This window comes from Pleurodeles waltl, chromosome 1_2 (genome assembly GCF_031143425.1).
Source record: "Pleurodeles waltl isolate 20211129_DDA chromosome 1_2, aPleWal1.hap1.20221129, whole genome shotgun sequence".
Classification (NCBI taxonomy): Eukaryota; Metazoa; Chordata; class Amphibia; order Caudata; family Salamandridae; genus Pleurodeles; species Pleurodeles waltl.
The window spans coordinates 823,728,792-823,800,880 of record NC_090437.1 but is presented as its reverse complement, the minus strand read 5'-3'; positions in this window follow the sequence as shown (position 1 = coordinate 823,800,880).

Sequence of the window (72,089 nt, the reverse complement as noted above, 5' to 3'; positions counted from 1 at the left end):
TTCCTTTTGTCTTTGCATTCTTCCGGGGGGTTTGGGGGGGTAACTGTGATGTATTGCTATGCATTGATGTGTGTGTTGTTGTGGGTGAGGGTGGGGGTGGGTGTGTCGCGTATGTGTGTCCCCGTAATTTTTTGCCTCCCCCTTCCCCTGTGTCATAGGTGCAGTACTCAACGTTGTCTTCTGCGCCGGCGTTCTTGCTCCTGGTAGAGGAGCAGGTAGACAATCGCTGGGAGGATGTGGAGTTCGGGTTCCATGCTGTCCAGATTCCTCGTGGGGTGTATGGAAGTGATCGTTTTCCGTTCGAAATGTCTGTTTCCGCCGTGTTTTTATCGGCGGGGCTACAGCCCCGGAAAAGGTGGCGGATTGGTAGGTTGTGATGGAGTGGGCGGTACATTGACTCTCGCCTGTCTGTTGGCGGTGACTGCCGCGCTGTTTGTTTGTCCCACCGTGGCGGGCGGTGTGTTGAAGTGGCGGTCTCTGTTGGCGGTTTCCGCCAGGGTCGGAATTCCATTTTTTTTACCGCCAGACTGTTGGCGGTTTAGCCGCCGCTTTAACACCGACCGCGAAGGTTGGAATGATCCCCATAGTCTTAAAACCAACTTTACTAAAAGATGGTTTTTTTAATTGTGAGTTCAGAGATCCTAAACTCTACATGTCCATCTGCTCCCAAAGGGAAGCTATGCTTTGAACATGTTTAAATGCAGCCCTCAGGTTAACCTACGAGAGAGATAGGCCTTGCAACAGTGAAAACTGAATTTGGAAGTATTTTACTGTCAGGACATCTGAAACACCATAGTACATGTCCTACCTTAACCATACACTGCACCCTTCCCATGGGGCTACCTTGGGCCTACCTCAGGGGGTGTCTTATATGTAGGAAAAGGGAATGGTTAGGCCTGGCAAGCGGGGACACTTGCCAAGTCGAATTTACAGTTTAAAACTGCACACACAGACACTGCAGTGGCAGGTCTGAGACATCATTACAGTGCTACTTATGTGGGCAGCACGATCAGTGCTGCAGGCCCACTAGTGGCATTTGGTTTACTGGCCCTGGGCACTTCTAGTGAACTTTACTAAGGACTTACTTGTAAATCAAATATGCCAATCATGGATAAACCAATTAACAGTTCAATTTACACAGAGAGCAAATACACTTTAGCACTGGTTAGCAGTGGTAAAGTGCTCAGAGTTCAAAAGCCAACAAAAACAGGTCAGGGAAAATACGAGGAAGGAGGCAAAAAGTGTGGGGATGACCCTGAAAAAAGGGCCAGGTCCAACAATCAGTGTATGTCCTGGTGTGTCAGTATATAAAAATCAGTATGTGTTTAGATATGTCAGTGTATGCATTTTTGCGTTTCTGGATGTGTTACTGTATGCATCAGTGTGTACCCAGGTGTGTCAGTGTATGCATCAGTGTATGCCTGGATGTGTTAGTGAATTCAACAGTGTGCCTGTATGTGTCAGTGTATGCATCTGTGTGTATCTGGGTGTGTTAGTGTATGCATTTGTGTATGCCTGGATGTGTTAGTGTATGCATCAGTGTGTGACTGGATGTGTCAGTGTATAAATCTTATATATTTGGATGCATTAGTGTATGCACTAGTGTGTGCCTGCATGTGTTAGTATATGTATCAGTGTATGCATTGGTGTGTCAGTGTATGCATCGGTGTGTGCCTGGGTGTGTTAGTGTCTGCATCATTGTGTTCCTGGATGTGTTAATGAATTCATCAGTGTTTGTCCTGGTGGGTCAGTGTATAAATAAGTATGACCCCATTACAACCCTGGCGGTCAGTGATAAAGCGGCAGTAATACCGCCAACAGGCCGGTGGTAAATAAAATGGAATTATGACCATGGCGGAAACCGCCAACACAGACAGCCACTTTAACACTCTGACCGCCATGGCGGTAGCAACAAGCACCGCAGCGTTAACCGCCAACAGCCAGGCAGAAGACAAAGTACCGCCCACAGTATTACGAGACACCAATCTGCCACCTTTTCCGGGGTGGTACCAATGCCATCAAAAGCACTGGGAAACAGTACACAGAAGGGAAACAACTCACCTCTGGACACCCAGGGAACAACCACGACGCCATGGAGCCCGAACTACAGGTGTTACCCATGCTGGTCTACCTCCTCCTACACCAGGAATACCAATGCTGACGAAGACAACCACAGTGAGTACCGCCCGTAGCACACGGGGGGAGGAAAAAGAGAGTGACACACACACGCAACACGCACACGCAACACGCAACACCCCCACCCATACCTCCAACAACATACACACAAACAGATGCAATAACATTACATATCCACCCCTACCCCTCAGGAATAATGCAAGGACAAAAGGAAGTGATTGAAGTGAATGTAATAAGATCAAAATCCTGAAAAATGTCCTCAAATTATATACAGTATTTACAGATATAAAAATGGAGGGACACTGCCCAGTCCATAATGTCCGTGGGCCATAGGGTCATCTCACATAGGCCTAGGTCCCACCTGTCTTCTGCCTCAATACGGAGAGAACACTGCTGGGGCATCAAGTCGAAAATACATAGGCACCTCAGGGGGGACAGGCAATGGGGGGGCACCTCAGCTGGAAGAGGGTATAACACCACTGGTCCTGGAGGGGGCTACATGCCCTGTGCGATGCCCTGTGGAGTGCAAAGCCACAGTCTCTCAAGTGGGTGACTTGCTCCCTGCTTGGTCCTGGGGAGGGCAAAGCCACAGTCTCTCTAGTGGGTGGTTAGCCCATTTGCAGTGGGCAGGATGCATCACACTCCATGGAGGCTGGACTACAGTCCATCCGCTGGCAGCGACTGCTGCACAGGGGTGGCAGTGCCGGTGCTGGTGGCAGTGCTGTCAATGGTGAGTGGAGGCTCCAGCCCTTCCTCTGTAGCCTCAGACGGCTGCCCACTGGGGCTGCTGCTGCCAGTGATGCTGGTGGCGGTGCTGTCAGTGGTGGGGGAAGGCTCAAGCCCTTCCACTGCAGCCTCGGACAGCTGAAGTGCCATGGTTGGTGTTGTGGACTCAGATTCTGCTCTAGCACCAGGCCTACTATCCTTCCTGCCTGCAGTGGCCAGCCCTTTGTCCTTGGCCTTGGCAGCTGGTGGTCCCTTCTTGCCCTTGGCAGCTGCTGGTGCCTCCTTGCCCTTGGCAGCTGGTGGTCCCTTCTTGCCCTTGGCAGATGCTGGTGCCTCCTTGCCCTTGGCAGCTGCTGGTGCCTCTTTGCCCTTGGCAGCTGGTGGTCCCTTCTTGTCCTTGGCAGCTGGTGGTCCCTTCTTGCCCTTGGCAACTGGTGCAGGTACACTGGCAGTGCTGACGGGTGTCTCGTTGGAGCCTCTAACACCAGCAGTAACTGCCGAAACTACAGTGGCCATGGATTGGGTGGCTGAGGTGCTGGCCTGGGTTCTGACCACCCTGGCCCAAAGTGAAGGACGGGGTGGAGGGACAGGGAAGAGGTCAAGGGTGGAGAGGAAAAGCTTCTTAGGGACACCGGGGCGGGAAGAGGGTGAAGGTTTGGGATTGGAGGAAGAGGGAGTGGTGGTTGGAGGTGTCTGCTGTGTTTGGGTGCAGGTGCATGGGCTGGATGTTGTTGTGAGGTAGAGGGCTGTTGGGTGTTTGAGTGCTTGCGTTTGGGTACTTTGGGGGGAGGGGTCACAGACACAGTGGGTGAGGACACAGGGGACATGTGCATGGATGTATGGGTGGTGACTGCCAGTGAGGGGTGTGTGCTGGTAGGCGTGATGGCTATGGAGGTAGTGGATGAGGATGTAGTGCCTGCAGGTGTGAGTGGAGACACTACTGGGAGGGAGGTGGATGACGAGGAGGAGGGGGACACAATAGAGGCAGTGGATGTTGGCATGTCTGCATCTGGATGGTGCCTGTGTAATGATGTGTGGTGCTTGTGTTTTCCTGAGCCACTCCTGTTTGTTGTCTTGGGTGCAAGCTGGTTTGATGGTGTGCCTGAGATACGTTGGGGTTGAGGGGAATGGGACTGGGTAGAGGAAGCTGGAGGGTGGAGGCTAGAGACAGGAACAATGGCTGCCATCAGGGAGGAGGCCAGAGCCTGGAATGATCTCCGTTGGGCCGCCACGCCAGAGTGAATGCCCTCCAGGAATGCTTTTGTGGATGGCATTCACTATGGTTGACTGCCTAACAGAGATGGTTTGCAGGAAGTCAATAGACTCCTCTCTCAGGGCAGCAGAGCTGACTGGGGTAGGGGCTGTGGTACCTGGGGCAAAGGAGATGCCCACCCTCCTGGTGAGCGGGTACGGGAAACATGCTGAGGGGCTGCAGAGACGGCGTTGCTGGTAGAGGGGTGGCGGCTGTACCTGTAGTTGGGGTGGGCACAGAGGTGTCCACCACCACCAGGGAGTTTCCAGCAGAGGAGGTATCACTCTCAGAACTGTCCCCTCTAGTCTCCACTGTGGTGCTCCCCTCGCCCTCACTCCCACTTGTGCCCTCACCGTCGGTGGATTCGGCCACATGGGTCATGTGGGATGCAACTCCCTCTGTCACTGGTGCCTCTGCTCCTCCTCCAGGTGATGCTAATACACATACGGACAAGGTGACAAAACTAAAAGGGGGGGAAGAGACAGAGGATACACTTAGTGAATGCCAGCGACAACACCACCGTTGGCGTATACAACACACAGGGAACAGCCCTATGCACTAGGCAATGCACTACCAGTCACAATGCTAGTCACCAGGCCATGGAAAATAATGCCTAGTAGATGCCCACTATCATGTTTGGGGTGGAGTGCAACAGACCCTGCCCAACATGGAACCTACCCTGCAATGTCCGACCTGGCCTAGGGGCACCCACAGGCCCACATCCCCCACCCAGAGAACACCCCACCACACGCAATTTGCAGAATTGGTAAATGTACTCACCCCCTTGTGGCTGCTGTGATGCCCTCAAGCGCCCATCCAACTCGGGACAGGCCACCAACAGTATGGGGACCCATTCCTCATTGGGAGGCCATCCCCAGCTGGGCCTCCACTGTCTTCTTTGCCCAGTGTCTCAGGGCCTCCCACTGTTTGCGACAGTGGGTGCTCCACCTGTCATAGACCAACTGGGTCCGCACATCCTTGGTGATGGCACACCATATACCCTTTTACTGCACTGACCTGCAGAAAAAAGAACATATAAGAAGGGATCAGTTATACCGTCCGGCCTGTTACACCCATGGCCCACCATATCCCTCCCATCCCCTTACGCACATACATTGATCACCATACATGCAGCACTCTGCCCAGGACCCCTCAACCACTCCCCTTACAGGAGGCCTGCACACACAGCACTCCATGCATTCATGCTCCATGCATCATGCACATAGTGTACACACCTGTTGGTCTGGAGGCCCATAAAGCAAACGGTACTGGGGTAGGACCCCATCCACCAGTCTCTCCAACTCTGCAGCTGTGAAGGCAGGGGCCCTTTCCCTAGAGACTCGAGTCATGGTCGCTTCCAGACACAGGTCACAGCAGCACTTGCAGTGTAGGTCCTCTCCTGTTGAAGGTCAGGTAGCAATAGAGGTAACAGATAGAAAATGGCTGTCACGTCCGCAGCGGTGTGTACCATCACCGCTGGCGTACATCACCATTGGCTACTGTACTCCATAGGGCCCAATAATAACCAATGAGGAGTTGCACGGCCGTCCTCGACTGCCTCCCGCAATGGCACACATTGTCTGCTGAATTACCTCATTTCCACCTGTCCCTCCACACAGGACAGGCGTCCGCCATTTCAGTGGGGGGGAGGGCATGGCACATAACTGTGTCACAGTAGACATAAGCACATTTAGGGACTACACATAAACATACTGTTTCTGTCACAACTTGCAATACATTTTACTATGAGGATATTTATGAAAATGACCTGCTGCTCAACGTATTGCCCCCTAGATTACAACTGCTGAGGATAATTATGAGATGGAGACATACCCCTGTGTACAGGCCCCTGGTGGACTTGCCAACAATGGAGGACAGGCACATTATCCTCACCTACAGACTTGATAGGGCCACAATCCAAGAGCTGTGTGCCCAATCGGAGCCAGACCTGATCTAAGCTATCTGTCAGCCCACTGGGAACCCCCCTCTTGGGCAAGTTCTATCAGTGCTACATTTCTTGGCATCTAGCGCCTTCCAAGTGACAGTGGCCATGGTGGCAGGGATGTCACAGCCAATGTTCTCAATAGTGCTGACAAGAGTGTTGTCTGTCCTGATTAAACACATGCACAGCTACATCGTTTTCCCCCAGGTGGAGGATTTGGCCACAGTGAAAGCTGACTTCTATGCAATGGGACATATCCCCAACATCATTGGAGCAATTGATGGTACACATATTGCCTTTGTCCCCCCCAGGAGAAATTAAAAACTGTTCAGAAATCGAAGAAGCTTTCACTCGATGAATGTGCAGATAGTCTGCCGGGCGGACCAGTACATTTCCCATGTCAATGCAAAGTATCCAGGGTCGGTACATGATCCCTTTATCCTGAGGAATAGCAGCATCCCCTATGTGGTGGCTCAACTCCAGAGACACCAGGTGTGGCTAACAGGTGAGCCCATGGTCACCCACCCAGTGTATGTTGGTATATAGGCGTGGGCTTGGCCCTAAGGGTAAGTATGTGGCTAACAGGTATCCCTTGATATTTGTAGGTGACTCTGGTTACCCCAACCTCGCATGGCTACTGACCCCAGTGAGGAATGCCAGGAAAAGGGCAGAGGAACGTTACAATGAGGCACATGGGTGAACAAGAAGAATTATTCCGCGCACCTTTGGCCTCCTGAAGGCCAGGTTTAGGTGCCTCCATCTGACATGTGGATCCCTGTGCTACTCACCAAAGAAGGTGTGCCAGATCATTGTGGCATGTTGCATGTTGCACAACCTTGCCTTGAGACACCAGGTACCTTTTCTGCAGGAGGATGGGGCTGGTGATGGGTGTGTGGCAGCGGTGGAGCCTGTGGACAGTGACGAAGAGGAGGCGGAGGATGAGGATGTGGACAACAGAACAACTATCATTCGACAGTACTTCCAGTGACACACAGGTACGACACTGTAACTTCACCTTCCATTGCTGTTTTATGTAGTGAATTTTCTCTGGCAGGCTGCTGTTCCCACTACTATGGCCACTTACTGTTCCCTTTGACATGTTTATTCACAGATATTTGTGCCCTACTCTGGTTCCTGGTGTATTGACTGCAGCACATAACAGGTCATACCCATGTCTACATAACTGTACAGTATAATTGCAATGTTTACAGACTGTTAAACAAATACATCCTTAAATCATTTGACATACTCGATACTTGTATTTTTTCAAACGGTGTTTATTTAAGTGCTAAGAAGTGAATGGGGATGTGCAATGTGCTGGGGTGATGGTGGGGGAAAGTGCAGGATAGAGTCCAGTCTATTGGTATCACAGGTGCATTTTCCAATGGGGCATAGGAAGGGGAGCAATGGAGGTTCAAGGTGGACAGGGTGACAGAGTAGTACACAAGGGTGACAATCAGGAGAGTCTTATTTCCTGGCGGGGGTCTTGGCAATGTTCTCTGGCTTCTGCCTGGATCGCAGGGACCGTTTGCAGGGTGGTTCTCCTTCTGCAGGGGGTGGAGTGCTAGTGGCCTGTTGTTCCTGTGGCGGTGCCTCCTGTCCACTAGCCTTGGCAGAGGTGGAGGGCTGTTCATAGGTGTGGCTATCGTATGGGGCCCGTTGGTGTGCCACTGCCTTTCTCATGGTGTTGGCCATGTGTAGGAGGCTGGCCTGGCTTATAGTGGGTACCTGATGGTACTTACACCTTGTGCCAGGTCCAGTTATCCCTTATTAGTAGATTAGTAGTGTTCTAGCAGCTTAGGCTGATTGAGGTAGCTATAGCAGAGCAGCTTAGGCTGAACTAGGAGACATACAAAGCTCCTACTATACCAATTATATCACATAGCACTATATCATAAGAATAACAATACTCAGAGTTAATAAAAATAAAGGTACTTTATTTTAGTGACAACGTGTCAGAAATATCTCAGAGGATATACTCCCTTAGGAGGTAAGTAAAATACACAACATATAAACACAAACCAAAATCAGGTAAGTAAACAGTTAGAAAAGTAGTGCAAACACTGTAGAATACAATAGGATGCAATAGGATACAATAGGCTAGGGGCAAAACAAACCATATACTCCAAAAGTAGAATGCGAACCACAAATGGACCCCAGGCCTAGTGTAGTGTGTAGAGGGTCACGGAGAGTATAAGAAAACACTAAGGGTGTCCAAGATACCCCACCCCAAGACCTGCAAAAGTAGGAGTAAAGTTACCCTGCTACCCCAGAAACACACTAAAGTCGTGATAGGGGATTCTGCAAAGGCAACAACTGACTGCAAAGCACTGAAGATGGATTCCTGGACCTGAGGACCTGTAAAGGAAGGGGACCAAGTCACACAAGTGTCCGGGGGGGGGGGAGAACCCATTAAACCATGGATGAAGGTGCAAAAGGGCTGCCTCCTGGTGAAAGAAGCTGAAGATTCTGCAACAACGGAAGAAGCCAGGAACTTCTCCTTTGCACAGAAGATGTCCCACGGCCTTCTGGAGGATGCAGAGTTGTTTCCTCGCAGAAAGACCACAAACAAGCCTTGCTAGCTGCAAGAGTTGTGGTTAAAGTAAATGGGTGCTGCCTGAGCCCAGGAAGGACCAGGAGGTTGCACCTTAGAGGAGGATACAGAGGGGGCGCTCAGAAGCACACAGAGCCCACGCAGAAGCAGGCATCACCAGCAGAAGCCCTTGAACAGGCATTCAAGAAATCTGAGCATGGTGGTCATCTCAACACTACAAAGGAGGGTCCCATGAAGTCGGTGGTCAACTTAGCGAGTTGAGCAATGCAGGACCGAGTGCTGGGGACCTTGACTATGCTGTGTATGAAGGATTGCTTGCAAAAGTGCACAGAAGCCCTAGCAGCTGTAGATCACGCAGTACATAAGATTACTGTCTGGCATGGGGAGGCAAGGACTTACCTCCACCAAATTTGGACAGAAGGACCATTGGACTGTCGGGGTCACTTGGATCCATCTCCTGTGTTCCAGGGATCATGCTCGTCGAGATGAGAGGGGACCCAGAGGACCGGTGATGCAGAAGTTTGATGCCTGCGTTCCATGCCCAGTCCCAGGAAGGCAGAACAATGGATTTCCTCCGAGAGAGGGTGTTGCACCCTCTCCCTTTGGAAATAGGTGTTAAGGGCCTGAGAGGAGTAGCCTCTCCTGGCCTTTGGAAATGCTTTGAAGTGTAGAGTGACACATCCAGGCACACACTGATGAATACACTAAAACATCCAGACATACACTGATGCATATGCTAATACATCTAGGCACACATTGATGCATACACTGAAACACCCAGGCACACATTGATGCATACACTGACATACCCATGCATACACCGTCACACCCAGACACATACTAATGCATACACTAATGCATCCATGCATACACTAACAGATCGAGGCACACACTGATGCATAAACTGACAGACCCAGGGACATACTAATGCATACACAAACACACCCAGTCAGACACTGATACATAAACTAACACACCCAGTCACATACTGACCCACCCATGGATGCACTAACACCTCCAGACACACACTGATGCATTCACTGACATACCCAGGCACACCCAGATGCATTTACTAACACACCTAGGAGTACACTAATAGATACACTAACATACTGAGGTGCACACTGACGCATACACTGACACAACCAGGCACACACTGATGCATACAGTAACACATCCAGGCACAACAAAATGCATACACTGACATATCCAAACACAGACTGTTTTATACACTGACACACCAGGACAAACACTGATGAATTAATTAACACATACAGGAACACACTGATGCAGACACTCACACACCCAGACACACACTGATGCATACACTGGCACACCAATACATAGGCTGATGCATATACTAACACATGCAGGCACACACTGGTGCATACACTAATGCATCTAAATACATACGGATTTATACACTGGCACAACCAGGCACACACTGATGCACACACTAACACATCCAGGCATACACAAATGCATACACTAACACACCCAGATACACACAGATGCATACACTGAAATATCCAAACACATACTGATTTACATACTGACACACCAGGACATACACTGATGCATTCATTTACAAATACAGGAACACACTGATGCAGACACTAACACACCTAGACACACACAAATGCATACACTGACACACCCAGGGACACACTGATACATACACTAACACATCCATGCACACAGTGATGCATACACTGACCACCAATGCATACACTGATGCATATACAGACACATGCAGACACACACTGATGCATACACTAATGCATCCAAATTCATACTGATTTATACACGGACAGATCCAGGCACACAGTGATACATACACTAGCACTTCCAGGCACACAATGATGTATACACTAATACACCCAGATACACATGGAGGCATACACTGACAAACCAGGGCACACACCAACACATCCAGGCACATACTGATGCATACACTGACACACCTAAGTATACGCTAATGTATACACTGACACAACCAGGAGCACACAATGATGCATGCACTAACACATCAAGGCACACACTGATGCATACTCTGACAAACCCATACATTCACTGTCACACCCAGGCACACACTGACCCGTACATTGATGCACCCATGCATACACTTACACACCCAGGCATACACAAATGCATACACTAACACACCCAGATACACACAGATGCATACACTGACACACCCAGGCACACACTGATGAATTCACTAACACATCCAGGCATACACTGATGTATACACTGACATATCTGTAGGAGGCTGGCCTGGCTTATAGTGGGCACCTTGTGGTACTTACACCTTGTGCCTTAATAGTAGATTAGAGGTGTTCTAGCAGCTTAGGCTGATAGAGGTAGCTATAGCAGAGCAGCTTAGGCTGAACTAGGAGACATGCACAGCTCCTACTATAGCACTTATATCAACTAGCACTATGTCATAGGAAAACACAATACTCAGAGTTACTACAAATAAAGGTACTTTATTTTAGTGACAATATGCCAAAAGTATCTCAGAGGATATACTCCCTTAGGAGGTAAGTAATATACACAAAATATACATACACAAACCAAAATCAGGTAAGTAAAAGTTAGAAAAGTAGTGCAAACAATGTAGAACACAATAGAATGCAATAGGGAGAAATGGCCTAGGGGCAACACAAACCATATACTCCAAAAGTAGAATGCGAACCACGAATGGACCCCAGGCCTAGTGTAGTGTGTAGAGGGTCACTGGGAGTGTAAGAAAACACTAAGGGTGTCCAAGATACCCCACCCCAAGACCCTGAAAAGTAGGAGTAAAGTTACCCTTCTACCCCAGAAAGACAGTAAAGTCGAGATAGGGGATTCTGCAAAGGCAACAACTGACTGCAAAGCACTGCAGACGGATTCCTGGACCTGAGGACCTGTAAAGGAAGGGGTCCAAGTCCAAGAGTCACGCAAGTGTCCGGGGGGCAGGAGACCACTAAACCCCAGATGAAGGTGCAAAAGGACTGCCCCCAGATGGAAGTAGCTGAAGATTCTGCAACAACAGAAGGTGCCAGGAACTTCTCCTTTGGTCAGAAGATGTCCCACGGCATGCTGGAGGATGCAGAGTTGTTTCCGCACAGAAAGACCACAAACATGCCTTGCTAACTGCAAGAGTCGTGGTTGAAGGTTTTGGGTGCTGCCAGGGCTCAGGAAGGACCAGGAGGTCGCTCCTTTGAGGAGGAGACAGAAGAGGTGCTCAGCGACACGGAGAGCCCACGCAGAAGCAGGCAGCACCCGCAGAAGCACCTGAACAGGCATTCAGAAGATCTCAGCACAACAGTTGACTCAGCACAACAAAAGAGGGTCCCACGAAGTTGGAGTCCAACTCAGCAAGTTGGGCAATGCAGGACGGAGTGCTGGGGACCTGGGCTAGGCTGTGCATGGAGGAAGTCTTGCAAAAGTGCACAAAAGCCCTAGCAGCTGCAGTTCACGCAGTACACAGGATTACTGGCTCGCTTGGGGAGGCAAGGACTTACCTCCACCAAATTTGGACAGAAGGGCCACTGGACTGTCGGGGACACTTGGATCCAGCTCCTGTGTTCCAGGGACCAAGCTCGTCAAGATGAGAGTGGACCCAGAGGACCGGTGATGCAGATGTTTGGTGCCTGCGTTGGCAGGGGGAAGATTCCGTCGACCTACGGGAGATTTCTTCTTGGCTTCCAGTGCAGGGTGAAGGCAGACAGCCCTCAGAGCATGCACCACCCAGAAGCAGTTGAGAAAGCCAGCAGGATGAGGCACTACAATGTTGCTGGTAGTCGTCTTGCTACTTTGTTGCAGTTTTGCAGGAGTCCTGGAGCAGTCAGCGGTCGATCCTTGGCAAAAGTTGAAGAGGGAAGTGCAGAGGAACTCTGGTGAGCTCTTGCATTTGTTATCTGGTGAAATACCCACAGGAGAGACCCTAAATAGCCCTCAGAGGAAGATTGGCTACAGAGAAAGGTAAGCACCTATCAGGAGGGGTCTCTGATGTCACCTGCTGGCACTGGCCACTCAGAGCTGTCCATTGTGCCCTCACACCTCTGCATCCAAGATGGCAGAGGTCTGGGACACACTGGAGGAGCTCTGGGCACCTCCCCTGGGAGGTGCTGGTCAGGGGAGTGGTCACTCCCCTTTTCTCTGTCCTGTTTTGTGCCAGAGCAGGGCTGGGGGAATCCCTGAACCGGTGTAGACTGGCTCATGCAAGATGGACACACTGTGTATCTGGGTGAGACAGTGTATGCATCAGTGTGTGCCTGGATGTGATAGTGTATGTGCCAGTGTGTGCCTTGGTGTGTCAGTGTATGCATTAGAGTGTGCCTGGAAATGTTAGTGTATGTATCAGTGTATGCATGGATGTGTCAGTGTATACATCAGTGTGTACCTAGGCGTGAGAGTCTATGCATCAGTATGTGCCTGGATATGGTGATGTATGCATCATTGTGTGCCTGAGTGTATCAGTGTATGCGTTAGTGTGTGCCTGGGTTGTCAGTGTATGCATCAGTGTGTGCATCAGTATGTTAGTGTATTTATTAGTGTGCCCCTAGGTGTGTTAGTATATGCACCAGTGTGTGCCTGGGTATTTCAGTAAATGCATTAGTGTGTGTCTTGAGGTGTTAGTGTATGCATCAGTGTATGCATGGGTGTGTGGGTGTCTGTGTCAGTGTGTGACTGGGTATGTTAGTGTACCCATCAGTGTTTGACTGGGTGTGTTAATGTATGCATTAGTGTGTCCCTGGTGTGCGCCTGGGTGTGTCAATGTGTACCTGGGTGGGAGAGTTTAAGCATCAGTGTGTGCCTCAATGTGTAAGTGTATGCATGGGTGCATCAGTGTATGCATCAGTGTGTGCCTATGTGTGACATTGTGTGCACGGGTATGTCAGTGTATTCATCAGTGTGTGCACTGATGTGTTAGTGTATGTATCAGTGTGTGCTCCTGTTTGTGTCAGTGTATACATCAGTGTGCACTCAGGTGTGTCAGTGTATCCATCAGTATGTGCCTGAATGTGTTAGTGAATTCATCAGTGTGTGCCCTGGTGTGTCAGTGTATGCATCTGTGTGGATCTGGGTGTGTTGGTGTATGCATCTGTGTGTGCTTAGATGTGTTAGTGTATGCACCAGTGTGTTCCTGAATGTGTCAGTGTATAAATCAGTATGTATTTGGATGTGTTAGTTTATGCTTCAGTGTGTGCCTGCATGTGTTAGTATATGCATCAGTGTATGCATTGGTGTGTGGCTGGATGTGTTGCTGTATGCATCAGCCTGTCCCTCGGTGTGTCAGTGTATGCATTTGTGTGTGTTTGGGTGTGTTAGTATCTGCATCACTGTGTTTCTGTATGTGTTAATGAATGCATCAGTGTATGTCCTGGTGTGTCAGTGTATAAATCAGTATGTGTTTCTATATGTCAGTGTCTGCATTTTTGTGTGTCTGAATGTGTTACTGTATACATCAGTGTGTGCCTGGGTATGTCAGTGTATACATCTCTGTGTATCTAGCTGTGGGAGTCTATGCATCAGTGTGTGACTGGATGTGGTAATGTATGCACCACTGTGTGCTTGGGTGTATCAGTATATGCATTAACGTGTGCCTGGGTGTGTTAGTGTATGTATCAGTGTTTCCTTAGGTGTGTTAGTGTATGCATCAGTGTGTGCCTGCCTGTGTAAGTGTATGCATTATTGTGTGCCTGGTTGTATTAGTGTATGCATTAGTGTGTGCTTGGGTGTGTTAGTATATGCATTAGTGTGTGCCCGGGTGTGTTAGTGTATGTGTCTGTGAGTGCCTGGGTTTGTTAGTGTATGCATCAGTGTGACCCTAGGTGTGTTAGTCCATGCATCAGTGTGTGCCTGGGTGTGTTAGTGTATGCATCAGTGTTTGCCTGGGTGTGTCAGTTTATGCATTAGCGTGTGTCTTGGTCTGTCAGTGTGTGCCTGGGTGTGTCAGTGCCTGCATCAGTGTGAGAGTGGGTGTGTTAGTGTATGCATCAGTGTCTCTTTAGTCAGCTCAATGGAGATACACACTGATGGCTTTGCACAAGCTGTCCGGCTTATCTCAAAGGCAATGTGTAAGGTATTTGTGCCAAAACACCCAGTAAAAAATCAAACAATCAAACAAGACCATAATGACAGGAATCTAGTGTCCAGAGAAATTGACAATTTAATTGAATTAGTGGAGTCAATCATTAAGGAAAAAGAGAGCAACGCTCGGAAGAGGCTGAAACCCGGAACTTTAGTGCCTTTTTTAACATCGGGTTCTAACTCTTTTACTGATGTTCAGCCCCCGAGAACTCCAGTCCAAGCTCCTGCCCCCCCAAGTCCGCCTGGTACGGCAAATCCCTCACCCTTGCTTGATCCTGTACTTAACCTGGAAGCTAGAGCTAACGACTCTATTCTCCATGGGATTTTTTGCTCAAACCGTTTTTCTGTTTTGGACAACTCAGACCTGGTCAGTGCCAAACAGTCTTCTTTGACTTCTGTGCCTTCTAACTGTGATCCCCCTAGAGAAGACATTTTAGCATTAGTCTCTAGTTTAAAGCGTGAAGTAGGGGAACTGAAGTGTCTATTGTTTGAAGTTCTCAAGCATCTAAAAAAAACAGAATCAATTCTTCAGTGTGCTTCGCCCCCAGTGCCATTGCAACGTATTTATTCCCCGGGCTCTGATGCTTTGCCCAGAGCTCTAGTTATTGGCCGCTTCATGGCAAATACTCGGCTGCTCTCTTGGCGAAATCCACTATTTATCCTCCCATTATCGATCGGACTGTGGACCATCCCATCTAAATGCCTAACAGAAATTGTATTTATAAGGGTAATGTTCCCCCTCTCACAGCCCATTCGAGGGAAGATACACCTTCTTTAATCAACAAGGCTTCGCATTGGATTCTCCATGTCAGAGGCTGTGGTTCTATTATCCATTCAGACATTGTATCTGCCACACGGTTGTGTGGGCGCTTTGGTGGGCAGGATTCTATTAAACTCAATCTCGCAAGTCCTTCTCTAGTCACAGGTCTCCTGCAGATGGAAGCACGCAACTTTTTAAGGAAGGAATCTGATATATTTTTTAGTGTCAGCATGCCTGCTTGGGGAAATAAGAATGTGTCCTTTTGTTTAAACGGGATAAGTTGATTCCATCTCATGCAATTGATCCTGCTGCCTCTTCTGGCTTGCCACCTGCTTCTGTTGCTGAGCTTGTCATGGTTCCTATTTTTAAATGTGATAGCGCACGTGATTCTATGCCCCAAGTGGGCACTTCTGATGTGGATTGACTATGCTCCCCTAGTTCTTGCAAATCCAGTGGTGGTCATGATTCTCAGGCTTTGTCACTTCAAAGACCTTTGCTATTGTGAACTCCAACCCAGTATTGGATGTTGATTTTTGTGAAGCTTCTTGCAGTACTATGCATGTCACAGGGAAACTCTTGTCTTGGAATGTGGCAGGTATCAAGAATAAATGAGCTGATCCCGAGTGTGGGGCTTATGTTGAATCCTTCTCTATTTGCATGTTCCAGGAAACATGGGCCACGGATTGCGTGTACAGGCAAGGTTTTTGCTCTTTCACTAAAAATGCCATGCAGTCTTCTATGGGCAGGGCAATAGGGGGTTTATGTACCTGGATTAAGATGACTGAGGTGGGCAAAGTCAATGAGATCGCTGTTGACTCCCGTGATATTTTGGCAATAGAAATACAGCCAAACTCGGGCACTCCTGTGTTATGTATTAACATCTACAATAGACCAAGCCCTTCCAATTATCAGTCAGCTACCATAGATCTCCTGCACAATCTTATATCTGACCTTCGTTCTAAATATCGTATTATTAATTAACGCGCAAATTGAATTTGACTTGGCTTACGCCGAGTCAACACAGGTCGAAGACGAAGTGTGGAATATTCCTCCTTTCCTAATCCAAACAGCGCCATCTATTGCTTCTTGCAGGGCGACGCAGATAACAGATCTTGTAGTAATCCATGGTCTTTGCTACGGAAATGGCCGATTTCCTACTGACAATCCTGCTAGACAACATTTTTTTAGGGGCCTCTATAGTAGTATTTTGGACTATGTCATTTTTGATCTACGGGTTTGGTATTATATAATTGACGTGGCAGTGGGCCCTCAGTCCACCAGTGACCATGCCCCTCTACAAATTGCATTTAATGGAACTCATTTTGCAGGACCTCCGCCGCTTTTTGTTTCCAATGCTCACGATCTCTTGAAATTGTCTAGCAATAGGCGCGCCATGAGATGGGCCTCGTTTCAGAAGTCCAATCTGCTAAACGACAAACTGCGCGCCTTAGTTTCAAGACACCAGCTTTTTGATGATTATATTGTATTATCCCCACTGGAAGTTATGTCTTCCCATGTGGCTCTTTTTGCGGCTCTTAAGGAGCTTTTTATTAAATCTGCCACAAATCAAAGAAACTCCTCTATTGCATCAAACTGCAAATGGTTTGATAAGAGATGTCGTGAGGCCAAGGGCCTCTTAACAAAAGCGCTAAAGACAAAGAATCAGGAAGCCATCGTAAGTACGAGAAGAATTTATGTCTCCACTTGTCAATTAAGCAAATGCAAGCATGAGGAAAGTCTATGGGGAGATCTGGCTGAGGCGGCCAGGACCCGTGATGTCAAACTTTTTTGGCTCTTGGTTTCACGCAGAGACCCAGAACGTCCACTCACTCCAGAATGCTATATTGCTGCTGACACTTGGCTTACTCATTTTAGGGAACTGTATGGTTCTTCACCGGAAATTGTTCATACCAATTCTGCAGACTTTTCGATGTGTCGCTCTGCGGTGCCTCCCTTTACTTTAAAAGAAACAGAGCTGGCAATTTGTGCCCAAAAATCAGGTAAGGCTCCTGGACCAGACGGTATCCCATCGTACTTGTACAAATCAGACTTGCCCACATGGACCCAGTATATCAATAGGATATCGAACATTGCCTTGGCGACTAGGTCCTATCCGGATTCCTGGAAGGAGGCAACAATCGTGCCCATCCATAAGAAAGGAGAGAAAAGACTCCCAGCAAATTACAGACCCATTATCTTACTAGATAATTTGCAAAAAATATTCTGCTCCCAGCTGCTAGGCAGACTGAAACTTTGGATAGCGAAAAATCTGGCATTAAGCATTAGGCCATCTTCAGGCAGGCTTCAGGTACAAGGTCAGTACCATCGATCAGGTCATCCGCTTTATTACTATAAAGTGGGAGATCGTAGATGTAGACCATGGCCACTTATTCGTGGCCTTCTTCGATTTGAAATCCGCTTTTGACCTTGTCCCGCGCCCCGAGCTGTGGGAGGTTATGAGCAATGCTGGAGTCCTGGGCTCCATGATTAATATAATTAAAGATCTTTACTCTGGCAACTGTGCCAAAGTACGATGGGGCCCGGCAGGTGGTCTGCCTCCAGCATTCCCCACGGCCCGTGGTGTGAGGCAGAGTTGCGTTCTTGCGCCTACCCTGTTTCTTCTGTTCATTAATGCCTGTATTCCGTACCTTTTAGATTGTCCTGGTGATGCCCCCAGTATGGGTGGGCATAAGTTCCCATGCCTTTTATTTGCCGACGACACCTTGCTACTTTCTCAAACAGCTATGGGTCTCTCAAGTCTGCTCTCAAGGTTCATGGAGTTTTGCAAGGACCATGGATTGGAAATCAACTCAGCAAAAACGAAATACATGGTGTTCGAGGATAAAAAGCAGAAAATGAAGAGACCTGTATATCTAGAAGGTGCTCCCTTGGATAGAGTGGGCACTTTGATTATCTAGGCATAAAACTAGAAGACTCACATTTTTGGCATGCTCATCGTCAGAAATCACTAATGTGCCTGAAGCAAAGGGCGGGTGGCATTGTGAGATTTGCTACCAGTTCCCCCAGTTTTGCTATGATTCCTGCTCTCGAAATATATAAATCTCAAGCCGGGGGGGGGGGCTTTGTACAGCGCGGAGCTTTGGGGTCACTGCAACATGGTGAATTTGGCTGGGGTGGAAAATCAGTTTTTGAAAATTTTGTTAAAAGTCCCTTCCAGTACTCCATCTTTGCCCATTCGAATGGACTTAAATCTTTTTTCAATTAATCAGATTGCTGCCTTAAGGCCTCTCTTGTTCTGGATTCGGCTATGGTCCTCAGATGCCCTCATTCCATTCAGATGTTGGCTCCATAATTTGATGGCTCCCTACCCCAATATTAAAATCAACTGGTGTGTTTATGTTGAACGGTCCCTAACGCACCTTGGTTTGGGGTCCTACTGGAAGGATCCCTCTTCCATTCCCAGAAACGCTGCACAGTCATTGAAGGACGCTTTTTGGCTCAAAGTTCAAACTGCCCAATTTGCTGAGGTTGTGCCGTTGTCCATGTCTGATAGCTACTTGCAATTCAAATGCCACTATGAGTTTGAGCCCTTCATGGATGCAGCACTTTCTCCATCTGTGCACGCCCTCTTTATCAGATTTAGAATAGGGTCCCTCCCTCTGTGCTCCTTAACTTACAAATGGCCTAATTACATTAATGGGTCCAAATTATGTCCAATGGGATGCAAAAATGAAGAGTCTGTCTCACATTTTTTTTTCAATGCCGTGCATATGACAAACAGAGGGCTTTGTGGATCAATCCCCTATGTAAACAAATGGGTTTTAGGAGTTGTTTACATGCCAAGAGAATTTTTAAATCTGATCCATCTGTACACAAAGCCTACCCAGTGGCAAAATTCCTTGGATCAATTTGGCGTATTAGACTAGTGACCTTAAAGAATAAGACTGGGTAGCGGCCTTGTATACCTAGATTTTTTTATGTATATTTATTGTACTCTGGTGTATGATATTAGTTGACATTCTGTGGTACTAGAGGTGCAGTTCTTATATTATTAGTTACAATTGGTCTTTGGGAACTGTTTATCTGTCGAGAGAACCTCTCCATACTTGATTCACCTGTTTATATAGTCCATCCTGTGGGAAATTTCTTTGGGTTCAATTAAGAATAAGATTGGATGGCTGTCTCAGACCTCCTCAAGTATATTTATTGTACCCTGGTGTATGATATTCGCTGACATTTTATGTGTTTAGAGGTGTTGTCTTTTATATTATTGGAGTGAGAAACATCTTATATTTATACTGCTATGATTTTAACTTCTTCTCTAAAAAATGTCACCACTTATTTTATTGTGTTTTTTTTATATTCTCTTTTATATGTATTGTACTTTTATGGTATGTTTCTCTTACCGAAATAAACCAAATGATGATGATGATGACAAGAATCTAACATACACAAGTAAAGTTATGATTTTTTAAATTCAAGAGTCTTACTCCATAGAAAATAATGAATGAGTTGATATGACACAAAGTACCTGGTTTACATCAAAAATGAAGCTGCACGGGCCAGCATGCATTGGAAAAGTCAGTGATGTGTTGATTCCTTACTCGCAAGTGAGGCCATGCGCTGTATCTTCTCCAGTCGGGTAGACAAGGCATTGTTTTTCTCTCCCCCATGCGAGCGATGTGTCAATTTCTGGACAGGCACCTCGGATCTGGGCAGGTTCACGATTTTGAATCCCAGTGATGATGCGTGAGAAATCCAGCTGCACGGTGATGAAGATCTGTGCTGTGTGGGACTTGCGTTGATTTCAGCAGCCGTAAGTGGGTGTTGCGCCATTTCTCTAGCTACGATGCAGACGATGCGCGGATTTCCCAGCTGCGATGCAGGTGGTGTGTTGATTTCTCAGCCACATTGCAGGTGGTATGTCAGATTTTTACCCACATGGCACCTGTGTGTGGATTTCCACCTTGGTTCTACCAGCTTCACCTTTCAAGGGCCCTGGGACTGGATAGGACACCACTTGGCAGGGTAGGAGCCTCAGCAGAGGCCAGGTGCTGGCGGAGGAAGTCTTTGATGGCCCTGAGACTTCAAAACTGGAGGCAAGCTCAATCCAAGTCCTTGGAGACACTTCACAAGCATGAATATACCTCACAAGTCCAGTCTTTGTCCTCTTTCAGGCAGAAGCAGCCACTGCAGGTCAACACAGCAAGCAAAGTAACAGGCAAAGGGGTAGTACTCCTCCAGCTGTTCAGCTCTTCTCCTTGGCAGAGGTTCCCCTTAGTTCTAGAAGTCACCTAAAAATCTGGGGTTTTTGGGAACACTACTTATATCCCTTTCTGTCTTTGAAGTAGGCAAAACATCAAAGAAAAGACACTTGTTCACAAGATCCTGCCTTGCCTAGGCCTGGCCTCAGACACACACCAGGGGGTTGGAGACCGCATTGTGTGAGGGCAGGCTCAGCCTATTCAAGTGTAAGTGCCAACTCCTCCCTACACTCTAGCCCAGATGATCCATCAGGATATACAGGCTGCACCCCAGCTCCCTTTGTGTCACTGTCTAGTGGAGATTCAAAAACAGCCCAAGTGTCAGTCTGACCCAGACAGGGAATACATAAGCAGGCAGAGTTGCAGAATGGTTTCAGCAAGAAAATGCCTATTTTCTACTGTAATAGAAAATGTGTATGGCCTCTTTTTTTTGCTGGATAAACATCAGTCTGAATGCATCGTGAGCAAGCAGAAGGACAAGCAATTAATATGATTTATACTTCAGTGCAGCAAGTTGAGGAGTGTTTCTTACTCTACTCAAGTCGAGAGACCCCTGCTTTAGTGGTGCGCCATTCACAAGATGGCAGTTCCTACTGAGCAGTTGTGTTTTAGTGTTCTATGTACTTAAGAGTACCCTTGAATCCAGAGGGTTCGAAATGCTCTGGCAATAGGGAGCAGCAGTGAGCACTATTAAAGAAGATTAGGCCTTTAGGGAGAATCCAAAGTAGTGTCTTGTAATGCACATCATTTCTGTTTGAGCTACCACAAGGACTTATAATTAGTGCCTCCACGCTATTCTGCTCTTTAAGGAGGAGCCTTAGAATTTTGTGAATGAGTTAAACTCTGAGTTCCCTCTTTTTCAAATTGGTGCAAAACCTGAATTTTAATTTGATTTTTCAATGTGATGTGTTATTGTTTGTTCTTGAATTTGTATTATCCTCAAATGTTTTAGCAGCAAGTAATGTTTGTGCAGTGCCAATTTTTTATATGAGGTAATTGCTCACTTCTATAATTGTTTTTCTGTGTGCGATAAATGCTTTTCAATTAAAATTGTTTTTCTGGATAAATGTTGTGAACTGATGTTAGGGACAGTTAATTGGTTTTGCCTTCTCATTATGAATAATATTTTCTTCCACGTAAACGACAGTGTTGGCGCTTGTTTCTTTTGCGCACTATCTAGAAGTGGCATTTTCAAACTGAGAATCTAAAAACAACTTTACCAAAAGATGAATTTTTAAATTGTGAGTTTAGAGACTCCAACGTACTCATCTCTTTCTGCTCCTAATTGGAACTGTACTTAAAAGATATTTGAAGGCAGTCTCTATGTAACGTTTGAGAGAGATAGGCCTTGCAACAGTGAAAACCGAATTTGGCAGTATTCCACTGTCAGGGCATGTAAAACACATCACTACATGTCCTATCTTTAACATACACTGCACCCTGCCCATGGTGCTGACTAAGGCCTATCTTAAAGGTGCCTTATATATATAAAGGGGAGGTTTGGGCCTGGCAAGTATTGCCAGGTAGAATTGGCAGTTTAAAACTGCACACACAGACACTGTAGTGGCAGGCTTGAGCCATGTTTACAGGGCTACTCATGTGGGTGGCACAATCAGTGCTGCAGGTCCACTAGTAGCATTTGATTTACAGGCTCTGGGCACCTCTAGTACATCTTAATAGGCACTTACTAGTACATCAAATATGTCAATCATGGAAAAGCCAATAACACATACAGTTTACACAGAGAACACCTGCACAATAGCACTGGTCAGCAGTGGTAAAGTGCCTCTGAGTTCCAAAAACAGCAAAAACAGAATCCTGCATGTCGTCAAAAACACTGGAAGCAGAGGCAAAAAGACAGGGGAGACTACACCAAGGATGCCAGGTCTAACAGGTACTCATCTCTAAACAGAGGGAAGAAAAAAAAAACATAGCTATTTACCACGCTATGTGAAATTCACATTACTATGTATGACACTCACTACAAATATTAACCAAGCTGTTTTAGCTATATCTGTGAAATTATATAAAGAATATTATAGCTTTATAATATAATTATTGTGTATGAATCATACTTGTAGTTACAAAACTGTAACAAAAGGTGTTTAAAGACATCACCCTTGGTAGGCTGCATGGTATCAAAAGGTCCAGAAATCCATTGAAGAGGAGTAGAGTATATCAGTGTTGTTATTATTTTAATTATTTTCCAGCTGTTATTGAAACAAATGTTTAGCAGTCTTGCTTTGTATCTTCTGTAAATGTTTGTTCTAGTTCTGATCTCCAGTTCCAGTTTAGTACTATGTCTAGAGTTTCCATCTATGAATAAGAAGATTTGAAGATTTACAATCCCATAGAAAGACATAACCCCTGATAGGTTGTATGATGCGTTATTTTCTCATATAAAAAGTCCAACAGATGTACAATTGCATTTCTTCAGTAGTAATTCTCCTTCGAACTTTGATTCAATAAACAGATGGTAAGAATTTGATAATTTATAGGGTAACCTCTGCTCAAATGTAAGTTTAGTATCATTGCACTCTGTCCATCCAGTTGTGTTTTGTCCAGATGTAACACTGTAGCAGGATGGCCTAAGTTGTAGTGGGTACCAAAGGCACTTACACCTTATAACAGGTCCAGTTATCCTTATTAGTGAAATATAGTCAGTGTCTAGAAGCCAGGCTGACTAGAGGTAGCTGTAGGCAGAGCAGCCAAGGCTGAACTATGAGACATGCAAAGCTCTTGTAATTCCACTGAAGTCACACAGTATTTACACACATGAAAGACAATACTCAGTGTTACAAAAATAAAAGTACTTTATTTTAGTCACACAATGCCAAAAATACTTGTGAGGCTATACTCCTCTAGGAGGTAAGTAAATCACACAATATAAACACTAGTAACCAGAAACAGGTAAGTACACAGTAGGAAAACAGTGCAAATAGTGAAAAAAACAATAGGTTGCAAAGGGCCTAGAAGAAACACAAACCACATACTAAAATAGTGGAGTGCGAAAATCGGTGTCCCACCTAGGCAAGTGTAGTGTATAGAAGGGTGCTGGGAGTGTAAGAAAACACCAAAGGTAAATAAAATACCCCACCCCAGAGCCCAGGAAAGCAGGCATAAAACACAGCAAGTTTCCTAAAACACCAGGAGTCGTGATAGAAGATAATGCAAGAAGCAGAAGAGACTGAAAGACACCAATGATGGATTCCTGGACCTGAAGACCTGTAGAAGAAGGGGACTAAGTCCAAGAGGCACTGAAGAGTCCAGGGAGAAGAGAAGCCCCTGCTAATCCAGATGAAGGTGCAAAAGTGGAACCAGTGGTGAAAAGACAAAGGCCCTCATTATAACCCTGGCGGTCGGTGTTAAAGCGGCGGTAAGACCGCCAACAGGCAGGCGGTAAAAAAAATTGAATCACGACCATGGCGGAAACCGCCAACATAGACAGCCACTTTAACACTCCGACCACCACGGTGGTACAAACAAACAGCTTGGCGGTCACCGCCAACAGACAGGCGGAAGACAATGTACCGCCCACACTATTATGAGAGGCCAATCCTTTTCCAGGGCGGAACCAACGCAAATAAAAATATGGCGGAAACAGGACTTGAAAGGGAAAACACTTGCCTCTACACATACCACGAGGAACCAGGACGCCATGGAGCCAGAACTCCAAATACTCCCTGCGATAGTATTCCTTCTCCTCTACCAGGAGCACAAAAGACGGCGGCGATGACCACGGTCAGTACTGCACCTACAACACAGGGGAGGGGGAGGGAAAAGAGAGTGACACACACACGCAACATGCAAAACCCCCACCGTCACCCTCACCCAATACAACATACACAAAAATACATGCTGCAACATTACATTTACACCCCCCTACCCCCTTGGAAGAACACAAGGACAAAAGGAAATGAGTTGAACAATTTTAATAAATAACAATCCATTAGTCAAAACTTGAAATACAGTATAAACAATTATGTACGGCAACTACACAAGACCGGATAGTGTGCCATTCATAGTCCATGGACAACTGGGCCCAAAATGCATGGGCGAGGCCCACACTCGATACCAGATATCAAACAGAGAGAACACTGCAGGGGCATCAGATCAAAATGAAACAGGCACCTCAGGGGGAAGGGAAGGGGGGCACCTCAGCCGGATGAGTGCACAATGCCACTGCTCCACGAGGGGGCTCCATGCCCATTGATGTATCCTGGGGAGTGCAAAGCCACAGTCTCTCAAGTTTCTCCAATGGGTGGTTTGCCCACTGCTCTATCCGGGGAGTGCAAAGCCCCAGTCTCTCAAGACTCTCCAGTGGCTGGTTTGCCCACTGCTCTATCCTGGGGGGTGCAAAGCCACAGTCTCTCCAGTGGGTGGGTTGCCCACTGCTCTATTCTGGGGTGTGCAAAGCCACAGTCTCTCAAGTCTGTCCAGTGGGTGGTTTGCCCACTGCTCTATCCTGGGGAGTGCAAAGCCACAGTCTCTCAAGTCTCTCCAGTGGGTGGTTTGCCCCCTGCTCTATCCTGGGGAGTGCAAAGCCACTGTCTCTCAAGTGGATAACGATCTCCACTGGTTCTGGAGGGGGCTTTGTGCCCAGAGTGCTTCATCCTGCCAAGGACTAGGGTAGTGGATGTGATACTCCACTGGTTCTGGAGGGGGCTTGGTGCCCAGAGTGCTTCATCCTGCCAAGGACTGAGGTAGTGTATGTCTTTCTCCACTGGTTCTGGAGGGCGCTTGGTGCCCAGAGTGCTTCATCCTGGCAAGGGCTGAGCTAGTGGATGTGATACTCCACTGATGGTGGTGCAACATGCAAGCTGCCCAGGCTCCTGGAACTGACCACCAGCTCGGACGACTGACCACTGGGGATGGCAGCCATGTCTGCAGTGGTGCCACTGGCTCAGGATGTTGCTGGGCCGCTGGCAGCGCTGGCGGCGGTGCCAGTAGAGGCGGTGCTTGCGGCTGCCTCAGTGGCAACGGTGCTGGCTACAGTGTCAGTAGCGGCGGTGCTTGCAGCTGCCTCAGTGACTGCGGTGCTGGTAGCGGGCTCAGTGACTGCGGTGCTGATGGCGGGCTCAGTGACTGCAGTGCTCATGGTGGTGCGTGTGGCTGTGCAGGTGGCGGTGCTGGTGGCAGTCTTGTCCGCCGTGCAGGTTGGCGTCGACGTGGACCTGCCCTTGATTTTCTGGTCCTTCCCCACCGTGGATGGTAGCGCAGCTGTCTTGCAACTATCCACTTTTGTTTTGCCTGAGCCCTTGGTGGCAGATGTTTTTGCCTTCTCCCTCTGGGATGTGGGCAACTTTTTTACTTTTGGAGGTGGCGGAATGTCCTTGCCCTCGCTCTGTGGAACACTGGCAGCCCTGTTGCTTGGCGCACTCCAAAAGCCCACAGTTGCTGGCACCACTGTGCCCGGTGATGTGGTGGCTGAGGTGCTGGGTTGGGACCTGGAAAGGCGGGCCCTAGGGGACGGATAGGGGGGAGGTGTAGGGAAGAGGTCAACATTAGATAGGAAAAGCTTTTTAGACACACTGGGACGGGTAGATGGAGGGGATTTGGGAGTGGAGGAAGAGGTAGTGGTTGTAGGAGGTGTATGTTTGCTGACTTTGGGTGAAGTACATGGGCTGGAGGCTGTTGTGAGGTGGATGGCTGTTGGGTGGGTGTGTGGCTGCGTTTGTGGACTTTGGGAGGAGGGCTCACAGACACACTGGTAGAGGACACAGGGGATGTGTAAATGGTAGTGGGGGTGGTGAGTGCACGTGAGCGGTGTGTCGTGATGGGCGTGCTGCTGATGATGGTAGTGGCTGAAGTTGTAGTGCAATGCAGGTGTGATTGGAGACGAGACAAGGAGGGAGGAGGACGATGTGGAGAAGGGGGACACAGTGGAGACAGTGGATGTTGGTATGTGTGCATGGGTATGATGCTTGTGTGAGTGCCTGTGGGATGTGTGGTGCTTATGGTTGCTAGAGCCACCCTTGTGTGTTGAGGTGTGTGCATGCTGGTCTGATGGTGTGCTTGGGATAGGCTGAGGTACAGGGGATTGGGTCTGGGTGGAGGAAGTTGGAGGGGGGAGGCTGGACACAGGGACAATGGCTGCCATCAGTGCTGAGGCCAGAGCCTGAAATGTTCTCTGTTGGGCTGCCTGGCCAGAATGAATGCCCTCCAGGTATGCATTTGTTTGTTGCAAATGCCTCTCAACACCCTGGATGGCATTCAGAATGGTAGACCGCCCAACAGTGAGGGATCTCAGGAGGTCAATAGCCTCCTCACTGAGGGCAGCAGTGCTGACTGGGGCAGGGCCTGAGGGGCCTAGGGGGGAAGGAGATGCCCACCCTCCTGGGTGATCGGCCAAGGGACCCACGCTGAGGGGCTGCTGGGAGGGGGCCACTTGTAGGGGGGGTGGCGGCTGTACCTGTTGATGCGGTGGGCACAGAGGGGCCCGCCACCGCAAGGGAACTCCCATCAGAGGAAGAGTCGCTGTCGCTGATGTCACCTCCTGTCCCCGCCGTGGAGCTCCCCTCGCCCTCCATCCCACTGGTGGCTTCAGACTCCATTGTCTCGCCCTCCAGGGCCATGTGGGATGCAGCTCCCTCCGTCTCCGGTGCCACTGCTCCTCCACCTGATGATGCTAATGCACACAAGAACAGGGAGACCACAAAAAGGGGGGGAAGACAGAAGAAAGACATGTTCAGTGCATGCAATACCGCTACCCTTGGCGGACACTGCAGACACAGCAGCCCTCTGCACTACACCATGCACTTAGAGTTCCCTAATTAATCACAGGGACATGGGGTACAAGACCTATGCCCGATTGCTGCACACATGGAAGTCAGAGGAGCCTGACTAGGTGTAGTTCGCTCTTACCACTTGTGGGGTTGGGGTGCCACATAGCCTGCCTCATGAATGGACCTTGCCTACCAATATTGCCATTGGCCTAGGGGAACCCACAGCCCACCTCCCTCGCCCTGACACCTCATAATGAGCGCAGAGTCAGCTGGATGTGACTGTACTCACCCCCTTATCGCTGCTGTGATGCCCTTAAGAGCCCATCCAACTCCCGATAGGCCACTGCCAGGATCTGGAAAATCAGGGGGGTCATGGTGCGACGGGCACCCCTCCCACATTGGGAGGCCATCCCCAGCTGGGTCTCCGCCGTCTTCTTGCTCCAGCAGCGAATGTCCTCCCATCTTTTACGGCAGTGGATGCTCTGTCTGTGGTGGACTCCCAGGGTCCAGACGTCCTTGGCGATAGCACGCCAAATATCCTTCATCTGGTGGGTGCTGACCTAGAGGAATAGTACAGGGGAAAAGGATAATCTTTAACCGTCCGGACCGTCACAGTCATTGACCCACGTTCCCACCCTTGCCCTGATGCATATGCACTCACCGTCCGCTCATGCAGGCCTCAGTCCCCCCCGTATCTTCCATCCACACCACTCCAAACAGGTATTGCCTATACAGCAAGCTCAGAGTGTACTCACCTGTTTGTCTGGAGGACCGTAGAGTAGCGTGTACTGGGGGAGGACCCCATCCACTAACTTCTCCAACTCCTCCGAAGTGAAGGCAGGAGCACTTTCCCCAGACACATGAGCCATTGTCGCTTCCAGACTGAGGTCACAGCAGCACTTGCAGTGTAGGTCCTCTCCTGTCGAAGGTCAGGTATCAAGTGAGTGAACAGACAGAAAATGGCGGTCACGTCCCCGGCGGTGCATACCATCACCGCCTGCGTACATCATCATTGGCTCCTGGGACCCATAGGGTCCAATGTTAACCAATGCAGGATTGCACCACGGTTTTTGACCGCCTACCGCGACGGTGTACAACGCCAGCGTAGTTACCTCATATCCCCTGGTCCCACCTTACAGGTCAGGCAGCAGCCATTTCAGGGGGCCACATGGCATTATTTTTAAATGTGTCACACCTATCTAGGCCTTGCATACACACAGTGATAGGCACATTGCGGTTTGACAAATGTATGCAATAATAATTTTTTTAATACCTCAGTGTTGTTTGACTCTCTGCTCGCTGTTCTTGTCCATAGGGCACATCCGCTGGGGCAGGTGAGGAGATGGGGGCATCCTCCAGTGTACAGACTGCTGGTGGACCTTTCGACAATGGAAGAGAGACACGTAATAGTCACCTACAGACTTGATCGTGCAACAATCCATGAACTGTGTGCCCAGTTGGAGCTAGACCTGATGTCAGCAATCCGCCATCCCACAGGAATCCCCCCTCTAGTGCTGGTCCTGTCAGTACTCCATTTCCTGGCAAGTGGGTCTTTTCAAACAACATTGGCTTTTGCATCAGGGATGTCCCAGCCTATGTTCTCAAACGTGTTGTTCAGAGTGTTGTCTGCCCTACTTAAACACATGCGCAGCTACATCGCTTTCCTTCAGGTGGAGGATTTGCCTACAGTGAAAGGTGACTTCTATGACCTGGGACATATCCCCAACATCATAGGTGCCCTTGATGGGACACATGTGGCCTTGGTACCCCCGCAGGAGTGAACAGGTGTACAGAAACCGGAAGAGCTACCATTCAATGAATGTGCAGATGGTGTGTTTGGCCGACCAGTGCATCTCCCAGGTGAATGCCAAGTTTCTAGGCTCCGTGCATGACGCTTACATTCTGAGGAATAGCAGAATCCCTTATGTGATGGGGCAACTCCAGAGGCACTGTGTGTGGCTAATAGGTGAGGACAAGGACCCTATACCATGTGAATAGTTGTCTGGGTCCGGGGTTGTCCCTAAGGGTTAGTGTGTATCTAACAGTTCTCCCTCAACATTTGCAGGTGACTCTAGGTACCCCAACCTGTCATGGTGAGAAATCCCAGGACAAGGGTAGAGGAACGCTACAATGAGGCACATGGGCAAACTAGGAGAGTGATCGAAAGGACCTTTGGCCTCCTGAAGGCCAGGTTCCGGTGCCTCCATATGACAGGTGGTTCTCTCTACTACTCACCAAAGAAGGTGTGCCAGATCATCGTGGCCTGCTGTATGCTGCACAACCTGGCTTTGTGACAACAGGTGCCTTTTCTGCAGGAGGATGGTCCAGAAGCAGGTCTTCTGGCAGCTGTGGAGCCTGTGGACAGTGAAGAAGAGGAGGCAGAATAAGAGGCTATCGACAACAGAAACAACATTATCCAGCAATACTTCCAGTGAGACACAGGTAAGAAGATGTCACTGGCTCACACATCTCATACAATTGTTAGACCTATCATATGTATGTCACTTTCACTCAGTGTATGGACCCTGACTTGTCACTTTGCCTTTCCATTTCACAGATGTGGGTCCCACCGTGCTATATTACCTCATGGACTAGAGCTGTGTGATGTAGGTATGTTGACAATACAATTGACATTGCTATGTTCCTTAGTTATTGCAAATACGCATTTGTGAAAGAAATGACTGACTCCAGCTTGTTTTGTGATTCAAGGGTGTTTATTTCAGTGCAAAATAGTGTAGGGGGTTGTAAAATGGGCAGGGGTGATGGTGGAGTGTTTTCCATGGCAGATTCCAGTCTATTTGTTTAACAGGTGCATTGTCCAAAGGGGCATAGGAAGTGGAGCTAGGGCAGTTGATGGATGGACAGGGTGACGAAGTGGGACAGAAGGTTGTCTCATTTCCTGGCGGGGGTGGTCTCATTTCCTGGCGGGGGTCTTGGCATTGTTCTCTGTCTTTGTCCTGGATCTCAGGGACCGTTTGCGGGGTGGTTCTCCATCTGCAGGGGTGGGATGCTGGTGTCGTGGTCCTGTGGCGGTTCCTCCTGTCCACTAGCGCCGGCGGAGGTGGTGGGCTGTTCATCATCCAGGCTAGTGTCAGGGGCCCCTTGTGCCACAGTGTCCCTCCTGGTGTTCACAAGGTCCTTCAGCACCCCTACAATGGTGACCAGTGTGGTGTTGATGGACTTGAGTTCTTCCCTGATCCTCAAATACTGTTCCTCCTGCAGCCGTTGGGTCTCCTGGAATTTGGCCAGTACCGTTGCCGCCGTCTCCTGGGAATGATGGTACGTTCCCATGATGTTGGAGAGGGCTTCGTGGAGAGTAGGTTCCCTGGGCCTGTCCTCCCCCTGTCGCACAGCAGTCCTCCCAGTTCCCCTGTTTTCCTGTGCCTCTGTCCCCTGAACCGTGTGCCCACTGCCACTGCTCCCAGGTCCCTGATTGTCTTGGGGTGGTGGGTTTGCCTGGGTTACCTGTAGTGGTGGACACACTGCTGCTTGACGTGTCCTGGGGACAGAGGGTTGAGCCTGCTGGGTGGGTGCTGTGCTGGTGTTTCCTGAGGGGGGAGGCTCGGTAGTGGCATATGCCAGTGTGAGGAGAACCGAGTGTCCCGAGTTCCCAGATGGGCTTGGCTGGTCATCTTGATCCAGTTGGACAGAGCTGCTGTCCTCACTGTGGGCCTCTTCTGTGGGGGGAGTGGACATGTCATCAACCTCCGGTCCGGTAATGTTGGGTAGGGGTCCTGCAGGGGTGTAAAGGCATGATTATTGCATCTGTGTGTGCCATCGTGTGCAATGGGTGGGTGACCCTGTACTCCAGTGCTTGCATTCTTGTGTAGGACCATGTGTGATCATTGGTTTAGGGTCTGTGTGGGTATCTGTAGTGGACCTGCTTTGGTGATGGGTGTCCATGCTTTGTTGTTGCATGCAGGGCTTGGTATTGGGATGGGTATGTTGTGATAGTGGGGCATATGTGAGGTGTTGGAGTGATGGGAGTGAGGGTGAGGGTGGGGTATGTGATAGCATGCAGGTAGGGTGGGGAATGTAATAGTTGAGATTTGACTTACCAGAGTCCATTCCTCCTGCTACTCCTGCGAGGCCCTCAGGATGCAGTATAGCCAAGACCTGCTACTCCCATGTTGTTAGTTGTTAGTTGTGGTGGAGTCCTCTGAACTGCAATCTGGTGTCTTGAGAACACAGAACGCACCTTCCCCCGCAGGTCATTCCACTTCTTTCTGATGTCATCCCGTGTTCTTGGATGCTGTCCCACTGCATTGACTCTGTCTACGATTCTGCGCCATAGCTCCATCTTCCTAGCTATGGAGGTGTGCTGCACCTGTGATCCGAATAGCTGTGGCTCTACCCAGATGATTTCCTCCACCATGACCCTGAGCTCCTCCTCAGAGAACCTGGGGTGTCTTTGCGGGGCCATGGTGTGGTGTGGGTGATGTGTGGGGTGGTTTGTGTTGTGATGTGTGAGGGGATGTGTTTGTGTGTGTTGTTTGAGGTGCGTGGATTTTGTGTGAGTGATGGTGTTGTGAGCCTGTGGATGCTAGTATTTTTGATGGTGGTGTCTCTGTGCTTGGTAGTAAGGGTTTGTGGGTGATGTGGATGTGTGTTTTATATTGGATTGGGTGTGTGGGAGTGGTATGTGCATGTGTATCTGTTGTGTGTATTTCAAATTGTCCAATGTGGTTGTGTTTTCTAAATGTGTGTGTATTTTGAGCACGGCGGTGTGTACCGCCAATGGAATACCGCGGTTGAAAAACTGGCGCGTGGATTCGTGGGTTGTGATAGTGTGGGCGTATTCCTGTTTGCGTGACTGTGGAGGTTTTGGTATCGCCAGTTTATCACTGACCTTTGGTGTGGTGGACTTGTGTGGGTGTCTGGATTTTGGCGGATTCTGGCCTGTGGGTCGCAATAGCTGTAGCGGAATTTCCGCCGCCACAGCTGTGTGTTGGCAGTTTTCTGCACGGCGGTAAGAGGGATTTATAGCCAATGTTGTAATGAGGGCCAAAGTATTGCACCAGAGAAGAGAGATGTGGGTTCCAGGTTGGTGCTAAAGATGTCCCATGCCAGATGGATCAAAGCAGTCTGATTTGCGTTGCTGGGTTCTGCCAACAAGCCTTGGCACCTGTAAAGCTCGCGGTTAGCGGAAAATGCTGTTGCCCGAGACCAGGAGGGACCTGGTTGCCTCTATCCATGAGGAGCAGACAGAGGGGGCTCAGACAGCCCTCAGAAGATCAGGCAGTGTGCACAGGAGTCCCACAGCATGGGGACAAAGGAGGTGCAAATGGAGGCCCACGCGGCATGACACAAAGGATTCCCACATCACCGGAAAACCACTCAGGAAGCTGTGCATCACAGGATGAAGTGCTGGGGGCCTAAGCAGTGCTGTGCATAAAGAACATCTTGGAATGTTGCACACAAACCTTAGCAACTGCAATTCACGCGATGCACTGGGGTACTGTCTTGCATGGGGAGGCAAGCCCTTACCGCCACAAAAGTTGAACAGCTGGACATTGGGACTGCCGGAGTCACTTTAGTCCACCACTCGTGTTGCTAGATCCATGCCTGTCATCTGGAGAGGTGGTCCAATCCACCGCTCGTCTCTGCATAGAGGTGCCTGCTGAAGCAGGGAAGTGACTCCGTCACTCCACTGGAGATTCCTTCGGTTCTTCAGGTGCAGGCAGTCCTCTGAGGATGCATGAACTGTAAACTGTTTTCAGTTGCTGGAAGGAGCTGAAGATACAATGTTGCAGAAGTCCTCTTAGCTTCTTTGTTGCAGTTTTGTAGAGTTTCTGGAGCAGTCTGCGGTTGATCCGTCTGTAGAAGATGAAGTAAAGGATGCAGAGGATTCCTGCTGGAGTTTTGTAATCTGAATCTGAAGAAACGCCCAGAGGAGAGATCCTAAATAGCCCTGAGAGGGGGATTGGTCACCTAACCAGGTAAGCACCTATCAGGAGGGGTCTCTGATGTCACCTCCTGGCACTGGCCACTCAGATACTCCTAGAGTTCCCTGACCATCCTGAAACCAAGATGGCAGAACCCAGGGACACTCTGGAGGAGCTCTGGGCACCACCCCTGGGGTGGTGATGGACAGGGGAGTGGTCACTCCCCTTTCTTTTGTCCAGTTTCGTGCCAGAGCAGGGGCTGGGGTTCCTGGACTGATGTAGACTGGATTATGAAAGGAGGGCACCATTTGTGCCCTTGAAAGCATTTCCAGAGGCTATGGGAGGCTACCCCTCCCATGCATGTAACACCTATTTCCAAAGGGAGAAGGGTGTACCACCCCTCTCCTAAAGGAAATGCATTGTTCTGCCTTCCTGGGATTGAACTGCTCAAGACCCAGGAGAGCTAAAGCCTGTTTGTGAGGTGGCAGCACCTGGGGCTGCAGTGAAAACCTCAGAAGACTGGTATGTCAGTACTGGGGGGCCATGGCGGAGCCCCCAGAGTGCATGGGTTTGTGCAGCCAATACCGGAATCAGTATTGTGGTACATTCCCATTTGTTAGACACCTTACATGTCCATATTCCGAGTTACCACTGTGAAGATATATATAGGTATGACCTATACATAGTGCACACTTATAATGGCATCCCCGCACTCACGAAGTCCGGCAAAATGGGCCTGAACGATGTGAGGGCACCTCTGCTAGTGGAGGGGTGCCATCACACACAGATACTATGTACCTAGCCTTTAGGGTCTGAAGGTTAGACACATGGGTGACTTATAAGTGGCCTGGTGCAGTGAAAATGACTGTGAAGTAGTGCTTACACTATTTCACTCAAACTGCAATGGCAGTCCTGAAGAAGTGTTTGTATGAGATCCTTATGGGTAGCAAAAGAAATGCTGCAGCCCATAAGGGCCTCCTGGAACAGCAATGCCCTGGGTATCTAGGTACAATATACTAGGGACTTATAAGGGGGGTCCAGTATACCAATTTGGAGTGGAATACTGAGTTACCTGTATGTAAGTACACATTTGGAACCAGAGACAGCATAAGCACTGGAGTTATGGTTAGCAGGACTCCAGTGACACAGTTAAGCACACTAATAAAAACAGTGAAACAGACTGACAAGTAGGCCACATGCCATGAGCACTTGGGTCCTGACTAGTAGGATCGCAGTGACACAGTCAAAACACACTGACAACAGGCCAGAAATGGGGGTAACCATGCTACAAAGAGGCTACTTTCTCACAAACACTTACCCCTTCCTGAAAAATAATGTCTGTACAGGTATTTGTTTTACTAGAAATTGAACTTTGTCCTGCTTTAACACTTTTAATTAGAGTTTCCAACTTTGTTTCATCTGCATTGCATCGCTGTAGCATTAAGGTAATATACTTGCCATTTTTGTTATATTTAAAGTTGATAGAAGATCTGACTTGCATTTTGTGCAGGTATTATTCTGTGATGGAACTTTCAGCAACTTGTCAAAACTGACAGTTTTACAGGCTGGTAGAGTTAAGTAGATAAATCATTCAGAATCTACTTCTGTTTTTGAAGAAAAGGAACAATTTTCACAGCCGTGCTTCCATGAGTACCTTAGTCTAAATAATTCCTCAATAGGTACCTTCTCTTCCTCTAAGGTACTAAGTATGACCATCAAGAATTCTTGTGCATTTTCTTGAGTGGTTTGTATTAAATGTACCAAACCAGTGCACACATCTACAAGATCTCTAATATGACATGCAGAATGAGTTTTACTTCTGACACTAGACAAGCGTTCTAACAAGGTAAAGAGTGCAGAGAAGAATCTTTTATCCTTTTTCTGTTTAGTTGCATGAACCAGAGCAGGTAAAGAGAACAGTGCATTGAGAACTACATTACAATAGCAGTTGACTCCAGACATGTTTGAAAACTGATAACCTACAATTTCACTACCTTTGTTACTTTTGTTTTCCTCCAATACTTCTGATACAAGAAGGTACTTCACCTTTTAATCCAATTTCAGCAAATTCTTTATTTCATTAAGTTGTACATAACCAGCAGGGCAGACACGGAGCGGCAACAGTCTAACTTCAAAGACAAGCATTCCACCCCTAACCCTTTACATTCCAATCCCACATTCTATTCCAAACTCAAGCCAAATAAAACACATCTTCCCCTTATTCAATAATAAAAACAAAATAAAAATAAGGATGAAAATCCTACAATGCACAATACATTTTTTTCTTAAAATGTACAATAAAACATACATTTTCTATACCCATATTAAATGTAACTTTATACAATGTTTTTGTTCAACATTATACAATGTATTCTTGTAACCATTCTGGTCTCTTCCTTTCCCTTGAAGATCTCCTACAGCTCAAATGTTGACTGTTCAATCCACAAGGTTTCCATTTATCTGCCTTGTCCATTTCTGACCTTGCCCCAAATTATTTTGTATAACCAATCTTTCTTTATTCCACTATTTTCCGTCATCCAGTTTAACTACACACCTCTTCACACACACCACTTTCTTGGGATTAGAAAACTTAGAATTTCCTTTAGTAATTATATCTGATAATGGGACACAAACCCAATCTCCTTCCTTTACTTCATAAAATCTTCCTTTTTTTGCTGCCACATATTTATTTTGTGCATTTTCTAGCCTTTTTTCTACTTTAATTTTCTTTTCCTTTGATACCTTTAAGTTCTTTATCCAAGGACGAACTAATTTGTTCGCCTCCTCCCTTCCCTTGAGTAAAGCAAAGAATGACATAACTGTAATGGTATTAAGAATAGTGTGTAATCCCCATATCAATTCTTCCAATACTTTTTTCCATTCTAAACCCTTCACTAATGACAGTTGTACGTTATCCTTAATCACTCGGTTGTCCCTCTCCACCAATCCATTACTCTTTGGATGGTTTAGAGAAGTAGTTAAGCTTCCCTCCTCAACTGCTCACAAATTCATAAACTCCTGAGACATGATTTGCACTCCATTATCTGTCACTATCTCGGGCGGAACACCTTCCCTCATGAATAAATCATGGAAAAACTTAATTAACTCTTTATTGTTTGTAGTCCTAACCAATTTTACTTCTGGCCAGCTGTTGTATTTTATTAGCAATTAGATTAAGCATTAGCAGAAGACATCTTGTATTTAGCAACTATTGTGAAGATTTTGGCGAATATTCATGGCAGCCATTTTCTCTGCCATGAGCTCGCCATGTGCTCTGTCCTACCTTTATGTTAACTACTCTTGAAAATCTGTCTAGTGACAAGTTATATTTAGCATCTCCCACTTTCGCACATGCCCAGTAAGATCTGCAGCTATTAGTAATCAGTAACAGACAGTAATGTGCCAACTAGTTCTTGAAACTGTTAGCCCCTCCTACCTGTCGACTGTGCATTTCCATATGACCTTACATGTATGTAAGTCTTGCTTCTATAATTGTCCCACCTTCTTTTAGCCCCTGCGTGGGTATAAAAGGATCATTCTCTCTTAGTTCAGTGTGCTACTTCAAACATTACCGAAGGGTGCTGTTTGAACTGTAGTATCACCTCATGAGGTTTAATAAACTTTGTCTTTTATTTCAGTTTCTGTGCCAACTTCTTCCTATATGGTCTGAGGACTTTGTGCAGAGAAGGGCGAACCCCTTGCACTAGTAGGCCTTGCTGAGGCTTACTTCAACAAATTGGCGCCCGAACAGGGACTCATCGGCGACTCGGACGCCTGACGGATTGGTCGCGATGAAGGATTGTGATCTCGCTGCGGACGATCAATGCCTGAGGAGACCCGAGTCTTGGCAACCACAGCGTTTTTCCCTTCTTTCTGATTTGACCATCCAGGTGGCGCCGGTCCTCGACTGAGATCCTTTTTGTTCATTTGTCATGCAGTGACCATTTGGTCGATTTTAGAACTTGGCAGTTGGAACCTGGACACACTGTGATTGGTAAGAGCTGTTTTACGGCACCTGCTGTGGGTTTTGATGCCTTTGTTTGGTAATGAAGTTTAGCACTACTTACTGTGGCTCTCGTGTTTTGGGTGACTAGTCAATTTGTGTCCTTTGAATTGATATATAAATTGCAATTTATATAGGCAGGTAATGAGGAGAATTTTCACCAATTTAATTTTGAGTTGAATGGCACCTTAAGTGCTACTTTGATTATAATATTGTATATTCTGCACTATTTTTGGCATGACTGTTTTTAGCGCACTTTGTAGGATGTGTTGCTTTTGTAATGGTACCAATTTGAGAATGGAAGAATCGCAACCGGCACTCCCAGAGGGGACGCCCAATAGATATACATATGTTAAACATGGTCTTTCTTCTATAATGTACAGCACATTATGGAATAAATACACTCGTGAGGATCCTGAGTTACGTTGGCCTATGCATGCGTCATTTGATTTGGGAAAGATTGAGTATGTGGAACAATGTATGTGTAAGCGAAGGTCTAGGCAAGATATGTTTGACTGTGTACGAATGTGGGAGAAAGAAGTGCGTGGACGAGTGAAGTATGAGCAAGCCTTGCTTGAGAAAGAGCAGCGGAAGAATGTATATGTGAAAGCATTGGAAATGAGAAAGAAAGAAATAAATGACTTAAAGGAGCTAGAACAGAAAAAACGTAAATTACAGGTAACTGGCCAATACACCGTTAGGCAACCTCTCTAGCCTATCCTTAATAAACCACACAATGATTTTTTGTTACTAGACCTCCGTATGTCGTTCCTTCTGCCCCTCATGAGTTAGCTAAGGTCTCCGGTTCGGAGCAACAGAAGATACGAGACACTCGCTCTATGTTGCCTGCTGACCGTGCGTCTGAGCTTAGATCGATTGCTCGTAAAACAATTTGTAGCGTTGTCTCTGCTTCTGAACTTTTAGACAACATGAAAGGGTGGACGGAAAAGGAGCAGCTATATTTTACTGAGGCATTTGGCACAGAAGTTATTGAACTATATCGGAAATATTCTTATGAGTTAGAGCCCGATGATGTAGCAGCTGATCATAAGCAAATGCATGATGGTCTTTTTGTTTTCTCCTAGGTGGCTGATGCAATCAGGCGTTTGGTGAAATTATGTGTTGTGGCAGTCCGTTTGCAAGAGGAGAAAAAGGCTGTGGACGTAGTTGCACGTACATCTCAGACCGGCGGGGTGCAAGCTTCCATCTTCGGAATAGATAAGACTATGATAGTTCATGCGAAACCAATGCGGGAGGCTGCGCCTTTGTATGTTCCTCCTAAAGGATTGGGTACAAGTGATGATAAAACTTCTGTTGATGCTAAGGGTTATTATATTTATAATTGGGTGTATACTCCTTGGAATAGGGCAGATGTAATGGCACTTAAAACAGCATTACCTGACCCGCGGAAAAATCCAGCCGCCTTTTATGAGGAAGTTGAGGGAGCAATTAGTTCTTGTACTATGACTTTGGCTGAGATTGATTTATTTTTTGGATTGATATTACCACCAGATATGTGGAGAGCTGTTCGTAAAGTTGATGATCGTGTAGTTTTTGGGGCGTCATGAAAAGAATTAGAACAGATGGATGGGGATAGGGAACCTGCAAAAAAGCCATATCAGTTGATTCTAGATCTTCCCGCAGCCATATTAGTTAAGTTAGAAATGATTATTCCCCCTAAAAAGATAGATTGGACTGTTTTAGCGTCTTGTAATCAAAAGGCAGATGAATCAGTCTCTGATTTCTTTACACGCTTTAAAGAAGCATTTCATGATTTTAGCGGCCAGTTATTGTCAGATGATACGGGCAGACATTTGTTTGTCGATAAATATGTCATAAATCTGTTACCAGGAATAGCTAGTCATCTAAAAGCTAGTGAAAGTTCATGGACTACCTTAACTCCGGTTTCTCTTTTGAGTATGGCTCAGTATTATGAACGTCAGGAATTAGAAGCACAAAGTAGCGAGGATAAAAAGATTAAAGAATTAAAGACGAAGGTTATGTTGGTTCAAGCTTTTGGTCCGCCTTTTAGAGGTAGTGAAAGAGGTGGACGTGGATCTTATGGTTCTTCTTACACTCGTTCAAATTTGTCTGTTGATCAGTGTGCGTACTGTAAGAATTTTGGGCATTGGGCTGCAGATTGTCCAGCACTTCGCGTTCAGCAGTGTTCACGTGGTCGGGGACAAATGAGAAATCGCTCAGGATATTCTAGGCCTAGAAGAAGCACGAATGATCATGCTAGGGTTGATGCTAATGTACGAGGGCAGGATGGGTTTAACACTTTTGATAGACGGAACCAATACCAGATGTTTAACTATGTGCAACCTGATTTCCAAGATTCTTCTTCTGCATAGGATTGCCTAGGATGGGATAAGGAATCAGTTGAAGTTCCAGTCGATCAGAGGGGTCCCTATGTTACAGCACATGTTTTGGGTTCTACTGATCAGTTTCTGGTTGATACAGGAGCTACTCGTAGCGCCTTGACTAAACAATTGATTCCAAGGGCTCCCCTGTCTGGCTTAACCATTACATCGATAGGTTTCGATGGAACACCTTCCCCTAGCCCATTGTCACAACCACTTGCATTCCATGTTGATAAATTTACTGCTCCATGTCCATTTTTGTTTCTCCAAATACACCAGACAATATTGTGGGTCTTGATATGGTGAAGTATTTCAGGGCTACAATACGATGCTCTCCTGAAGGCTGCGTGTTATTTTAAATGATAATCATCATGTGATGGAAAGAGTTTGTCTTGTAAAGGGGATATTGCATTAGCTTCACTTCCTAGTACTTTGTGGGCTACTTCAGATACTAATGAGGGATAAATGATTACTCCTCCGGTACATATTAGTGTCAAGGAGGGAGCTGTATTGCCAAGTTTGCCTCAATAACAAATTTCACAGGAGGGCGAAGATGCACTCACACGAATTGTACATGATCTTATTGCAGTGTGAGTTGTTGAGGAAATTACGTATAATGTTTGTAACAGTCCGATTCTTCCTATTCTGAAAAAGAATACTGATACTAGGATTTACCGATTCATTATTGATTTACGAGAAGTCAATAAGATTGTGATACCACAATGTCCTGTGGTATCTGACATCACGACACTTCGTACTTTGGTTCCCCCGACAGCAACTACGTTCTCTGTGATAGACTTGAAGAATGCTTTCTTTTCGATCCCTATTCATCGTGACAGCCGATATTTGTTTGGTTTTACTTTGAATAAATGATCATGTAGATTTTGCAGAGTTCCTCAAGGCTATACTGAGAGTCCTAGTATTTATAGTCAAGCGTTAAAATGACAACTTGATTCTTTTGTTTTGCCTGAAGGTGTGGCTCTCATACAATATGCTGATGATATTTTGTTGGCAGCTGATACCCCTGAGCAATGTGAAAAGTGCACTTTGTCCTTACATTCTTTTCTTGCTTCACACCATCATAAAGTGTCACGAAAGAAATTGCAATATTATAGACCAAAGGTAACCTATTTAGGTCACCTTTTGTCTAAGGAGGGCCATGCAGTTACATCAGATCGTATTCAAGCTATTTTAGACACACCAGTACCCTCTACTCAGAAAGATGTTTGTGCATTCCTTGGTCTTACTTCTTTTTGTAGGCAATGGATATTAGGGTTTTCACACATTGTCAAACCTTTGCTAGCACTTTTGACTAAAGATACTCCAATGCCCCTCCCATGGACAGATGAATGTGAGACTGCTTTCCGGCAGCTACGACAAGCCCTTTGTTCAGCACCATTGTTAGGTACTCCAGATTACATGAAGCCTTTTGCACTTTACGTACATGAGAAAGATGGATGTGCATTGTCAGTTTTAGTACAGACACATGGCAATAAGCAGCGTCCCTGTGCATATTTTTCAGCAGTATTTGATCCTGTCGCTTGAGCGTTGCCTGGGTGTTTTCGTTCAGTTGCCGCAACAGCTGTGTCAATACATCAGAGTGAAGGGATAGTTTTGTCACATAAGCTGTTGGTGTTAGTACCCCATGCGGTTGATGCTCTTTTAAATCAAACAAAGACAGAACATTTAACTAGCGCTCGCCTGACAGGATATGAATTGACATTGCTGGCTCCTCACATTACACTGAAGAGATGTGCAACACTAAATCCAGACACTTTGTTGCCATATCCGGTGACTCAGCCTCAGTCACAAGAAACACATGATTGTATATTCCTTACCGAAGAACAGACAAAGGGTCATATTGATTTACAAGATACACCCCTTCCAGATGTAGACGGGGAATTGTGGGTTGATGGGTCTTGCTTGAAGTTGCCAGACAGTACGACCTCAGCTGCATATGCAATCACCACAATACACACGGTAGTGGAGACAGCTCGTATACCACAGAAGTCAGCTCAAGCAGCTGAACTAATAGCTTTGACACAAGCATGTGAGCTTAGTACTGACTTATGTGTGAACAGTTATACAGACAGCCGCTATGCTTTTGGAGTGGCTCATGATTTTGGTTTGCTTTGGAAGGAGAGAGGTTTCTCACATCCCACGGGAAGCAGATAATGCACGGAGAATTAGTGCATAACCTCTTGACTGCATTGACATATCCAAAGAAACTAGCTATTGTGAAATGTAGTGCACACAAGAAAGTGACCGATAAGATAGGGCAAGGTAATGCCCTTGCGGACCGCGTAGCACGTGAGACTGCGATGCAGCGAAGTACTACTTCTATGTATGTAGTGAAGTCACAAGCTGAACGTTGGCATAATGCTAGACAAGACGTATTAGATATACAGAAATCTGCTTCTGTGAAAGAACGTGAGCAAAGGTCTGAAGAAGGAGAATTGGATGATGAGGGCCATTGGCGGAATAAGCAGATGGATAAATGGAAATTGCCTATAGCTTTTGTACAACCTATGGTTCAGATGGCACATGGGCTGGCACATGTTGGAGCTTCAACAATAACAAAGTTGCTTACCCAAGTTTGGGAGCATCCAGAAATTTCCAGTACAGCTAAGAGAGTAGTACAGTCTTGTTTGATCTGTTTACAATACAATCCTGGAAAAGGGACACGTTCTCCTGCGGGAGGGTTTGCTACACCAACGGCACATTTTGAAGTTCTACAAATGGATTATATTCAGCTTGAACGCTGCAACAATTTAAAGTATGTCTTGGTGGTGGTATGTGCCTTCAGAAAATGGATAGAGGCGTACCCCACAAAGGATAATAATGCCATTACCACAGCGAAGGTGCTTTTGAAAGAATGTTTCCCTAGGTTTGGTGTTTGCAGACTTTTATGGAATGATAACGGACCTTATTTTGTTGGGGAAGTTATTAAGTATGTCCTGAAAGGATTAGGGATCAAACAGAAGTTCCATGCGGATTTCCACCCACAATCAGTAGGGTTGGTGGAAAGGTATAATGCTACTTTGAAGCTGAAGTTAGCAAAGATACAGGCTTCCACATCCTTAACTTGTCTGGATGCATTACAGTTGGCATTATTGTCTATTAGGTCAGTGCCACACTCTCGAATCAGCCTTAGTCCTTATGAAATAGTGTAGTGATGGCCATGAACTCCGACCTGGTGATGATTAAGTCATTTGAAAGATCAAGCAGCTTGGAACCAAGGTGGCGAGACCCAGAACAGGTGCTCCTTGCGACAAGGACAGCAGTTCGGGTGACAAACCGAAAGTATTGGGTCCATAGTACTTACTACAAGAGAGTGCTACCTACCTTGGTGGAAGCTGCTGTGCTGACCGATCATCGAGAGATTTTGACTACAGAGAAAGGCCGTGCTATATCACCTGACGAATCTGCGGAGTTCTTCCCGGACAATACGATTTCTGGAGTGTCGCAATATAATTTGAGACCGAGGAAAGACCACGTAGTGCTGGAGAAAACTGGTTGAGCTACCGCCCTGGGTTAGTGAAACGGAGAGCCAATGTGGCAAGGGGGGGGGTCAGCCATGCATTAGAGTAGTGACACCCGTCTTGGCCCGTGGTGAAGAAATCAGCGGCTGACCAGGGATAAGAGCTCCAACAATTGTTTTTAATTAATTTCTGAAAGGGTCGATTATCACTGTTGCTAAAATGAATAACAAACTGATCATTAGTACTATGGGCTTTGTTGTTGTTTTGGTGGTTATAGCAGAAATCACCTGATTTGTTGAAAAGAAGGCTCCTGCTCGTGAGTTTTTTGTTGCCACTACTCCAGTACCAGAGGATCACTATTACTTTACGCTTCCCTATCAGGAGCAGAAGCACCGTCAATCGTACTTCAATAATACTTTCATTCAGATGTTGCATCATACTCATAATGCTACAAATACTACTAACTGTTGGGTATGTGGAATGATACCTGCGCATCAAAAGAAAGGAGGAACACCTTTCATTCCTCTTCCTTTTTCACACAAAGGTTCTTGTCAAGCTTGGTATATGCTTTTGTTTGCTTCTGGAAAACGTACAGAGGGCGGACTTCTTTTTCACCTTAATAAAGTATGCTACCAAGACAAAGATGGGTATCCCCAAACCAAAGGAACTAAATGGGAATGGGAAGAGTATCAACCGGACAATGTTTCAATACCATATGTCTTCACAAATATAAGAGACTATGTGCCTGATTACAACTTTGGAGGAGGTGTTAATCCGTCCCAAAAGTGACGGTAAAGTGACAGATATACCACCAGCCGTATTACGAGTCCATTATATCCTATGGAACTCGTAATACGGCTGGTGGTATATCCTTCACATTTGGGACGGATTAACACCTCCTCCAAAGTTGTAATCAGGCCCTCTGTCAAGAAAGAACAATTTGTGATTTCTGTTATAAAAACTAAAGCAGATTTATGTACACGTAGCATTGGGTGAATTCCAGTAGGAATAAGTGATTGTACCTTGATTTTAACTATTGAGGGTGTAAATAATAGTAGTTTTACAGCTTCACATAATACATATTTTGTTTGTGGTAACTATGGATATTACCAACTACCTGTTGGGTGGTCAGGTGTGTGTTATGTGTCTTTTCTATTACCCCCTGTGTTTTTGGCCCCTGCATCATACCACCAAAATTTTAAACTGTTCAATGACATCATTAAAAATAGATATAAAAGGACAATAAGTACAAATGAGGTAGACCAAACGTATACTAGCCTGCAACAATATGTTGATTTTAATTTAGGGTTGTTCTCCTTTGTGGGTGCTGCGTTAAACAGTAGGAAAGTGAGATGATTGACTAGGGTTGTGGAAGCTGTTACCAATCAGGCAGCTCTGGCCCTTGGGAATATTACTGAGGAGCTCCAAATTGCGAGGATTGTAGCGCTCCAAAATCGTATGGTACTAGATGTGATATTAGCTGATCGAGGCGGTGCATGCCGCATCATCGGTAGTAGTTGCTGTGTTTTTATTCCAGATCACTCACCTTCAGTATATGATGCAATATCTAAATTGCATAATGTGCAGAAATCCACACAGAGACTGGAACTTGGACTTTTTCTGGATGGTTTTGGGCTCTTGTTTCCACTTGGGGCTGGAAACTACTGACTATCATGTGTGTAATGATTGCAATATTTTTCACATGCTGTATCTGTATTCAGTGTAGTCCAATGTTCTGCTCCATGTGTATTACTGCTTGTATGCCTACCAAAAGAAATATTTCAGAAATGAAAGCACAACACATGTTAGATAAGGAAATAGCTGAAATGATGAGCATAAATATACAAGATGAATATTTAGATTATCCCAGAAAGACGAATGTCTTCAGCTAATGCTGAAAGGGTCGTCTGTTGTATTTTAATAGCGATTAGATTAAGCATTAGGAGAAGACATCTTGTATTTAGCAACTATTGTGAACATTTGGCGGAATCCATTTTGTATTCATGGAAGCCATTTTTTCTGCCATCTGCTCGCCATGTGCTCTGTCCTACCTTTCTGTTAACTACTCTTGAAAATCTTTCTAGTGATAAGTTATAATTAGCATCCCCTACTTTCGCACATGCCCAGTAAGATCTGCAGCTGTTAGTAATCAGTAACAGACAGTAATGTGTCAACTAGTCCTTGAAACTGTTAGCCCCTCCTACCTGTCGACTGTGCATTTCCATATGACCTTACATGTATGTAAGTCTTGCTTTTATAATTGTACCACCTTCTTTTAGCCCCTGCGTGGGTATAAAAGGACCATGCTCTCTTAGTTCAGTGTGCTCCTTCAAACATTACCGAAGGGTGCTGTTTGAACTGTAGTACCACCTCATGAGGTTTAATAAACTTTGTCTTTTATTTCAGTTTCTGTGCCAACTTCTTCCTATATGGTCTGAGGACTTTGTGCAGAGAAGGAAGAACCCCTTGCACTAGTAGGCCTTGCAGAGGCTTACTTCAACACAGCAATAATAATAATCCATCAGTACAATACCAAATCTATGACTATCATTCAGCATATTCATGGGTCCTATAATGTCCATACCTAATTTATACCAAGGTTTAACTGGCACTGACACTGCTTCCTCCGGGTAGACACCAAACTTTGTGACTTAAAGCAGAAGACACACATTCTCTCTTCCAATGTTGCATGTCTCTATCCACACCAAGCCTCCAAAATGTCTCCCTAATTCTTATTTTCATTGTACTCATTCCTAGATGCCCCTCGTGAGCCAAATTCAACAGTTTACTGTGCATCGATTGTGGCATTATTAGCAAATTTGCTTGTCTCAAAATGTCTTCATCCCAACTCAATGCTTCAAAAATGTCCTTATACACTTATATGTTTTCATCCACCTTACCCTTAGGCCTCTCCATAACCATCCAGTCAATTCTTGCAACACTTTGTCCTGTTTCACAGCTTCTTTCCATTCTTCTTCCTTTACACACTGATTTTCACCTATCATGGTACAAGCTACCACAGAGAAATCATCACTCACTTCCTCTTCTCTATCAGCATTGATCGGAAAACGTGACAAACAGTCTGTGAAAATATTTCTGGCTCCAACAACATATTCCAACGTGAATTGAAACTCTTGCAACCTAGAATGCCATTTGACAATTCTCGGAGTCACTTTAGAAGTACCCTTTGTTGACAATAAAATGATCAAGGGCTTGTAGTCCATCCGTAAAATAAATTCTGTGCCCCGCAAATATTTCCTGAAATAATTCACTCCCCGCCAACATGCCAAAGCTTCCCACTTATGACTGCATTTGTAGCTTCAGCTCCTCTCAACGCACATGAAGCAAACATCACCATCTCATCTTTGCCACCCCTGGATTGCATCAAAACAGCTTGTAATCCAAACTGACTTGCATTCGTCACTACAATGCTCTGATCCAGCATGTCAAAGGAAATAGCCTCCGCTACTTCACATTTTATGATATTGAATTCACCTTCTTCATCTTTCTCCTTTCATTCGTCTTTCTCCTTTGTCCACTCAAACTTAACATTATTCTTTAACAACATCTGCATCCCTTTCTTGTAATTGATCCTTGTTTTGGGGTGCAGGAAACTCCTTTATGGCTTTTATTAGACTTCCCTTTGGCTCCACCCCATTCTCAGAGAACCTGTGTCCTAGGTATGCCACACTTTTCATTCCAAAATGACATATGCTTGCTTCCAATGTGACTCCCTTTTTCTTCAAATATGTCAAAACCACTGCTAAAGTTTCATCATGTTCCTTTTGATTTATTTCCCAAACCAGTATGTCATCTACGAAGCATATTACTGTTTCAACACCTTTAAACATAGCTTCCATCACTCTTTGGAACACAGACAAGGCCGGAGCCAAACCAAATAGCATACGCTTAAACCTGTATGCTCCATTTGGTGTGACAAAAGACGTTAAGTGACACAAATCTTTATGCAACACTATTTGATGGTAAGCCAATGACAAATCCAGCGTTGTAAACATTTTTGTCCCTTTTAAAGTGGTCAATATTTCTGTAATCTTATGTAAAGGATGTCTATCAACCCATATCCTTTCATTCAGATCGTTCAAGTCAATACACATCGTAAACATTCAATTGGACTTCCTTGCTAAGACTAGAGGAAATAGCCATTCAGAAAGTTCTGTTGGTTCTATTATGTTTTGATCACACAATTTTTGCAATTCCTTTCTTAATTCTTCTCTCATAGCAATTGGTAGATGTCTGGGTTTATGAACTACAGGTTCCGCCCCTGATTACAATTATATGCTATGACTGAAACATTTCAAAGTATTGTTATATACCTCTGTGAAATTCCTGTCCAATCACAACTCTTTGTTGACACTGAGCATATTTTATATTTATGTAACATCACTTGTTCATGACTGTTCAGATCTAGAACAATTTCCAGTTTTCTTTGGCCCAATCAACCTAATAAATTTCCTCCAGTGTGTGCCACATACACCATTGTTTCCATTTGGTTGCCTTTGAAATTCAAGTTTGCATCAAATTCACCTACTACTTCAATTGACTTGCCACTATATGCCATTGGCTTCACTTTAGACTTCCTTAGTTGACCATTCTGTATTTTGCTCCATTCACCCACATTAATTAATGTAAACAGAGAACCAGAGTGTGGCATCAGACCATATTTGATCACATTGATCTCAATTGAACCAAAAGATTTCTTAACAGGGACTTTGGTCGAGACTACTACCTCTTCTTTTCCTAATGTGGGTATAACATTCTCTTTTTCCTCCACTACGAATACAACACTGTCTTCATCTGAGTCACTTAGGGTCAGATGTAGTAAAGGTTTTTCAAGTCGCAAACAGCTAATTACGCTGTTTGCGACGTGCATAACCCACATCGCGATGCCCAATTCCCATTTTGCAAGTTGGTAACCTGGTTACCGACTCGCAAAATGGGACTGCGAGTCGCAAACAGGAAGGGGGGTTCCCCTTCCTATTTGCGAGTCGCAGCGCGATGCTGCAGTGCTTTGTGACCGCGGTCGCAAAGCAATCGCAGTTACCACCAGTGTCACACTGGTGGTAACCCATTCGCAAAAGGTAAGGGGTTCCCAAGGGACCCGTTGCCCTTTGTGAATGGCCTGGAAAACATTTTTTCAGAGCAGGCAGTGGTCCTATGGACCACTGCCTGCTCTGAAAAAATGAAACTGAAACGTTTCATTTTTTCATTTTGTAATGCATCTCGTTTTCCTTTAAGGAAAACAGGCTGCATTACAAAAAAAAAAAAACTACTTTATTTAAAAGCAGTCACAGACATGGTGGTCTGCTGCCTCCAGCAGGCCACCATCCCTGTGAGCGCTGCAAGTCACAAGGGGGTCGCAATTGCGACCCACCTCATTAATATTAATGAGGTGGGCCTTTTCGACCCCCTTGTGAGTCGCAGATGGTGTCAGGGACACCATCCTGCACCCTGAATTTCGACTCGCAAATTGTGAGTCGCTCTGACTCGCAATTTGCGAGACACAATTCAGGACATTGGTACATCTGGCCCTTAGACTCTTACCTGTGCCACTTTCTACAACATTAACAGATGTAACTTTTTTCTTTTACCTAACTTCCTTTACATACTTTTGTAAAGTGACCTTTTTTTGTGCATTTTTTACACCATTTATCAAGCTGGACACCATTGAGTGATCCTAAATGTCTTTTACTACCAAAATGATAGCATTCAATTGGTTTCTTTCTATTTTCACTGGATGTAATTATCTTTCTTTTTTCTTGGTATTTTATTGTGATTGCAAACTCTGTACTTCAACTTTCATTCTTATTTGCTCCATGAACTTTGTTGTCGATTCAATGCCACTAGCAATTTCTATAGCTTTTTCTAACGTGAGATTCTCTATTGTTAATAATGTTTCCTGAATGTTTGTATTATTAGATTTTTCTATCACTTGGTCACAAATTACTTCACCTTCAAATATTTCAAAATCACATGTTGAAGCCAACATTCTAAGATAACTTGCAAGGTTTTCTATGGATTCACCTGGCATTCGCTGTTTTCTGTCAAATGTATGTTGTTCCATTATTATATTCTTTTTCTTCTTGAAACATGCATCTAGTGCTTTCATGGATGAATCTTATTCTCATATTCACCTGTTTCATTTCCTTCACCTGCAACAGGTACTCATGATAAATGTTTTAATATTTTTCTACCCTCCATTCCCAAAGAATGTTTCAATAAGGAAAAGTTCTCTTTTTATTGAAAAAACGTTACCTTCCATGGCATCTAAATATGCTTCAAATCCTTCTTTCCATTGTCCCACTCCACAGGGGCTAATCCTGGAGATGATAAAAATGGAACTGATGGCATAACTGATTGCTGTGTTTGGACAGATGTGAATGTTTTAATGTCAAAATTTAAGTGGATCCTCCAATGGATTCTTGTGGTGTGCAAATTACGGTCATTTGCACAACGCCAAATAAATTGGCAATGAGTTTTATTGGTGTGCGAATCACCGTTTAATAAATACTATTAATAGGATGATCTGCAGAATTGGTTACTTTATAAATGTGTTACTTGTAGTAAAATGGTGTGCGCATCACAGAAATGCGCATTAATTAGCAATTATGCTTAACATTGCACAACATTATCTTTAGTATGCTCTTCTACTCTGCGCGTTGTTCTATTGCATCCATGTTGCTATGGAGAGAACACGTTATACATTAGCAACATAAACTCGATGCTTAAAGTTTGGTTAACGTTGCACGCAGGATCACCTCTCCAATTTTTTTTTGTTACTTCTGACTTTAAACGTACCCACCTTTCAGCACCGCTCCTCATCTGACTGCCGAGTGCAGCCCTCTAGTAAATGAAGAAGTCCAAATTATTCCAATATGCTGCACCAAGAAATTGAGTGATGGACGAGTGCCGAGGATAAACGTTCACCACCCTGCTGGCCCTGGTGAAGTTCACCGATCGGCCCCAAATGCTGGAAGAAGGGACTTCATGTTTTAATCCAATTTCAGCAAATTCTTTATTCCATTAAGTCGTAAATAATCAGCAGGGCGGACATGGAGCAGCAAATGTTTCTCTTCAAAGACAAGCATTCCACCCCAACCCTCTACATTCCAACCCCACATTCTATTCCAAACTCGAGCCAAATACAACAACTTATTTATTTGTTCTTTTCTCTTTTTCTCAGGAACATCAGTATGATCCTTTAAAATCTTTTGTTTTGGTAGTATTCTAAGATTTACATGAACTGGGTACTGTTGTAAATGAGTAGCGCATACAGGATTCTCAAACAGATATGCTCTGTCACACAACTCAAATCAGCATTTACTTTACTGTTATCAAAGAGTATTAGATACAAACCAGACAAAGGGTCAGATGTATAAAGACCGTTTGCATTTCTTAATGGGCCGAATCGCAATTTCAGCCTCTTAAGAAATGCAAAACAGCCTTTTCCTATGTACAAAGCCTTTAGGGAATCGCCAAATGCGATTTCTACCCGGTAGAAATTACATTGTGTAATTCCCTAAATAAGAAATCGTAAATAGGGATTTCCTATTTGTGATTTCTTGCCACATGTACAAAGCATTTCCTAAATGGAAAATTAGCATTTAAGAAATGCAGCTACCATTGGCTTCAAGTCGATGGTAACCATGTGCAATTTAAAGAAAAAAATACTCTAATATGCTTTTTTAACATGCAGTCGAGCACACATATGCCCCTTCGGCATATGTCTGCTCCACATGTGCACCACTATTTTTGGGGTACACCATGGGGGACCTTTTGCCCATAGGCATTCTTGGTTTTGTCTTTCCCAAATAGAGATTTCCTAAAAGGACATCGCTATTTGGGAAATGCCAAACTGGCCCATTGTCTCAAATTGAATGGGATTTCTTGTTTATGATTTCCTGATAGTGATGCCTACTTTGTAGGCATCACTATCAGGAAATTGGCTCCTTTGTACATAGCATTTCGCATTTCCTAAAAAGCGATTTCTATGAAGTCACCATTTAGGAAATGCTAAATTGCATTGTAGTACATCTGCCCAAAGTTCTAGCCTGTGATAAAGCTACATATGACACCACTTCTTTGAATGTAGTACTACCAATATTATTAAATGTAGTATCTAAATTTAGGCCTTGAGACTTAGGAATGTTACAGCATATGCTAAACATATTAGAAACTGCTTTCTGAAAACATGCAAGTATTTTACAAGCAAGAAACGTGCAACAGACTGTGCTATCTGTTTTCCACCTTAAAAATCACCAAATTTAACTGCTAAGAATTCAACCTAATTTCTAGTAGGATACAAAATGAAATCAATTATTTTCCCCATGGCTCCATTAACTAATCCTTCTTCAATATTTAAATTTTGATGCAAAATAACCCTATAGTTCTACCAAACATGTGGACACTTTTCTAATCCCATAGTTTTCAAAACAGACGTTTCTAGAGAATGCAATTTAGACTATAGTTTTTCATTCAACACTATTGTTACTCATTTATGATCCATTGTATTAATTGCTGTAGTATTTATTCTTTTCCAGTTGCAGCAGTTCTTACTTTAAAGAGATGCGTTCTTGAAAAGTAGGTACTAGACAGAAAATGGACATTTAATGTTGAATAAATTCAAACATTAGCTGTGGTGCATATTTTTTGTAAGCAAATATTTTCTTTATTGGTTGGGTTTCCAAACAACATTTCCCTTGTACTGACAGTATTCCATCTCTGATGTCCTTCAGAATATTTCCATATTCCATATCAGAGGCTTAACACATGTTTCTAATTAGTTCTTCATTTTGGAAATTAAACCAAATGTTTATATTTCCAATGCTCCCTAAGGAATTGTGAGTTTCTTCATGTAAGAGTGTCTTAAATACAGGCTAATAAAAATAATTGTATATCCTTTCCTCCAAAAAGTACATCATACTCAGTCTTCAATATCTGTTGCTTTCTTAAATGCAGGCATTAAGTTAGACACCGTGCTCACCTCATCAATTATTAAAAGATTTATTTCTTCAACACTCTGGAAACTTTGTGACAAGCCTCAGATAACATTTGGTACTCCTGGTTATTATTGTATTCAACAGGTAGAAAAAGTATACAATGCAAAGTAACTCCTTTGATGTTGTGTGCAGCTAATCCAGTAGGTGCGGTTACAACACATAACAAAATAGTGTCTGTAGTCTTCTATGGAGATGGGCTTAGAATTTGAATTAAAAAGCATTTCCCAGTGCCAGCTTGACTACTAATGTACAAAAGAATTGGCTTATAACTTGAACAGTTCCATTCATTGTTTCATGCAGGAATTTGTGTTCTATTTTTTCTTTGACTTCTATATATATTTCTTTCTGCTCATCATTCAGTTGTTCTACTAAATGTTGGAAGTCAACATGTTCTTCTTCTGCTTGTTGGATGGCTGCATCCACCTCATTCATCGCTATGGCACCTTCATTTGTAATAATGGGCTGACCAAGAGGATCTTGACTAAGAGTTCCAGAACTTTGACTGCTTGGTGAGCACTCCTTTGCTATCTTAGTAGCAATTGTCTCAATTTCTTCATTCAACATGTTTAGATAGTTCAGAAATATTGGATACTCAATGCTGTCTTTTATAGCATTGAAGGAGTCTTCATAGCAGTCATATTCTCCAAGTAACTCTGTTTGTGAATGCCAAGGCTTGAACAGCTGGAGAAGTGCTCAGCAGTTTCCGAGTAGTTTGACAAGTATGTTTCTTTATGGTTTATTAAGTTACCTTTTACATGCCAATCCAAACAATGCTCACAACCAACAGCAGAATATCTGCCTTCATTCATGCTTTCTGGCATATTGTTTCTGTGCCTATAGTTTGCAGAATTTCGTAAAGACACACATTTTCAAGATGTGAACTTTTTTATTGGATAGTAGTTATCTAACATGTTTTTTTCACAATATTTGTATCCTCCCGATCAAACTATGCCAGGTACTGAATGTGTGGAAAAGATTTCAAAACTCTGTTTTGTGTGTTGGCAAGTCATAGGCTAACCCAAATAATGCCTCTAGATTTTGAGTACAAGCTTATCTCAACCTGTCACAACACTCAAATGAGTGTATCTCCCTATGTGGGAGCATTTTTAAGCTGAAACTATATCATTCATTTGAGAGAGTTTTTGTCTGCTGAAATCTCCTCCCATATTTCCTTCATCTCTGTTTCCTCTGATTTTGTGATGCATGAAGGGACATACTGAGCAACAGCAATGGAATTGTCTGCAAAAAACTATATATCCATATTTGCATTGAATAACGTCCGAATAACAGGATCATAATCTAATATATATTTCAAGGCCTCTGATCTTTACAGATTATAAGTAAATAAAACTGTTCACTCTTCCTTTAGAATTGATAGGTCTTGGAAATCCAAAATGACATCTTGTCTAAATGTTTCCTTTATATCTGTATCTTCGGCGGCAATACTTGCCACATTTATGTGTTTGGAAGCAAAGAACTTGCTGTCTTAGGGTTTTGTGATTTTTGTAATTGGGATGTAACATATTGTTCTATGAAAGGCAGTACACCCTAAACTGTGTCTTTTTCAAATTTTGATGCATCCTTTATCCATAATAGCACGTGAATATGAGGAGCACCTCTTGTCTGATATCCATTTCTCCCCAAAAGTCTGTGATTTCTTAAAGGGGAGGATTTGTTTTGTAGCATATAAAACCTACCATGGTGTGAAACTTGCGATTAAAATATCTACACTCATTAACAGGTTCAAAAGAGCAAAGTTCTCCTGCTGTTTTCAAATGAATATCTATTATATTACAGTTTGCTTCTCTTAGAAATTCTAGTAAATCATCCAAAGCATACTCTGTGCAACTAATCGTTACAAACTAAGTAGGTGGACCTAAGTTGCGTAGCATACATTTAAATTTTCCATCAGAATGGTACCAGTATTAATAAGTCCCACATTCACATGCCATCAAATTAATTAGGTTGTTCTTCAGGTTTTCATCCTTACCGTGTCTCTTATCGACAAACTCCCTTGCAGTTAGATTTTAAAGATTGACTCCTGTCTTAAGACTGTGGTTCACAGAATAAGAGAGGTCTGAGAAGTCACTCTCAAATAACAGATGAAATATGTATCGATTCCATTGCTGAAACCTAGGGTCCTCTGAATACAGTCTTGTTGACCTGTATTCAGATGCTGGTATTTGCACAGGTTGGTTATAATAGTGGCCACCTGCTCCTGTGGGAAATAGCTGCGCAAAACAACAAGCCTCTAAACTTTTTTCCTACACACTCATTAGAGCTCCTCTAGCTTGTTTAATTTAAAACAGATCAATAGCGTCCCCAACAACTTCTTTTGAATGAAGTGGATGAATACTATAGTGCTCATATAGTTCTTCTGACCTCTTTTATCCACATTTTTTTATTTGTCCACTTGATTGTGGTAGTTCTTCATTAATACAACTTACATTTCCAATCATGTCAACATTCTTGTAAAAACATTATTATAAAGTGGCTTTTTTAGTTCATTCCTCTCAACTAACCCTTGCCAGATTTTTTGCTTTTCATAGGTTCTCCATTCACTGGAATAATCAGTGGTTAATCTACATCTTTCTCAACAGCCACGGCATTAACATAAAAAAAAAAAATGTAATGGTAAATTTTCAACTCTTTCTTTAAGTCCTTTCTGAAGCTCTGTTGGTGGGATCTTACCTGTCTTTGGATCCATTTGCATAATTGCTTGAAATGGATGAAGAGTTTGTAGGAGGCTGGCCTGGCTTATAGTGGGTATCTTGTGGTACTTACACCTTGTGCCAGGTCCAGTTATCCCTTATTAGTAGATTCTAGGTGTTCTAGCAGTTCAGGATGATAGAGGTAGCTATAGCAGAGCAGCTTAGGCTGAACTAGGAGACATGCAAAGCTCCTACTATACCACTTATATCACTTAGCACTATATCATAAGAAAACACAATACTCAGAGTTACTAAAAATAAAGGTACTTTATTTTATTGACAATATGCCAAAAGTATCTCAGAGGATATACTCCCTTAGGAGGTAAGTAATATACACAAACTATACACAAACAAACCAAAATCAGGTAAGTAAACAGTTAGAAAAGTAGTGCAAACACTGGAGAACACAATAGAATGCAACAGGGAGAAATAGGCCTAGGAGCAACACAAACCATATACTCCAAAACAGGAATGCGAACCACGAATGGACCCCAGGCCCAGTGTGGCCTGTAGAGGGTCGTTGGGAGTGTAAGAAAACACTGAGGGTGTCCAAGATACCCCACTCCAAGACCCTGAAAAGTAGGAGTAAAGTTACCCTACTGCCCCAGAAAGACAGTAAAGTCGAGATAGGGGATTCTGCAAGAACAACAACTGACTGCAAAACACTGAAGACGGATTCCTGGACCTGAGGACCTGTAAAGGAAGGGGACCAAGTCCAAAAGTCACACCAGTGTCCGGGGGGGGCAGGAGCCCACTAAACCCCGGATGAAGGTACAAAAGGGCTGCCTCTGGGTGGAAGAAGCCAAAGATTCGGCAACAACTGAAGGTGCCAGGAACATCTCCTTTGGTCAGAAGATGTCCCACAGCGTGGTAGAAGATGCAGAGTTGCTTCCACTGAGAAAGACTGCAAACAAGTCTTGCTAGCTGCAAGAGTCGCGGTTGAAGGTGTTGGGTGCTGCCAGGGCCCAGGAAGGACCAGTAGGTCGCCCCTTGGAGGAGAAGACAGAGGGTGCACTCAGCAACACAGAGAATCCACACAGAAGCAGGCAGCACCTGCAGAAGCACCTGAACAGGCACTTAGAAGATCTAAGGACGATGGTCAATTCAGAACAACAAAAGAGGGTCCCGACGACGTCGGAGTCCAACTCAGTGAGTTGGGCAATGCATGACGAAGTGCTGGGGACCTGGGCTAGGCTGTGCACAAAGGAAGTCTCTCAAAAGTGCACAGAAGCCCGAGCAGTTGCAGTTCACGCAGTACACAGGATTACTGTCTGGTGTGGGAAGACAAGGACTTACCTCCACCAAATTTGGACAGAAGGGCCACTGGACTGTCATAGACACTGGGACCCAGCTCATCTGTTCCAGGGACCACGCTCGTCAGGATGAGAGGGGACCCAGAGGACTGGTGATGCTGACATTTGGTGCCTTTGTTGGCAGGGGGAAGATTCCGTCGACCCACGGGAGATTTCTTCTTGGCTTCCAGTGCAGGGTGAAGGAAGACAGCCCTCAGAGCATGCACCAACAGGAAACAGTCGAGAAAGCAGACAGGATGAGGCGCTACAATGTTGCTGGTAGTCTTCTTGCTACTTTGTTGCGGTTTTGCAGGCATGCTGGAGCAGTCAGCGGTCGATCCTTGGCAGAAGTCAAAGAGGGAAGTGCAGAGGAACTCTGGTGAGCTCTTGCATTCGTTATCTGGTGAGATACCCACAGGAGAGACCCTAAAGAACACACAGAGGAGGATTGGCTACAGAAAAAGGTAAGCACCTATCAGGAGGGGTCTCTGATGTCACCTGCTGGCACTGGCCACTCAGAGCTGTCCACTGTACCCTCACACCTCTGCATCCAAGATGGCAGAGGTCTGGGATGCACTGGAGGAGGTCTGGGTACCTCCCTTGGGAGGTGCTGGTCAGGGGAGTGGTCACTCCCCTTTCCTTTGTCCAGTTTTGCGGCAGAGCACGGCTGGGGGGATCCCTGAACCAGTGTAGACTGGCTTATGCAAGGAGGGCACCATCTGTACCCTTCAAAGCATTTCCAGAGGCCAGGAGAGGCTACTCCTCCAAGGCCCTTCACACCTATTTCCAAAGGGAGAGGGTGTAACACCTTCTCTCAGAGGAAATCCTTTGTTCTGACTTCCTGGGACTAGGCTGCCCAAGCCCCAGGGGGGCAGAAACCTGTCTGAGGGGTTGGCAGCAGCGGTAGCTGCAGAGGAGACCCCGGAAAGCTAGTTTGGCAGCACCCGGGCTCTATGCTGGAGACCTGGGGATGCACAGAATTGCCCCCCCCAATACCAGAATGGTATTGGGGTTACAACTCCATGATCCTAGACATGTTACATGGCCATGTTCGGAGTTACCATGGTGCTACTACATATAGGTATTGACCTATATGTAGTGCACACGTGTAATGGTGTTCCCGCACTCACAAAGTCCAGGGAAATTGCCCTGAACAATGTGGGGGCATCTTGGCTAGTGCCAGGGTGCCCTCACACCAAGTAACTTTGCACCTAACCTTCACTAAGTGAGGGTTAGATATATAGGTGACTTGTAAGTTACTTAAGTGCAGTGAAAAATGGCTGTGAAATAACGTGGACGTTATTTCACTCAGGCTGCAGTGGCAGTCCTGTGTAAGAATTGTCTGAGCTCCCTATGGGTGTCAAAAGAAATGCTGCAGCCCATAGGGACCTCCTGGAACCCCAATACCCTGGGTACCTAGATACCATATACTAGGGAATTATAAGGGTGTTCCAGTGTGCCAATCGGAATTGGTAAAATTAGTCACTAGCCGGCAGTGACAGTTTTAAAGGCAGAGAGAATAAACACTGATGTTCTGGTTAGCAGAGCCTCAGTGAACCAGTTAGGCACCACACAGGGAACACATACAGGGCATACTTTATGAGCACTGGGGTCCTGGCTAGCAGGATCCCAGTGACACATAGGTAAAAACTAACATACACACAATAAAAATGGGGGTAACATGCTAGGCAAGATGGTACTTTCCCACACAGTTTGCTCTAGAATTGATTCATACACATTTAACTGCTCAAGTTCATGTTGCATTGGTACCAATTCTAATCTATTATAAATTGGTCTAGCTAGCATTTTATTTTCTTCTAATTTATTATAGCAATACTCACATATCGTTTGCTTTGTGCATAAATCACAGCATTCTTCTATAAATAGATATGTACCACATTCCCACCACTTATCATTATCTTCTTCAGTTTTAGAAAATACAACTACATTATAAGTTAGAATTTTAGACTTTGTGTCTGAATAAAAACATTCTTCTACAAATAGATATGCACCACATTCTCACCAATTATCATTGTTACCTTGTTCAGTTTTAGAAAACACCACTACATTGTGAGTTTGGTTCCTGTAGTGAATGTGGCGACAAGAAATACAACCATACTCAGGTTTCTCAGAACACAGTGCATTAAACTTTCCTATCTCCTCTGTAGATTTGTCAGCGTTAATCTCACTATCCAGTCCATCTACATCTGTTTTCACTACCTCCTCATTTTCTCTATTGTCTTCTTTGCACTCAAAGAAATGGATACTTGATATATTCAGAAATGTTCTGAACATTTGGCATATTATCATGTAACTGAGCTCTAGTCACATCTCCTAAACATAAAGCTGGGGTTTTTAAATAATAAAGCCCCCTAACTAAATTGTGAATTTTTGAGTGATGCACAGCTAACATTCTAAAGTGATGGAAAGTGTTTTTGCAGACTTTCCTTGAAAGACATGTCAATGAATTACCTTGTCATTTAGTGTATTTTCAAAATTTGGAATGAATATAATTCTTGAAACATTTTTATTTTCTGTTTCAGACTTCTCCATGAAACTTCGCTTAGGAAACCTTTCAATTTATCGATTGATTCCTGTCAGACACTACAAATACTGCTATACTTCTATTTGTTCACAGGAACTTCTGTATGCCTTCCTTGTACTTTTTGAGCTATGGCTTGTTCTACATTCCTAGAAACTAACTGTTATTTTCTAAGGGAGTTTCATCCTTCACTTCATAGCAACGACCACTTGTGTCAACTGCATGCAGTAATATGTTTTCTTGCAAGTAGCTCTCTTCATTAAAAAAATGTTCTGTGCTGTGTGTGTGCATCAATTTACCTTTAATAACTTTACAAAAATTGCCTTGTTAATCAGCCTTTTCCTTAATGTTCTTTTCCTCATGCATATTACTGTTTTGTCTAGTATCTTCATTCTGTTTAATATTAAGATAAAGAGTCTCATTTTCAAAACAAATGCTTTGTTCACTATTCTCTCAAGAAATGTATTCTGCTTAACAATAGCACTTTTCTTTTTAGACTTCTTCATCTTTTTAAACAAATTTTTATTACTCTATTTCGAAAGATTTTACTCATCTCCTTAAACTGTTTCGGCTCCAAGTCAAATCCTTCCTTTCCTTATTTCCTTTTCTACTTTTACCACCATGTTGTCCTTCCTCTTTCTCATTTGATTTACAACTCTTCTTTTCATTGGACACATTTGTTAAACTTTTTAGAAAGTCCTTAGAGCCCTTACCAGCTGTTCTTTTTTCTTTCCCAAAATCCTCCAACTTATGTGATGTCAGTAGCATTGTTTCCTCGTTTTCCTTTTTCTTTCTCTCTTCTTAGGCATTATGAGGCTTCTTTTTCTATTACAACTGAATATCTGCAAATCAAATTAATAATCCATTTACCTCTACATAAAATATGATACAATTTCATATTAAAATCACTTAGTGATTGTCTAATTTAAAACAATATCCATTTTAGTGTTTATGTGCATATGTTTTAGTGTTGTGTGGATATCAGCCGGGTCTCTAAGTGTCTGACGGGGGGTGAGAATGGGTGTCAGAGCATCTTCTTGGGTATGATAGTGGGTGTGAGACTAACGGTTTGGCAGTCAGAGCAGCTGAAGAGTACATAGGTGTGGAAATGGGTGTGCAATTCTCCTTTTAACTTTAAACAAACCTGCTGTACATTCTACTTATACCCTACCCGACTACTCAGATTCATTAGTAAAACAACACTTAAGAGATTAACAAGCAGCCTTTCTAATGGCAAGTGAGGGTCATACTAAAACTGTGCAGTTTGTCTAGTAGTAGGCCTCAGCCATATTTAAATGAGTACTTGCCTGGATGTGAGAGTAGGTTATGTCATTAATTGCCTGCCGATCTGACTGACTATATTAGTACCTTTATGAGTTTCCCACCAAAGTAAATACGATGAGTACAGAGGTATGTATCTGTCTGAGCAACTGACTCCAATATTATGTGTAATGTAACGTACATAAGTGTGTGCATGTATGTATAATTACCCCTCTCACTGTTTGACTGGATGTGTCAGTGCCCTTTATCACTTTGTTGATAGGTATATGACTTGCACTATGGTCTGGACACTCAATTTATGTTTAAGCTTAAGAGACTGTAACTGTACGTCTAATCAATGAATCTTAAAAGGGCATGTTTTATCTTTTACACAAAGGAAATCCTGCTCTGTAGTCTACCTACACCCTAGTTTAGCGCACAGTGTTGTGTTTATTAACATGCTACTCTCCTCTACAGCTTACCTATAAGGTAGCTGATAGTTAAGTCTTATGTGGAAAAATAAAACTGCAAACTTTCTTTGCTAAGTATTCAACATATCTTTATTGTTAAAACATACCTATTATTTATAATCTTTTCCAGTTGTTATGGACATTCTATTGATTCACATTTATATTAACATATTATAAATGTAAATACATTCTACAACACATACCTGTTAAGTGTATTTGCTGGTGAGTTTATATGTGTCTCTGTATCAGCTCTAATTTCTTCTCACTGGAAGTATGCAAAAACCAAGCAAAAGAATGGTACACCACTCTCATGCCAGGCAACCATGAATGGCAATCTTTTCATTTAGTTTTCAAGGTTACACAATCACAAACCGAATTAGAATCTCTCTTTCATATCTAACTTTTGCTACATGGCTTCTGGTCGGTTTTTACACTGAACCCTTTCCAACACTTCTCAACATATGTATCCCATTTCCATACCACTTGTAGCCGAATCCGCAAATTTTCTACAGAGCCAAGCGCAACCCCCTAGTGTAACTCCTCAGATACATCCACAGATTTGCACAGGACTATCAACTTCATTTTTCAACTATACTGTAAAATTCTTCCATATACATTACTACTTTCACAAAATATTTAATTCACAATGAAACACATGTTTAAACATATATTTTCACTAGACCTGCAGCCACAAATTCTCAGTCTAGTCTTTTTTAAGCCTTCTTCCCATGCTTCTCTAGCTCTTTTATCATAGCAATCATCCTTGCAACATTTCATTGCAGCAGGATGTCACAAGTTCATAACTGTCTCGTAACAGTATCAGGTCTACTTGATTTTTTTAAAATTATTCACAGAAGCCAAACTCCAACAGTTTTTCTACTTTCACAAATCCAAACCTGATCTGCTTGGTTGTGACAGTGAGTGTGAGTGTCTGTCTTCATGTGAAAGTGGGTGTGAGTATCTCTCTGAGTGTGAGAGCCTCTCTGAAAGTGTCTCACTTGGTGTGAGAGTGAGTGTGAGAGTGTCTGTCTGGGTATGAAAGTCAGTGTGAGAATGAGTGTGAGAGTATCACTCCTGCTGTGAGTGTGTGTGAGAGTATATCTCTAAGCATGGCAGTGAGTGTGACAGTTTCTACCTGGGTTTGAGTGTGTGTGTCTGGGTGTCAGAGTCAGTGTGAGAGTAAATGTAAAAGTGTCTCTATGGTTGTGAGAGAGAGAGTGTCTCTCTGAGTATGAGAGTAGGTGTGAGAGTGTCTGCCTGGGTGTGAGAGTGGGTGTGCGCATCACTCTCACAGTGTAAGAGTCACTGTCAGAGTGTATCTCTGGGTGTGAGAGTGTATTTTGGGGTGGGACAGTGGGTGTGACAGTATCTTTCTGGATGTGACACTGGGTGTGAGAGTGTCCGCTTGTACGAGGATGGCCTGGTTTGTAGTGGGTACCAAAGGTCCTTACACCTTATACCAGGTCCAGTCATCCCTTATTAGTGAAATGTAGTCAGTGTTTAGAAGCCAGGCTGTCTAGAAGTGGCTGTAGGTAGAGCTGCCAAGGCTGAACTAGGAACATGCAACGCTCCTGTAATACCACTGTAAAATAAAGCTACACTATTTTAGTCACACAATGGCAAAAATACTTTGTAGGCTACACTCCCTCAGGAGGTAAGTAAATCACACAATATATGCACTAGTAACCAGAAACAGGTAAGTACACAGTAGGTAAACAGTGCAAATAGTGAAAAACACTAGAGGTTGCAATGGGCCTAGGGGAACACAAACCATATACTAAAATAGTGGAATGCGAAAATCGGTTTCCCACCTAAGCAAGTGTAGTTTGTAAAGGGGCACTGCAGGTGTAAAAAAACACCAAAGTTAAGTAAAATACCCAAACCCAGAGCCCAGGAAAGCAGGAGTAAAACACAGCAAATTTCCTATAACACACTAGTAGTTGTGATTGTAGATAATGCAAGAACCAGAAGAGACTACAAGACACCAACAATGGATTCCTGGGTCTGAAGACCTGAAGAAGAAGGGGACCAAGTCCAAGAAGCACTGAAGAGTCTAGGGAGAACAGGAGCCCCTTCTAACCTGCATAAAGGTGCAAAATTGGAACCACCGGAGAGAAGACAAAGGCAGTATTGCACCAAAGAAGACAGATGCAGGTTCCTGGTTGGTGTAGAAAATGTCCCACGCTGGATGGATGAATGCAGTCTGGTTTGCGTTGCTGGACTCTGCCAACAAGCCTTGGCACAAGCAAAGATCACAGTTAGTGGAAAATGGCGCCACCCAGGGCAAGGAGGTACCTGGCGGCCTTTACTCAGGAGGGGGAGGCAGAGGGGACTCTCAGCAACTCAGAGAGCCCTCAGAGGACCAGGCAGCGCCAATAAGATTCCCACATCACTGGGACAAAGGAGGTGCAAATGGAGGCCCACGCAGCACAACACAAAGGATTCCCACACCGCTGGAAAATGACCCAGGAAGCAGGATGGGTTGCTGGGGGCATAAGCTGTGCTGGGAATGAAGCACTTCTTGGAAGGTCACACACAAGCCTTTGCAAATCATGCAGTGCATGGGGTACTGTCTTGCACTGGGAGGCAAGCTCTTATCTCTACCAAAGTTGGACAGCTGGACGTTAAGAATGTTGGAATCACTTTAGTCTACCACCTGTGTTGCTGGATTCATGTCTGTTGTCTGGAGAGGGGACCCAAGCTACCAGTCGTCGCTGCAGAGAGGTGCCTGCTGAAGCAGGGAAGTGACTGCGTCACTCCACGGGAGATTCCTTCGGTTCTTCTGGTGCAAGCTGATTTACAGGCAGTCCTCGGAGGATGCACGACCTGGAAACTGTTGCAGTTGCTGGGAGGAGCTGAAATACAATGTTGCAGAAGTTGTCTTAGCTTCTTTGTTGCAGTTTTGTAGAGTTCCTGGAGCAGTCAGCGTTTGATCCATTGGTAGAAGCTTAAGTGAAAGTTGAAGAGGATTCCTGCTGGTATCTTGCAATCCAAATCGGAAGAAACACTCAGAGGAGCGACTCTAAATAGCCCTGAGAGGAGGATTGGCAACCTAACCAGGTAAGCACCTATCAGCAGGGGTTTCTGACGTCACATGCTGGCACTGGCCACTCAGATGCTCACAGAGTGGCCTACCAACTTGGAATCCAAGATGGCAAAACCCAGGGATACTCTGGAGGAGCTCTGGTCACCACCCCTGGGATGGTGATAGACAGGGGAGTGGTCATTCCCCTTTCCTTTGTCCATTTTAGCACCAGAGCAGGGGCTGGGAGTCCCTGAACCGGTGTAGACTGGATTATGCAAGGAGGGCACCATCTGTGCCCTTCAAAGCATTTCCAGAGGCTCTGGGAGGATACCCCCCCATGCCTGTAACAGCTGGTTCCAAAGGGAGAGGGTGTAACACCCCTCTCCTAAATGAATTGCATTGTTCTGCCTTCCTGGGATTGATCTGCTCAAGCCCCAGGAGGGCAGAAGCCTGTCTGTGAGGTGGCAGCAGCTGGGGCTGCTGTGAAAACCTCAGAAGACTCATATGGCAGTACTGCGGGGCATGGTACAACCCCTAGAGGGCATGGAATTGTGCAACCAAATACTGGAATCAGTATTGTTGTACAATTCCTAGGTGTTAGACACCTCACATGGCCATATTCGGAGTTACCAATGTGAAGCTATATATCGCAATTGACCTATGTCCAGTGCACACTTATAATGGTGCCCCAGCACTCAAAAAGCCTGGAAAAATGGGCCTGGACAACATGGGGGCACCTCTGCTAGCGCAAGGGTGTCCTCACACACAGGTACTATGCACCTAGCCTTTAGGGTCTGAAGGTTACACATATAGGTGACTTATAAGTGACCTAGTGCAGTGAAAATGGCTGTAAAATAGTGCTTACGCTATTTCACTCAGGCTGCAATGGCAGACCTGAAGAAGTGTTTGTTTGAGCTCCTTATGGGGGCAAAAGAAATGCTGCAGCCCGTAAGGTTCTCCTGGAACCCCAATGCCCTGGGTACCTAAGTACCATGTACTAGGGACTTATAAGGAGGGGTCCAGTAAACCGATTTTCGAGTGGAATACTGGGTTACATGTATGCAAGTACAAATTAGGAACCAGAGAGAGCATAAGAACTGGAGTTCTGATTAGCAGGACTCTAGTGACACAGTCAAGCATACTGATCAAAACAGTGAAACAGACTGATATGTAGGGCACAAACCATAAGCACTGGGGGCATGACTAGCAGGATCCAAGTTGCACAGTCAAAACACACTGACAAACAGGACAGAAATGGGGGTAACCATGCTAGAAAGAGGCTACTTTCTCACACACATTCACACATCCAAACAATGCAGCATACGACATACCCCCAAGCAAACATCACAATGTATCTGACATACCATTCTCCACACACACTCAAACACACAGTCCAACAACACACAGGAACACAACACTGCAACTAACACATGTCAACACAAACATAAACTCAGTATCATTACAGTAACATATCCCCAGCATACACATACCCATCATACAACACACACCCATTACTGGGGGACAAATGCACTGCACACAACCACACATGCTGCCCAGAAAAAAAGGTAGCGCAACCACCAGTGACACACAAATGCTCACACACACACAGTGTCAGCCAAGAACAAATCTGCCCTAAGTAAAGAAATGCAGGACAAAGATATAGAGGGTCATTAAGACCCCAGCGGTAAAAAACGCCTACCGCTGCGGCAACGGCTGCTAAAAGACAGTCGCCGCGGCTACCAGCCGTCTGCCGGTTTATGACCACAGCCGGATTTCCGCCAGATGGATGGCAGAAATCCTGGATGGCCAGTGGATGGCTGTAAGATGCCGCTGCTGCCAGCAGCAGCGCCACACCAGTAGACCACCGCCAGCCGAATTATGAGAATAATACGGCCTGGCAGTGTTCTGCTGGCAGATGCTGCTGCTGGCAGCAGCGCCCCATCCCATCTCCTGCCAGAGGACCCCCTGACTACAGGTAAGTTGGGTGCTCTGACAGGGGAGGGGGTGAGGGTGTTGTGTGTGTGTGGGGGTGTGTGTATATGTCTGTGCGTGCGTGTATACGGGTGTGTGTTGTGTGCTGTGTGTGTGTGCATGTATGGACATGTGAGTGCGTGTATGTTGAGTTGTGTGAATGCGTGTGTGTGTATGTAGGTAAGTGTGTGTGAATGGATGTATGGATGCTTAGAATTAATGTTGGAATGGGCGTGTGAATGCATGTGTGAAGGAGGGGCATGTATTGGGGGTCTGGAGAGGAAAGGGGTGGGGGAATCCTGGGAAAGGGGAGGGGGTGGGTAAGACCCCTATCAGTGACAGGGAAGGGATTCCCTGTCACTGATAGTGCCTACCGCAATGGTTTTCGTGGCGGTAAGGATGCCACAAAAACCATTGTGGTAGGCAGGGTCATAATCCTGTAGGAGGGCAAGTGACGGCCGCCGGGCTGGAGAGTGAAGTCTCCAGCCCAGCGGTCATTACCGCCATGGTGGTCGGTGTGGTACATTGGCAGTTTGGCTTTAGCCAAACCACCAATGTCATAATATGGAGAAAGGTACCTCCAGCCTGTTGGTAGTACTTCCCTCCATATTAACGCTGACCGCCGGGGTCATGACAACAGGTTGGTCCAAATATATATAAATAGCATATAATTACTAATGATGTCCAAGGCCATGGGCCAGTCCAATAAATCAATGTGCAACATGCACACAAAGCACGTGTGTGCCTCCAACTTGACTCCTGACTGCCATGTATCTTCCACAGGTAGGGGCATCAAGGGGGCAGACAGGCACCTCAGGGATCAGGAGGGGGGAATGGCGTTTGGCTTTGGATTGGGAGGGGGACATTTTGGCTTGGGAGGGGGGGCTTAGGCCAAGGCTTAGGGGAGCGTTGGGTACTCTTGGGAGGGGTTGACTTCTTGGTGAAGGAGAAGCATGGGTACTTGAAGGGGGCAGGGGAGGTATTGGAGGTGGAAGGTGAAGACTTGGGAAGGGACCCCGAACATTTAGGGGTATCACGGGGTGAGAGAGGAGTAGGGAAAAGGGCAAACTCTGAGAGGAAGGCTTTCTTTCTCACAAGTCAGTTTTCATGGCAATAGATGTTTGTTGGACCTGTGCTCCAATAGGTGTGGCTCTACCCTTACTATTTCATCCACCATGACCCTCAACTTGTCATCGGTGAAACATGGATGTTTTTGTGGGGACATGGTAGCGGTTGTGTCGACGGTGTGTTGGGGTGTTGTGAGTGTAAGGGTGCAGTGTTGGGTAATTGGAGAGGTGTGTGTACTGCAATATGAGTGGGAGACAGTTGTAGGGAATTGTGTGTGCTAATGATGTGTGTATTGTAATAGTTGTGCTGACGTGGGGTGTGGCCTGAGTGAAGTGTGTATGAAGTACAAAATCATTTCATTTTGGCCTCTTGATGTTTGTGTACGGTGTTCTGGATGCAAAGGATTGTGGGATGTGTAGGGATGTATTATATAGTACAGTGAGTAGGTGTATGTGAGAAAATATCCTCTTTCTAGCATGGTTACCCCCATTTTTGCCCTGTTTGTCAGTGTGTTTGACTGTGTCACTGGGACCCTGTTAGCCAGGACCCTAGTGCTTATGTTCTTTCTCTTCCCAAATGTGTTACTACATACTGGTAAACCAGTATTTCATCCCAAATTGGCATACTGGTGGCCCTTTATAAGTCCCTAGTCTATGGTACTTAGATAGCCAGGGCATTGGAGTTCGAGGGGATCCCTATGGACTGCAGCATTACTTTTGCCACCCATAGGTAGCCCATAAAAAGGCTTCTGCAGGACTGCCTTTGGAGCCTGCATGAAATTGTGCATGCACCCGTTCACAGCCATTTACACTGCACCAGGTCACTTATAAGTCACCTACATGTCTAACCTTCAGACCCTGAAGGCTGGTGCAAAGTACCTGTGTGTGAGGGCACCCCTGCACTAGCAGAGGTACCCTCATGTCATCCAGGAAATTGTTCCGGCTTTCATGAGTGTGGTGATGCCATTTTACACATGCACTGGACAGAGGTCAATGCCTATGTCCAGCTTCACAATGGTAACTCTGAATATGGCCATGTAAGGTGTCTAACATCTGGGAATTGTACTCCAGTACTGAATCTAGTATTGGTTGCACAATACCATGCACTCTGGAGGCTCCACAGTGGACCCCCAGTATTGCTATACTAGCACCTCACAGGCAGGTTTCTGCCCTCCTGTTGCTTGAGTAGCTCAAGCCCAGGAAGGCAAAACAAAGCATTTCCTTTGGCAGAGGGGTGTTACACTCTCTCCCTTTGAAAATAGGTATTACAGACATGGGAGGGGTAGCCTCCCACAGCCCCTGGAAATGCTTTGAAGGACACAGATGGTGCCCTCCTTGCATAATCCACTATACACCGGTTCAAGGACCTCCAGTCCCTGCTCTGGCGCGAAACTGGACAAAGGAAGGGGAGTGACCACTCCCCTATCCATCACCACCCCAGGGGTGGTGCCCAGAGCTCCTCCAGAGTGTCCCTGGGATTAGCCATCTTGAATTCCAAGGTGGTGGGGCACTCTGGGAGCATCAGAGTGGCCAGTGCCAGCGTGTGACATCAGAGACCCCTCCTGATAGGTGTTTACCTGGTTAGGTGACCAATCCCCCTCTCAGGGCTATTTAGGTGTTGTGTAGCCATTTTAGTTATAGCTCCATACACGTTATTTTAGCAAACCAGGCCTGCTGCTGTACACTTTAACCTAGAGATATATTATTTTAACAATAGCCACAGCTGCGATCTTGTTTTATTTCTCTCTATCTAGCTGTTCTTTGCCTAGGTCAGCGCTGCGTTCTTAAACAAGACATTTCTTTAACTCTGTGCTTTTCTGAAGGCTGGAGTAATATAGGTTGCCGTTAAACGTGGTAACGCTTTATCTCTCGTGTTCATAGAAACATACACATTCTTATGTAGAGACATTTTCTCAGAACATCAGCTGTTTTATTATAAAAACACTTCTCTGTCCCATATACGTTAGAGGGAGATTCCAGCCAAATGACCACGACTATATGCTGATTGCTGAATGCCTCACTACAGCTGCTTCTGTTGGTTACAGGCCTCTTGCTCAGGTATGAGAGATGATGTCTTCCCAGGGGAACCTGAAGGGCAGAACTACAGCTTAACATGCTATGCTCTAATGGAGCCTAGGTAGAAATTATTTTAATTACTCTACTGACACCATGGTAGTGTAATGTTCATGCATTACTTTCCTTGTCACAATTTTATTCCTGTCATGCTTTATCATCCTGGTTATTGTAGTACATGCTTTATTATCTAAGATACAGTTGCTTCATTAAAATATTATTGAAACATATGCTGCCTTTGATAGTCCTTGTAGATGTGAGGCTAATGTGACTGAAAGAAATGGATGCAATCTGAGTGACCACGATTTCCCTGAGAAGTCAATTGTGTCACGCGCTTGGCTGCCCAATCATTCCTGCTCTTGGGTGGAGATGAGGCACTGGTAGTTAGCTGGAGCAAAACCTAGATTAGGCCGACAGGTGTCACTTGTAGTAAGTTCAGACTCAGCCCCCCACAGCACAAGTGATTCTGCTGCCCAAATCCAGTAGTCTCATTAGAATAATGAGAGTCCACGTGACATATGGTCTCTCCTCTGGGTGTTTCTTCAGATTCGGATTGTAAGACTCCAGCAGGAATCCTCTGCATCCTTTACTTCATCTTCTACCGATGGAACCGAAGCTGAACCCTCAAGGAACTCTACAAAACTGCAACAAAGAAGCAAAGATGACTTCTGCAACATTGTATCTCCAGCTCCTTCCAGCAACTGCAACAGTTTACAGGTCATGCATCCTCCGAGGACTGCCTGTCTTCAGCCTGTACCAGAAGAACCAAGGAATCTACTGCGGAGTGACTGAGTCACTTCCCTGCTCCAACAGGCACCTCTCTGCAGCGACGACCGGTGGTGTGGGTCCCCTCTCCAGACGACAGGTGTGAAGAGGGGACTGACCTCGCCCTCGCAACCATCCCACACATCTGGAGAACTACAACCAGCAGTAGATCATTCTCGCACCTTGCCGCCAAAATGTGGAACACTCTTTCCACTCACCTGCACCAGACCAAAGACCTCCTTACCTTCAGGAAACTTCCCAAGACTTGGCTGTTCGAGCAGTTGAAGCACCTCCCCCTGCCTTCTTCCCCCTCCCCCATCCCCTCCTCAGCGCCTTGAGACCCTCACGGGTGAGTAGTGCACTTTACAAATCTCTGATTGATTGATTGATTGATACAGCAACACGGGTGGTGGACTACAGTAACTCCGACAGTCCCAACGTCCAGCTGTCCATCTTTGGTGGAGGTAAGAGCTTTCCTCCCCACGCAAGGCAGTACCTCCATGCTCCACATGACTTGCAGTTGCCAAGGCTTGTGTATGAACTTCCAAGAAGTTCTTCATGCACAGCACAGCACAGCTTAGGCCCCCAACACTCTACCCTGTGACACATAGCTTCCTGAGTGGTTCTCCAGCAGCATGGGATTCTTTTGTGTCGTGCTGTGTGGGCCTCTATTTGCACCTTCTTTGTCCCCGTGCTGTGGGAGTCCTGTGCATGCTTCCTGGTCTTCTGAGGGCTTTCTGAGTTGCTGAGAGCCTCCTCTGTTTTCCCCACCTAGGTTGAGGCCATCAGGTCCCTCCTGCTCCCGAGCAGTGCCATTTTCTACTAACCACGAGCTTTGAGTGTGCTAGGGCTTGTTGGTGGAATCCAGCGACGCAAACCAGACTGCATTCATCCATCCAGTGTGGGACATCTTCTGCACCAACCAGGAACCCACATCAGTCTTCTTTGGTGCAAAACTGACTTTGTCTTCTTACTGGTGGTTCTTCTTCTGCACCTTCATCCAGGTTAGCAGGGGCTCCTGTTCTCCCTGGACTCTTCATTGCTTCTTGAACTTGGTCTCCTTATTCCACAGATCTTCAGGTCTAGGAATCCATCATTGGTGTCTTGCAGTCTCTTCTGGTTCTTGCATAATCTTCTATCACAACTTCTTGGGTGTTTTAGGAAACTTACTGTGTTTTACTCCTGTTTTCCTGGGCTCGGAGTGGGGTCTATTACTTACCTTTTGTGTTTTCTTACACTCACAGTGCCCCTCTACCCACTACACTGGCCTAGGTGGGAGACCGACTTTCGCATTCCACTATTTTAGTATATGGTTTGTGTTCCCCCTAGGTCCTTTGCAACCTACTGTGATTTTCACTTTTTGCACTGTTTTCCCACTTTGTACTTACCTGTTTTTGGTTACTAGTGTATATATTGCTTATATTACTTACCTCCTAAGGGAGTATAGTTTCTAAGAAATTTTTGGCATTGTGTTACTAAATTAAAGTGCCATTATTTTTGGAACACTGAGTATTGTATTTCATGTGTGTGAGTACTGTGTGACTACAGTGGTGTTGCAAGAGCTACGCATGTCTTCTAGTTCAGCCTTGGCTGCATAGCCTACAGCTACCTCTAGACCAGTGGTTCCCAACCTGTGGTCCGGGGACCCATGGGGGTCTGCAAAGCCTCCTCAGGGGGTCCACAACTGCTTAGAAAATAGAATAATATTAACAGATTAGGTACCCAGATTTTAGTAATGACTCAGTGGGGGGTCCCCAGATTCCAATAATGATTATGTGGGGGTCCCTGGGTTCCAGTAATGATAAACTGGGGGACCTCAAAAGTCAAAAGGTTGGGAATCACTGCTCTAGACAGCCTGGCTTCTAGACACTGACTCCATTTTTCTAATAAGGGATAACTGGACCTGGTATAAGGTTTAACCTTTGGTACACACTACAAACCAGGCCAGCCTCCTACAATTTTATTTTATGATGTTTCAGCCACAGTAATTTCAGTTTGTCATGTATCTAATAAAGTAGAATAAACATGACAACAATGTTGCTTACAAAGGATGAGTTTTGAAAATAAATATGAAATCAATAATCACCAAAGTAAAAAGAGCTGGAGATACCAAGTCTAAAATGGACAGAAGGAAAAAGAAAGAAATATACTTCATAATAAATAGGGTGATGTGAAAATGTAAGCAAAAATGCCTCACATAGGATTTGGGAAGTTCAGTTATCATGCTTCCTGGAAAGTAATACTCTGAAGTGGAAATCATGAACATTTTCTTTCTAGAAATGCAAACATTTTTTCCACGATTGTGTAGTGAAAATGCAGCCTAGCTTAATATTTGCCAATGGCGCCAAATAAATGGTATATTTCCCTTTTCGTTTCACAGTGATATTTTGTTCAGCATAAATTGGTGAAGTACTATAAGCCTGAAGAAGAAACAGCTGAGCAACAGCCCCACTGACAAGATCCATCTTGCAGCACACGATGCTCTAAGTGCCAAATCAATAAATATTGTCTGAGAGGCGCCTGATCATAAATCAAATGCTCCATGTTCGGGTACCCTTTCTTGGACTAACTCAAAATACAAGGCACAAGTAATATAATGCATCACAATAAAGCAGACTCTCTGTCAAGTGCCAGAGATGTGATGTTCAGAAGAATAGAAAGATGTTTTGGACATTCTACTTTTACACACATTCAAAAACAAACATCACAGCACAAGCCAGATCAATTAAGTGCTTTAACAAAATGCATTTAAAGACGGT